The sequence below is a fragment of the Oreochromis aureus genome, linkage group 15 (genome assembly GCF_013358895.1).
Source record: "Oreochromis aureus strain Israel breed Guangdong linkage group 15, ZZ_aureus, whole genome shotgun sequence".
Lineage (NCBI taxonomy): Eukaryota > Metazoa > Chordata > Actinopteri > Cichliformes > Cichlidae > Oreochromis > Oreochromis aureus.
In genome coordinates, this window is record NC_052956.1 from 26356716 (window position 1) to 26427206 (window position 70491).

General features: G+C 46.5%; 3 protein-coding genes across 4 annotated transcripts in view; 2 read left to right on the forward strand and 1 right to left on the reverse strand.

The window, feature by feature from the left end:
* Positions 1-10669, forward strand: part of LOC116324105 (inverted formin-2-like) — an 18673-nt gene extending 8004 nt beyond the window's left edge. The window contains exons 8-24 of the mRNA XM_031744658.2: positions 2965-3097; positions 3339-3818; positions 3887-4017; positions 4106-4167; positions 4260-4362; positions 4515-4600; positions 4701-4801; positions 4928-4998; positions 7559-7666; positions 7758-7828; positions 7935-8055; positions 8190-8354; positions 8591-8681; positions 9028-9150; positions 9223-9570; positions 9985-10047; positions 10202-10669. Of these exons, the coding sequence (XP_031600518.1) occupies positions 2965-3097; positions 3339-3818; positions 3887-4017; positions 4106-4167; positions 4260-4362; positions 4515-4600; positions 4701-4801; positions 4928-4998; positions 7559-7666; positions 7758-7828; positions 7935-8055; positions 8190-8354; positions 8591-8681; positions 9028-9150; positions 9223-9570; positions 9985-10046 (2256 nt within the window). The 3' untranslated portion in view covers position 10047; positions 10202-10669. The remainder of the gene's footprint in view (positions 1-2964; positions 3098-3338; positions 3819-3886; positions 4018-4105; positions 4168-4259; positions 4363-4514; positions 4601-4700; positions 4802-4927; positions 4999-7558; positions 7667-7757; positions 7829-7934; positions 8056-8189; positions 8355-8590; positions 8682-9027; positions 9151-9222; positions 9571-9984; positions 10048-10201) is intronic.
* A 3908-nt stretch (positions 10670-14577) lies between these two features.
* On the forward strand, positions 14578-37406 carry si:ch73-212j7.1 (centrosomal protein of 170 kDa protein B). 2 transcript variants are annotated; one of them, XM_031744961.2, is made up of 19 exons: positions 14578-14779; positions 16241-16378; positions 16514-16603; positions 16868-16946; positions 18709-18767; positions 19013-19130; positions 19539-19640; positions 19763-20275; positions 20556-21634; positions 22076-22252; positions 22431-22548; positions 22840-24564; positions 28382-28625; positions 28719-28875; positions 30288-30425; positions 31469-31557; positions 31932-32025; positions 32118-32169; positions 34451-37406. In XM_031744961.2, the coding sequence occupies exons 2-19, from the start codon at positions 16274-16276 to the stop codon at positions 34633-34635; spliced, it is 5124 nt and encodes a 1707-aa protein (XP_031600821.1). In that variant the 5' UTR covers positions 14578-14779; positions 16241-16273; the 3' UTR covers positions 34636-37406. The 2 variants fall into 2 exon arrangements, with proteins under 2 accessions (XP_031600821.1, XP_039454509.1); XM_039598575.1 differs by lacking the exon at positions 30288-30425.
* Positions 37407-37594: 188 nt separating this feature from the next.
* LOC116324114 (neuroglobin-like) lies at positions 37595-46097 on the reverse strand. The gene is made up of 5 exons (XM_031744670.2): positions 45801-46097; positions 44832-44939; positions 44018-44138; positions 43090-43170; positions 37595-37845 (listed from the first exon to the last, which is right to left on the reverse strand). Exons 1-5 carry the CDS (start codon positions 45965-45967, stop codon positions 37771-37773), a joined length of 552 nt encoding a protein of 183 aa, XP_031600530.2. The 5' UTR covers positions 45968-46097; the 3' UTR covers positions 37595-37770.
* Positions 46098-70491: the final 24394 nt, after the last annotated feature.

Below are 70491 nucleotides of genomic sequence, written 5' to 3' on the forward strand. Positions count from 1 at the left end.
CATGACCTGGTTAGGGGCTCTGGTGGCTCTTAGATGGTGTTTTCCTTGTGGCTCCGTACAGCGGAGATGGGGGAGGGTCTGTGCTGGCGGACGTTGGTTACTGGCCTGGTAGCCTGGCTGCCCCGGGGTGGGTCCGGGACGGGCGTGGAGACTTGGGGGTCTGGGGTTGCTCCGCCCCCAGGCTGGGGCTCTGGCTGAGCCTTGGGGCCTTGGGTCCTGGTTGTTGTGTTGCAGGGGTGGTGGGCGGGTGGGTGCATTGGGTCTCAGCCCCGGTGCGGGGGACCTCTGGTACATCGGCCCAACTGCAGGGCTCTCTAACTGGTGGGGAGGCTGTTACATCTTTGCAGGAGGTCTCCTCTCTACAGGAACTCACTCTCCAGGTGGGGGAGAGATATTGGAGAGGTGGAGAATGACTCACCCTGGGTGTCTATTGTCTTGCGTAGTCTGGGAGAAGATTGGATGATGCGGTGGGTGCACTTTTCTCGGAGTCGGGTGGGCTGCCCTGGACTCTGTGGGGCGGGGGTGGTACTGCTGCTGCGGGCCCCGGTCCAGATGGGCCTGGGCCCCCTTGCCCTGGTGGGTTCCAGAGTGTGGGGGTGCCTACTCGGGTCAGTGGGGGGAGCTGGCCCCAGGGAGGGGCTGCTTGCCCCTCCCTTTCTTCCCTCCCCATCCTCAGCTGCCTCCCTCTTCCCGCTCCACCACACCCACACACACGCAGGGCTTGGGGTGCAGGTGTGTCACCAGGGTGCAGGGGAGGCACTCCCCCTCTGTACCCTTCTGGCCGCCTGTGCCTCAATTTTATTCCGCAACCTAGACATCCACATTACTCATACTCTCATAACACATACATATAGGGCCTTGGGGGTGGGCACGTTATATACAGCGTCCAGAGGATGGTCTGTGTATTCAAACCCACCTCTGGCGCTGGTGCCCTATCCTCAATTTTAAATGCATATAGACACTGAGGGTTTTCGGGAGGAGCCGTGCTGCTCTCTGGCAAGAAGCACCATGCCCTCCTGTGTTTTAAATGCACTTTAGAACAGCACGCAGCAACACTACATATGAGCAGGCGGAGGGAGGTTTGGGGTCTTCACTCACCCCCGTTCTGTTAACCGTCGGGACTGGGGGGCTGGGAGGAGGTGCTGGCCGTCAGATTGGGGTCTGTGATGCGGGGTCTCCCTGCTACTGCAGATAAGGAGGTGGTCTGCTTTCCTCCACCCCAGAGAGAAGGGTTACATCTCCTGGGTCCGGGTACGGTTTGCAGGGGTACCCGTACCTGGGATACAGAGTATGTTTGGGGAGTGTGAATGTGTGTACAGTGTCTATTTGTGTCTGTCTCCACGTCGGGTGAGTGCCGAGTATTTGTTTGTGTATATGGGGGTGGGAATGCACGTTTGTGTCTCCGTGCGCCTGTTCGTCTGTGTCTATATGTCAGCTTGGGTCTTAGACTTCACCTCTCTGGGAACATCTCAGGCTCTCCAAGGTATGGAGGCCTGTCTCCTCTCACCACATTCCCTGCCAGTGGCTGATGCCCTCAGACGTTGGTGTGTTGGTGGTTTTTGGTGTCTGGGGCTGGGCGCTCATGTATGTACCGGCTGACTCCCGGTGGCCGATTGGCGGGGCCTGGCGCCTGTGGCCCAGCTGGGCCCCTTCCGGGGGGTGGGGTGCCCTCAGGCCTCTGGCCTCTGGGCCTGAGACCCGGTCCTCTCTGGCACAGCTGGCTGCCGGCAGAGCCCGCGGGCACGTCACTGCAACCCCCTCTGGCCTCTGCTCCATGGCTGCTGGGTGACCTCTCGTTTGGGGCTCTCCTCAGCTCTTCTCAGGAGGGTGGCACGGTTACCCCCCAGTGGTCCTCCTTGGGTCCTCATATTCTGGGGCCTCTGGATGTCTGGGGCCTGGATCTCCTCTATACCTGCTTCATGCCCTGGGGGATGGGGCTATGGCTCCCCACACTCCCTAGCAGATCATTACATGGAGAAACCTTTTGAATACAAGCGTTCCGATCCACACAGGTGTGCACACAGGCGTACACACGGGTTTTCACAGACACAAGCTACACCTTTCTTGGCTGCTACCTCAAAGCACATTGTGTGCTGTTGATCTTGCGTACTGCACAATAACATGTAATATTTAGTATCTACTGTTATCTACTGTTAGCTAGTTTATTGTGATGGTGTTGTATTTATTATGTTGCTCTGTTTTGTTTGTTTTCTCGTCTTTTCTTATCCCTATACAGGTGATCCAGGTGTTTTGTTTGTTTTTCTTTCTTTTTTTTCTCTCTTCCCCCCTTTCTCACCATCTCTTCTCCCCTCTATTTTTCTTTCTCTCCCTCTCTTTCTTTCATTTTTTCTCCCTGTCCTATCCCCCAGTCATGTCTGTCCCGTCTGTAACAGCCGAAAAATCAAACCAAATAAATACATAATTATAATAAAGGTCAATCAAATGGACCAATATGGCAAAGCCATGATGATCCAATTGGTAAAGTAAATCCGCTTGGCATCTTTCTTGGCCTTCAGACAACAATTCTGATGGCTAAAGATCCAAACGGGACAGGCAAACAAAAAAAAAAGAAAAGAAAGAAAAATAGTCAATCTGACCTGGGTCCTTGAGAAAATTCCGACCCAGACGAAGGCCCTAGCATGAGTAGTGGTCAGAAGAAAGCAAAAAAGGTAGACTGGGAACAAACTGAACCAATTCTGCTAAACCTGGTGCGCGGGGAAAAATTATCAATATGCTTTTTGTGACATGTTTGTTTGGTGGTGTGCTGTGTGATTTTTCTAACGTGAAATATGTACCGTCGCTCCAAAAGATTGGGAAACACTGGTTTAAACTACAAAACCCAACACTGTCACCCTCAGAGTGATCGGCACAGTATCTGTGAAAGTGACACTGCTGGTAGTTCTCTTTTCAATGATAGAAATGTACGGAGACAGAATAACCTGTCTTGACCCTCTCTGCGTTCAGGTGTCCAGCCATCCGTCCTCCGTGCAGCTGCTGTCCATTCTTCAGGCCTTGTTGCTGGTGGGTCCGGACAGAGCTGAGGTCTGGTGTGCTCTGGAGCTGCTGATGGATCGAGCCACCCTGCTGGCTCAGGACGGTAAGTATGAGGGTGCATCCAGCAGCAGATCACTGGGTCCAGCTCTGATTCCGCCTCTTTGTAGAAGTGTCCTCTCTATATGAACCGTGACAACTGTAAAGAGTCCCTCAAGGTTCAGATGCAGGCCCTGTTTTTATGTCAGTTTGTATAAATGACAGCAGGCAGAGTATGATCAAAGCTGAGGGCATTTCACAGGATCAGGCGAAGGTGAACTCATCGGCTTTGATTTTCTTGATCGCAGCTGAGGTAGACTCTGCAGACCACCTGCTGGAGAAGCTCCTCCCCCGAAAGACTTACTCAGCCAATCACAGGAGCCGTACCATCGACAGGGTGGTCCAGACTAGACTACCAGACAGTCCTCCCAGCCAATCAGAGGCACTCACCAAAGATGCCCCAACAGCCCCCACCGCAGCAGCACTGCCTCCGGCTCCTCCCACTTCCTGTCCCCCCGCTCTACCTCCTCCCTTACCCGGTGCTATGGCTCTTCCCCCTCCACCCCCACCCTTACCTGGTCCTATGGCTCCTCCCCCTCCACCCCCACCCTTACCGGGTACTGGACCTCCACTCCCTCCTTCTCTTCCAGATGACATCAGAGCTGAGACAGTTCAAAGTCTGGGCAGGTCATATAGCAGCTCCGCCCCTAATTCAAGCCACACCCCCTTCCCAACGCTGCGGATGAAGAAGCTGAACTGGCAGAAACTTCCGTCCAGACTGGTGTCAGGTGAGGTCTGGTATTGGCCCAGGTCAGGTGCAGGATTCATGCGAGCTGACGTCACTCTGTGTCCACAGGCCACGAGTCTCTGTGGACGTCGACATCTTTGGACTCCATGGAGCCAGATTACTGCAGCATCGAGCAGCTCTTCAGTCTCCCTCCAACTGAGACAAAGACCAGAACCAAGTCAAAGACGGAGCCCAAAGAGGTGCCGCAGCTTTCCCTGTCCTCACCTTACAGGTGTGGCATTACAGGTTTTAAATTTTTCACATCCACATGTTCAATTCTCTCCACAGGTGTCCTTCATCGACGCCAAGAAGAGCCTTAACCTCAACATCTTCCTCAAGCACTTCAAATGGTGACTGTTCTTTTTCTGAGTCTTGCAGCCAATAAAAACACCTGTGCTGTGACATCACTGTCCCTGTATCACCTGACCTGTCTCACCTGCAGTTCCCACGAGGACTTTGTGGATCTGATCCGAAGAGGAGACCGATCGAAGTTTGATGTGGAGGCCCTGAAACAGTTGATCAAACTCCTCCCAGAGAAACATGAGGTCAGAGCAGAGGTCACCTGCGCTTCGCCTGTTCTCCACCTGTCCCTCACTTGCCCTTCACTTGTTTTCCATCTGTCTCTCACCTGCCCCTCACCTGTGCTCCAGTTGTCCTTCACCTGTACTTGACCTGTATCTCATCTTTCTCTCCTCAGGTAGGGAACCTGAAGTCTCATCAGGCAGAGCGGGACAAGTTGGCATCAGCAGATCAGTTTTACTTGCAGCTCATTGATCTGCCCAGGTGTGAGGACAGCGACAGCTGCAGCACACATCACGCACAGATAAATAAGCACAGCTCACCACAGGTCCACTCACTCGCGGTGTGTGTGTGTGTGTTGCAGTTACTCTCTGAGGATTGAGTGTATGTTGCTGTGTGAGGAGAGCAGCTGTGTGTTGGAAACTATGAGGCCCAGAGCTGAGCTGCTGGACCGCGCCTGCCAGAGTGTGTATACACATGACAAACACACAGCAGCTACACAACAAACACACTGGCTGCACACGCATGTTTGCTGCTGATCTGCTGTGGTGGTGTTCTTGTTTCTGTTTGTGTGTGTTGTTTTGTGTGCAGGTGTGAAGGAGAGCGCTCGGCTGCCAGTCTTCTGTAAACTAATCCTGAGTGTCGGAAACTTTCTCAACTATGTGAGAATCTTTTTTTTTCTCCTTGTAATCTGATTACTTTGTGTGGCATGCTCAATGAGGGTCCTAAAACAGTTCTCTTCCCGAAGACTCAAACCACACAAACAAACTCAAACACAAACTCTGACCAGTGTTGGGGTCGTTACTCAGAAAAAGTAATCTATTACACATCACTTGTTGCTTTGCAGTCTGTCATATGACCATCCAACCTGAAGCACAGTGTTACATGATCATCAGTGACCAGTGTAAACCTGAGGCTACATTTACACGTGCAGCGCTCTGAAGCACATTTGTTTCCACTGCTGTGCCGCACAGTAACTGTTTCCCGCTGTGCCGAGTAAAGCGCAGCACGTCAGTGAGGAGTACTCACGCATGTGCGCTGTGACATAGTTTCACACGACCAATAGAATCGAAGCCTACCACTGCACTAAATTCCATCACATGATGAAGGAAAACACTCGTATCAGTGCGTATCAGAGTTCTGTGAACTTTCTCACACAGGTTTATGTGCATGTATGGGGACCTCTAGAGCCTCTCAACAGCTCTGGGGACGACACACTCTTCACTAGTCGGGATAGTTGAAAGCTTTCTTCTATACTAAACGTCACCAATCTCTCACATCTCAAAACTCTCTCTCTCTCTTTCTCTCTCACTCGCTGGCTCTGTCTTGCTGCCATTACTCCCAAAACTTTCCCCTCTTTCTAAACAACCAAATCCCAGGTCTTGCCGTTTTTTATTGGTCGACATGGTACATTTTTCCACCAATAGGAAAGAAGTGGCTTTTTTTCTTTCTTTACTCTTTTCGTGCTGTCCTTAGAAAACGCTTTTTTAAAATTAACCGTGACAATAGTATTTAGAAAAAACCATCACTTATATATATATTTTTATCATAACTCTGGATTTAGTGCTCTTTCATTAAAATGTAAAAACTGGTGTATACTTTGAAGTCCGAACTTTCAACACAAGCTGAAATAGAGATTTAGCGTGGCTGAAGCTTGTTGCTATGTCAGCTTAAATAAGTCATGTGATTTGGAGGTGCGGCGTGTCCGTGGAGCCCAGAGGGTTAATAACACTCACCTTCATTCCATTTCAAGACTGTTACAACCAACCAACCACCTGTGTAAAATCTGAAATGCTCGTGGTTATGGGCTCAAATTGTGGTCATAAATATTTTGTACTTGTAAATCAGGATTTGTATGTGTAAAAAGAATTTATGTGCATGAAAAAGATTTGTATGTGTAAAAAGAATTTGTGTGTGCGTAAAAAAAGATTTGTGTGTGGACTTGAGTGCAGATTTGTGTGCACTCAAGTTTCAAGTTTAAAGTATGAATTTTGACCCTATTTTTCTTCCTTTCAGCTGATTGGTCAATGTCCTGTCAATCACAAATTGAACTATCCAATCAGAGAACAGATGGGTTTGGCTGTCAGAGGGGCGCTTTTTTGAACTGCAGGTCCTCGAAGGATAAATGCCCTTTCAGGGCCACACCATGAAGGAAAACATCTGTGTGTGTCCAAGTAAACTTTTTCTCACAGGTCGACGTGCTTACACAGGGACCTCCCGAGCGTTTTCAAAGGCGCTGTCGACCTCGGAGGAAAAGCAGTTTTGTGGAAATGACACACTGTTTACTAGTTGGGACAGTTACAAAGCTTTCCTCATTATGAATGAGCGATAAGTTTTTATTAAACATTTGAACATAATTCAACACAAACTCTTGTGAAGGACACAAAGGCAGAGAGATGTAGGTTTAAAAAAGACTCGTAGAGTGGCAACAAAGAAAAAAAAGACATCCAAGCAGAGCGCAGCGGCCAGCACAACACAAAGTTTGGGTCCTTTACGCTAAGTGGGACAGGTGGAGAACAAGCTAGCGGTCAGTGTGCCGCGTCCTATGTGAAAGGGCCTGAAGTTCTTGGCTAGCTTAGCATTAACATGCTGTCTGTGCAGATGTTAGCAGTATAATGCAGCTGTTTATGTCCTGGATGCCAGTTCCACTTCACCATCATGCTTGTTGTCCTTTCATGCAAAAAAAATAAGTCATGTCCATGTCTCTGCTGTAGACTGGGCTGCTAGCGACTGCTGGACTTCACCTCAGCTAACTGGAGTCTGATGAAGTTTTTATGAAGTTATCTAAGCAGTAATATCACAGCTGTGAGGTTGATTGCACTAACAGTTCATCTAAGGAGTGTTTTTTTTTTTTTTTTTTTTTTTTTAAATGACACTGATTAGCAGGTATCTGTGTGACAAAACACTGATAACTAAGCTAGCTACTATCCACAGAAATGACTATCCAAACGTAGTCATTTCCTGGAACAAAAAGCAACATAACACCAAACAAAATGTTAACGTTGACGCTGGTGTTACGCTAGCTGTGTCCATTTTTATACAGTGTGTATGCTCACCTGCAGATTCAGGCGGGTGTGACTCAGCATCACCTAGTGGTTCAGCAGCAAATCTACCAAAAGACAGTTCATTTAGTTGCCAAATCATAAACGTGTCTGTTATTTAGCTGAAATAAAATGTAAAGGCTGGTAGTCTGATTTAGTTGTGTGATGTATGGTCCATCAGGGAACTCACACGGGGAACGCTGAAGGCTTTAAGATCAGCACTCTGCTCAAACTGACCGAAACCAAAGCCAACAAGTCAAGAGTCACGCTGCTGCACCACATCCTGCAGGTAACGCTGGGAATGCTGGGAATACTACGAATACTGGGGAATACTGCAATATTCTCATAATAATTCAGTTGCTGCTGTTTGTGCCCCTCAGGAGGCTGAAGAAAATCACCCCGACCTGCTGAACCTTCCCGATGACCTGGAGATCTGTGCAACGGCTGCTGGGTAAACACATATAAAAGCTTAGCCTGCTGGGCGGAGTCTGTGACGTGGTAGCTCAGGTGTTTCGCCTGCAGCAGTGTTAAATTTCACCCTTTGACTCCACCTGCAGGCTCAGCTTGGACTCTATTCAGTCTGAAACAAACACTCTAAGCAAACGGCTGAAAAACTCAGAGAGGAGCATTTCCTCCTCATCTGACGACATGAAGGAGCAGTACCTGTCCACCATACAGGTGAGACACTCAGTATGACGCTGTCACCTTTACGGGCAGATAAATCCAGTCTGTACACTCACTAACACCGTTTTAGTGGGACAGATTTGCCGTTCCAGGTGAACTTACCTTGTGTTCTTCTGTGGTGTTACCAGGAGAGCCTGCAGGCTGTCGAGCAGCTGCAAGTGCTGCTGTCATCTGTGGAGGAGCAGAGGAAGCGCCTGTCCGTCTACCTCTGTGAGGACACCAGCAGCTTTTCCCTCGAAGAGCTCTTCACCACCATCAAGACCTTCAGAGACCTGTTCCTCCGAACCCTCAAGGTCAGCGGCCAATCATTGTGCGGCTCAGTCTGCAGGGCTCGTACCCTGCCGCATGTTTGTATGTGTCATCTAAACGGTGTCTCAGCCAGCCAATCAGCTCTGACTTCAACCGTAACAGAGTGTGGTAGCTGCCACACATTAGTCCTGTTTCCCTGTAAATGTTAAGCTCCGCCCTCTCTGGGGGCCTGTAGGCCTGCTGAAGTTTGAGCTGTGTGTTCCTTTTATTCTTCCATCAGGAGAACGAAGGTTACAGGGAGCAGGAGAAGAGGAGGAAGAGGCTGGAGGAAGAGAGGAAACGGAGAGGAGAAGCTCCCACCGGAAAGATCAGTGAGTCAGACACTGTCATTTCACCTTAAATCCTGTCTCCTTAAATGGAGAGACAGGTGTCCCTCACCTGTCTCTCCAGGTGAGGGGCAGGTGGAGAACAGGTGAGACATGTGAAGGGCCGGTGAAGGACAGGTCGAGAATCAATAGCTGACATCAGCAACACTTCTCTGCAACAGTTTATCAGCAGCTGAATATTTAAAGGAAATGATGTGACAGCATCAGGACGAGAAGAAAGTTTGTAAAGATTAAATGCTGTGGTACCTGTGAGGCTGTCAGGTGACGCATTGACAGCTTTCATCTGTACACATGCGCTGAGGTCACAGGGGAATGTGTGTCTGTGCTGCAGTTAGGACGGACACGGCCAATCAGGACGAAGGATGCATCGTCGACAACCTGCTGGCCGAGATCAGGAAGGGCTGCAGGCTGAGGAAGACAAGGCCACGGGCAGAGCCGGGCTGTGGGGTTAAAGGTGAGAGCCCGGCAGGACTTCTGTAGATTTTCTTGTCACCACTGCTCGTTTGACCCAGGTTCTCCTTTTCAGGTCAGCCCAGGGTCACGCAGATGTCGCCGGCCCAAGATGAGCCAGATTTGCCCAAGAAGCCTCGGGAGGAGGTCCGGACTCCCACACATCCACCTGCTGGAACCAGACCAGAACCGGAGCTGGCAGAGCCCGACAGAGCTGCCTCAGAGCTCCAGGCCCTCGGTGAACCCCCCACAGCTGAGGCCCAGGGTCTGGAGTCTGAAGTGGAAACTGGACCGGCGCAGCAGGAAGTCCAGCACGCAGCAGCTGGTCAGCAGGATGTGACCCAGGCGAACAGGAGCAAAGATCCTAACCCGGAAGATTCTGCACTCCAGAACGCATCGAACACCTTAGACACCAGCCCGGCAGGTAGAGTGAGGCGCTGTGCTCTCTGCTTCAGGCTTTGAGTATGCTCAGTGCTGCTGTTTGTTTCTGAAACGTGGAAACTTTAACTCTTCCTGTTCCACAGCCCACCCACACAGATCAAGTTGTGTTCAGTGTTTGCAGCAGAGTGACAGAGACTCAGCCGCAGATAGCAGTTGAGTCGAGTCGAGATTGCCATACCATGGTGATGTAGCCGGATCAATCTGGCTGTTGTGATGTAGCTCTGAGTCTATGAGGTCACTTCCTGTTTCTTAACATTAGTGTTTCCTGCGACATGGTGAGCTGAGGCTCAGGCTGTAAGGTCGCATCAAGGCGATGATAGAACATCCTGTAGTGTTGATGATGAAATAAGCTTTATATCTAGAAACCGACCAATCGTATCCTCTCTTTGATCCCCAGGAGGCAGTGGTCACACAGGAAGGAAGCGTTCGAAGAAAAAGAAAAAATGCATCCTTCAGTGAGGTGAGCTCACCTGCAGCTGTGTAAATCCACGTCAGCGGCGATTCACTGCTGTCCTTCACTCTGAAGCATTTCATTGGTCGAGATGTTTTTATGTTGTGGGATTTGAAGGTCTTTTTTAAATGTCATTTATTATTTTATTCTTCTATGGTTCCAGGTGAATGGATCAGGACTTGTTTCTGTGGCGACAGCACTGAACCTGCAGGAGAACAAAGTGTTTAAAAGGGAAACACAATCACAAAGGAGGAGGAAGCAGCAAGGATTCTGGGCGGAGCTTCCTGTGACTGACCGATCTAACCCTCGCTCACCTCTCGGTGGCGACTGCGTCCGTTTGTGATGTCAGCAAGGTTTCTGTGTACACTTCCTGTCAGGTGGAGGCGCTGCTGGTCTCTGAGCTCAGGTGGTCTGATGTGGGTGGGGCTCAGAAAGCACAGCACAGCAAAGAAACTCTGGCCAGGTTAATGCCACCTGCCTGCTCACCTGCTTTCCTGCAAAAGACCTTTCAGATTAAAAGCCTCACATTGTTCCCCTGCAGGTGTTCAGGTTTTAGACTTTTCGGTTCTTATTGTTGAGGAAATGTTCGCTGAAACTTTTACTGTGAGAATAAATGTTGTTCCAACCCTTTGATGAGTCTTGTTTTTTGTTTGTTTTTTTTTTCTGGCCCTGTTCGGTACTTTAGCAATCAGAATTGTTGTCTGAAGGCCAGGAAAGATGCCCAACGGGTTTATTTTTTCAAGTGGAGAAAATGTGGCAATGGGATATTGGTCCACTTGATTGATCTATATTATTATTATGTATTTATTTATTTATTTATTTATTTATCTATTTATTTAATTTTAAGTTATTACAAATTGGACAGACAATTAGACAGAAAGGGGGAAAGAAAAACAGAGGGGATCGGGGGACAGTAAGAAAAGACACTAAGATCACCATTGGATCACCTGTTAACAGAAGAAAAAAGAAAACAACACAAAACATAGGTCAAAGCAACAACCTAGCTACGTGTAAGTAACAGTAAATATTAAATATTGAATGTTATTGAGCACCACGCAAGACCAACAGCTCACGATATGCTTTAAGGAGCAGCCAAGAAAGATACAGTTTGTGTCTGTGAGCACCCATGTGTACACCCATAAGCACGCTTGAGTTAAAAAGGTTTATCCATGTAATGATCTGCTAGAGGGTGTGGGGAGCCATAGCCCTGCCCCCCAGAGCATGAAGCAGACATGGAGGAGACCCAGGCCCCCCAGAGTGCGAAAGCCCAAGGAGCACCACCGGAGAGGCAACCGCGCCACCTTCCCAGAAAGAGCTGAGGAGAGCCCCTGAGCGCCCAGCCCAGGACACTGATAACTACCAACGCACCGACGACTGAGGGCATCAGCCACCGGCAGGGAGTGTGGTGGGTGGAGACAGGCCTCCATACCTTGGAGGGCCTGAGATTTTCCCAGAGACGCGGAGGTGGAGACTCGACCTGACACATAGACATAGATAGAATGGCACACACAGACACAAGCATACATTCCAATCCTCATTCACATAAATACAAATACTCACCCAATGGGGAGACAGACAGAAATGAACACTATACACCCATTCACAGTCCCCAAACATACTCTATACTCCCAGGTCCAGGTATCACCGTAACGTATCCCCCAGGGGGGAAATCAACCTCCAGACCCAGGAGATGTTACCCTTTTCCCTGGGGTGGAAAAGGCTGCCCCCGGCCTGGAAGCCGCAGGAAGGCCCAGGGTCCCAGGCCCCAGCCAGACTGCCAACTTCTCCCAGCCCCCTGCCCCGATGGTGTAGAGCAGCGGTCCCCAACCTTTTTTGCGCCACGGACCGGTTTATGCCCGACAATATTTTCACGGACCGGCCTTTAAGGTGTCGCGGATAAATACAACAAAATAAAACTAGTACCGGTACTGGAAAAAAAGAAGATTTATTCATAACATACGTGAAAAGACCCAGGAAAACAGAGTTAACGATAAAAACGATAACAAAATAACACTGAAAACCGATAAAGAACCTGCAAACCATACATTTCACACCTGAGCCTCAACTCTCGCGGCCCGGTACTGGTCCGAGGCCCGGGGGTTGGGGACCGCTGGTGTAGAGAGAACAGGGTGTGAAGACCACATACCTCACTCCACCCGCTCATATGTCGTGTTGCTGCGTGCTCTTCTAAAGCTATTTTCCTTTTCAAACCTCACATCCTGAAACAGCGAGCAGCTCCTGTGCTCACCTGACACTCACCTGCACCGAGGAGCTGCTGTGATTTTCTCAGCATCCAAGGCCTTTACACATTCTGAATGCTGACTATGTACTGTACATTTCTATGGCAATGATGAGAGAAGCAGTGGTGGGACAGGTTCCTGGTGGAAGCTTTGGTCCATGACCAGTGCAGGTGAGGCCGTGTCTGCAGGCCAACAGACAGAGCAGCAGCTGTCCGAGAACCAACACGTTGTTGGACTTTCAGTTCCAGGTTTTGAGCCACGAGTGTGCTCATTGCTATATGCAGTAATCTGATTGGTCAAATCTGAGCCTGTTTAGAAAAAATAACTCCCAGATGCATCCACCCATGATGGGTGTTTCTTCTTCAATCACTATGTGTTAATAGACCTCCCTGCACTGAATCATACTTGTTATCAATCTCTGGCTCTCTTCCACAGCATGTCTTCTATCCTGTCTTCCTTCTCTCACCCCAACTGGTCGCGGAAGATGGCCGCCCCCTCACTGAGCCTGGTTCTGCTGGAGGTTTCTTCCTGTTAAAAGGGAGTTTTTTCCTCCCACTGTTGCTAAAGTGCTTGCTCATAGGGAGTCATATGATTGTTGGGGTTTTCTCTGTATTATTGTAGGGTCTACCTTACAATATAAAGCGCCTTGAGCATGTATAAATAAAACTGAATTGGTGTGTCCCCCCACACACACAGCTCAGGTAAGCAGCTGAGTCACACCTGTGAGGTGGACTCTTCATCTGCAGCTCACAGACGGTCACACGCAGAGCCACCCACCAGAGACGTGCACGTGCTTATTCACGTGTTTGCTTATGTGTTCATTTTTACAATAGACAGCAGCCGTGTGGATGACGTCATCATCCTCATCCCCGTGTCAGCGCTGCGGTGACGTCACGCAAAAACCGGCGCTTCCCGTACTGAAGCGACGGCGCTCCATGTGAACTCTGCCCGCAAGCTGAGCTGATCGATCAGAAGAATCTGTGCTGATTATCGATAAGCAGGTCTTCCGAAAACCCTCACACCGCCGAGCGCGCGACCGGAAACCGACCCGCCTTCACAATAAGTGCAGGCCGAGGGCAGCCGTTCTGTCACGGTCACACCTGCAGTCAGGTCTGCTGTGACGAAGCTGCTCGCGTGGTCACACTTTTTACTCGTACATGAGTTATCCTCCATCATCGCTCCTCAGCAGACCAACGCTGAGGGGGCCGTGCTTTTCCGTGCGCAGGACTTACAGTATATCAAAGCGACTCTGAGCTGCTCTCCGGTTTAAGTCTTGGTGGATCATGCAGGCAGTGTTGCCAACTTAGCGACTTTGTCGCTATATTTAGAGAGTTTTCAGACCCCCTAGCGACTTTTTTTCTAAGAAAAGTCGCTAAAAAAAAGACGTGAAAGCGCATATCGCTTTTACTCTCAACAAGCAGCTGGTCCTGTAACGCAGTCAGTTCTTCTTTTACTCTTATGCTGTTTTGTGGATCACAAGGTTTAAAACTACTTATAAACACACACACAAAGTAACTCCACCAGAGTGCCTATTTCGGGTCACTTTTGCCGGTCCAAGCCCGGATAAAGGAGCAGGGTTGGAATTGTGACATTAAAAAAAACAATAATTGCTAAAAGAAATTTAATTTGTAGTTCTAAATAAACTCTAAATGCATTTAGGATGTTTTTTTACTCACTTTGTCTCTTCCACGATGTTATTTCTGTCTCCAACAACGTAGGTTACAATTATATTAGTATGACCAATTATGCAAATTAGGTGATGACGTCATTTAGCGACTTCTAGCGACTTTTAGGACAACCAATAGCGATTTTCCTTACTGAGGAGTTGGCAACACTGCATGCAGGTCTGACGTGCCACTTAGCCATTTGAGTCAGTCGTGAGAGGTGTGCACCGCTGGATTGGCTCAGCACACACCAACCCTACCGGTACAATCTGCAGAATCCTGCCTACCACGTGACTTTAGCCAGCAGGTGAAACACTGGTTCATTTTAATCAATGACTAGTTTTGTGTGAACTTTACAAAAACAACATGAAAATTCAGTCTGACTCACCAAAACTACAACATAGCGCCTCTGAGTCTAACCTCTGACCTCTGCCAAGCCAGCTGTATGATAACAGAGCTCCACAGCGCCCTCTGCTGTGGCAGTACAAGGTAATGTGACAGCCAGCCCCAGTGTACCTGCCTCAGACTCTGTCGGTGCTGCAGTGGACTGTAATATTCTATTTTTTCTAATAAAACCTGGTCGAACCTCACTGGGCATATTATCAGGTGCGGGCTTTTATTGTGAAGGTCCCGGCAGCTCTTCCGGTGCGGTGGTCGCTCTCGCGGTGCGTGTTGACGCAGCGGGTGCGTCAGGAGGAGATGCTGTAGAGCATCATCGGAGCCGAGCCGCTCCAGTCCGTCCGAGTCCGGTTAACGGGACCCGCTCATGCTCTGCCCGCCCCGCAGCACGCCAGCCCCGGATCCAAGAAGCGGAGAGCAGCGGGGAAGAGCCCGGAGGTAAGAGAGGAGGAGGAGGGGCAGGGCAGGGCGTGGAGGAGGAGGAGAGCCTGTCTGTCATCTGTCTGTAACTCCCCCACCCACACACACACACACACACACACACACACACACACACACGTCCGTTGGTCTGTTGGAACCGGACAGGAGGAGCCGGGCAGCAACTGGCGAGAGGCGCTGAGGCCTGGAGAAATGCTGCTGAAGAGCCGCTTCTCTCCTCCAGCATCAGCTCAGTGTGTGTGTGTGTCTGTGTATGTGGTTGTCTGTTTATGTGTGGTTGTGTGTTTATGTGTGGTGTGTGTGTGTGTGTGTGTGTGTGTGTCTGTGTGTGTGTTGTGCATAATTGTCCACATCATGAGCAGCACTGAGTTTTCTTCACTGGTTCTATGCCGTGATGAAGAACAGGAAGATCCCGCCTCCCTTCCCCAGACTTTTTACCTATGGAATCACTTCTGACCTCCTGAGAACGGCAGAGCTTCACAGCAGCGCTCCAGAGTGGATGTGAAGCCTCAGTGACTGATGGAGGAGCTGATCTACTCCATGTTTGCCCGTGTGTCAGCCTCTGATTGGACAGAGCATCTGTGGTGCTGCTGTCTGTGCTACAGAGGAGCTTCATCTTTCCTTCAGCTGTGTCTGTGAGAGCTCCTGCATAAAAAAACCCAGTGCTCAAACTCCAAACTCTCACTTCATCTGTTTGTGTGGTTCACGCAAAAGTATTGACAGTACTGATGATACGGCAGTATATGTGCAGAAAAACACTAAAGCAGTGAAGTTTTCATGTCAGTGACTCTCACCTGTGTGTGTGTGTGTGTGTGTGTGTGTGTGTGTGTGTGTGTGTGTGTGTGTGTGTGTGTGTGTGTGCGAGATCATATGGTCATTTGACCGATGGATATTTCCTGTTAGAAATAGGAAATATCTTTAACCTGTTCCAAGGAAACAGAATCATCTCTGAGCCATTATTTCAAATTAAATGTTTTATAATGCGCTCGTGTTTTCTGTGTATTTTCTGCTGGTCAGCGAGGACCGACCCGTTTTTATTTTTTCTGTTGCTTTAGTTCAACGTTTAACTCTAAAGATGAAATGAACAGTTGACCTGCTCATGCTCTGTGTTTTTAATAAATATCACATATTTGACTGCATGACCCCGTTTCTATGCCGAGCCTCTGTAATCAGAGCACTGTGAATAAAAATGTCTGTAGGAGTTCATTCAGTGCTTGAATGAAAGCTGAAGGTGTTTAACCTCAGACTCAGGCTGGTGTGGACAACCTGCAGGTCCTTTTGGACCTGACTACACACCTGCGGGTGCCTCGGCTGTCAGGATTCACACACACACAAATCAGTAAGAGCAGGATCGTCTGAAATTACTCATTTTGTCTGATTAAATATTAAAAATCTGTCATGGTGGCACAACAGGCCCGCACAACCTCACCTGCATCACCTGCCTCTGTCTTCATTTCCCAGGATGCTCTGGGGTTTCTCAGCAGGCCTGTGAAGATGAGTGTGACATCATGGTTCCTGGTAAGCAGTTCGGGGACTCGACACCGCCTCCCCCGAGAGATGATCTTTGTGGGCCGAGAGGACTGCGAGCTGATGCTTCAGGTGAGGCTGACCTGTGCAGGTGTTCGGGTTAGTAGAAATCGCCTCCCTCTAGGTTGGTCTGAAAAAGGAAGTTGTAATGGTGTCTTGTTTGAGTCGGAGTGAAAGTAAGCAGAAAGAGTTGTGTGTGTGTCTCAGTCTCGCAGTGTGGACAAACAGCACGCTGTCATCAACTACAACCCGACCACAGATGAACACCTGGTGAAGGACCTGGGCAGCCTCAATGGGGTGAGCCATACACAGCATATCAGTACATTATCATAGGTATCCACCAATCAGCAGCAAACACGGGTAGGGGGTGGTGATGTCTAAGGTCAGAGGTCACAGTACAAAGATTTTTTTTTATTAACTTTAAAAAAAAATTAATTCCACTTTAATTTAAACAGGCAAGAACTGTAAAATCACAAAAGAGTGAAAACCTTCAGAATGGACTTCATCATCATCATCAGAAAGTTTCACCTGGACGTTTGTTTGTTTGTTTGTTTCCTGCAGACGTTTGTAAATGACCTGCGGATTCCTGATCAGACCTACATTACCCTCAAACTGTCTGACATCATCCGCTTTGGATACGATATCCTTCAGACGCACACACTCACTGTGTGTGCGCGTGTCTGCGTGCGTATGTGTGTTTCTGTGCGTGTATGTGTTTGTGTGTGTGTCTGCAGTGGCGGTCCAAAGGCGAACACTCCTCTGGCGCCCCCAAACACACCACCACACACATAAAACATATTAAGGATTGTAGATTAACATAAAACTGTTGTCGGAACGATACTGAATTTCACCAGAGAAACACACACACACACATATATGACAAGAGAGAGAGTATTCATAGTATGCAAACAGCTACCAAACAGCCATCATAATTCGTCATACAATGAGAACAGGACAAATCAACAACTGATAATGGCTAATTAATATTATTCTGAACACAGTCCAAAAGCCTGAGGCCATCTCCCTGTACAACTTCTCCATCTAACACACTGTAAACACTGCAATAGTTACACCCTTTTTACACACACTCTTTTCTGCTCTGTAATATTCTTGTCAATTTTCTTGATATTTATTTATAATCCCCTCTTTATACCTTGATATTTATAATTGAATGATCTGTACATATTAGTGCTATTTCTTAAATGGGTAAAATCTGTAACACAATGTATTGTTTGGAGTTTAGTCTGTTACTGTTACTATTTTAACAATTTCTTCTTGGAGCAACTGTAACCCACATTATTTCCTTAGGGATTAATAAAGTATTCTGATTCTGATTGTTTCAGGATACATGACCTGCTTACCTGTATCTTTTGCTCGTTTCTCCTCCTCCTCTTTTCTCTTTTTTCTAAACTGAGCACCTGATGGTTTTGAACTTTTCTTGTCCATCTTGGTTTTAATTTTGCACTCCAGTATGAACACAAATCCACCAACCCGAGGATCACCACAACATAATCTAACAGACCCACATCTTAGTTCACAGATTCACTTTGTCTAGGGTTTATTCTGGGATTTCGCACAACCCAGTATTCAGATCACGAATCCATAATGGGCTTGGATTTACAACATTATGAATGAAATGTGCTCTATTTGGAAGCAGCCCCCCCCCTCCCTTTCGACGGGTTGTGTGTGAGAATTTAAATCATTAAACTGTAAATTTTAAATGTTAAATTGTTATTGATCCCTTTACCCCGAGTCCTAAAGTGTATATTTATTTTCTTACTCTTCTTATATTTATTGTTTGTTTACTTGCACTGCTGTAACTGGAGCCTCGTCGTCTCGTGTCTCTTTATACTGGACTGTATGTAACAGAGATGACAATAAAGTTTACTTTGACTTCAGCAGCGAGCAGGCGCACCGAGGGCTCTCGCGCTCACTTTTCCCGTATAGAATTTTGAAAAAACATCGGTGCAAATTATAAGTCTGTATCATGATGTCTGGTGTTTTCATGTTTGTTGGTTTGTTTTTATTTTGTTTTATTTTGCGAGTTGGTTATTAGATGCTGCTCCAGCCAGCCAGAGAATCCCCCGCCGCCCCGCCCTCTCCTCCCTGTGCCGCAAGCAGCAGGCGCACCTCGCAAACGGAGGGCGCCCTTACTCCCAGCAGATGGGCGATAGAAAACCGATCGGTGCCTATGACATCCCCAATATGGCATCATGTCGGGGCAGCATGAATACGAGTAATTTTTTTTTTTTTTGCCGATGCCCGTGATGCCGCCCCCCACCACGATGCCGCCCCGGGCAACCGCCCGTGTCGCCCGTATCTAAAACCGCTACTGTGTGTCTGTCTGTGTGTAGATGTCTCTGTGTGTGATAATTTTAATATTTTTCTGAGCTGTTGTTCACATTCTCACGTCTACGTTCTGGAGAAAAGTCAACACAAAGTCCCAGAGGAGGCCCTAAAGGTTGGTTTGTGTGTGTGTGTGTTTTCTAGTGTACAAATTACTGCATAGAGGGTGTTATTTAATTTCCTTCTTTAACTGCATTTAGTTTGCATTTCCAAAACTACTCCATGTATCATGAATTTCTCATGACTACACACAGCATGTACAGTACTGTGATTAAATGCAGTACTGTGAGCACATGCAATACCATGGGTACATGCAGTTTGCAGTACCGTGAGTACTTTTGCCTCGTTCTTCTGTTTCAGCATGAGAAGTACAGCAGTCAGCTGCAGATGAGCCTAAAGCCTTCAGAGATGAAGAAGAGCGACGTGGACGAGCGGACGAGAGGCGAGAAAATGCAGAGTACCAAGAGCCTCGCACAGGGTAAAAATAATACAGCAACAGTACTGGCAGTAAAAATACTGTGTAAAGAAAAAGTACTCCTATTATACTGGCCAAAACACAAGCAATAACACAAAATCTTGACATCACACAGGGTCAAAAATATACTGCACTATACAAAACATATTATAATACAAAACCCTGCACCAGAAAGCCTGGTGAAGGGTTAAAAAGTACTGGATCAGGTGTCTGGCCAATGTGTGTTCCTGTACTCAGACGATGTGTTGCTGGTTGTTCTGATGTATTTTTTACTGTAAATCTGCTCGTTCAGGAAAATGTTTTAATAACAAACCAGAAATTCATAATTATAACAGCGACGGCTGTTTGTTCACGCTCCTCTGGTCACCCTGATTGGTCATCACATTCACCTATCACACGTTTCTGTGACAGAGGCGCCGGTGTGTCGGCCCACTCCTTTGTATGGCCAGCCTTCCTGGTGGGGAGAGGAGGATTATGGGAGTAAAGTCCAAACCAGCGATGAGCCACATTCAGGTACGCACACCTTAATAAAGTGGAGGAGTGCAGTAAACTGGTTCTATATAAATAAAGCTAAATTGAGCTGATGGTGCGTTATTGATGATGTTGATGAGATGTCGTCTCTTTTTCTCTGTCAGATGTTCAGAAAGACGCTCCATCTGCAGATCCAGAATTTTCTGCATCGCTGTCAGACTGTCAGCCAAAGACCGCCTTCCCTTCGTACCATCGTGAGCCGAGCTACTTTGAGATCCCCACCAAGGACTTCCAGCACCCTAAATCCTCAGGGGCGGAGCTCCATGAGATCCCCACCAAGGACACTGACACGCCCCCGGCCCCACCCTCACCTCCCACTCCAACTCCGCCTGTCGTTCAGAGCCACGCCTCCTTTACCATTGAGTTTGATGATTGCATGCCTGGGAAGATCAAGATTAAAGACCACATCACCAAGTTCTCCACTCGCCAGAGGAAGCCGCAGGCTACACCCACCAAGACAGCCATCATGGCCACACCTGCAGAGGTGATGTCAGCAGAGAGCAAGGTGGCTGACTGGCTGGTCCACAGTGATGTAAGCATGATGAAGAGACGCCCGCCGTCTGAAGACGTTTACAGCACCAAGAGTGACCTCGCCATGAACATCAAGACCCTGAAAGGTCAGAGTTGCACCTGTGTTCCGGACCATACCTGTGTTTGTCATTCACAGGTAATCGGGGTTTATGCTTCCTGCTGGTGATAAAACCTGTCCAGCACTTCATTGTTAACAATTTACTGACACACGGTCCCTGAATCTTCTGATATTTCTCTGATTTTACTGAACCCCACTAAACTTTTGCCTTCGTTTGAGGCTATCAAAGCTTCAGTCATACACTTGTGACCTTTGAGCTTCAAAGTTCAAAAGCTAGCACTCACTGACGTCTTTATTTCTGTCTTTAGGTCACCACCATGAGGATGGGACCCAGAGTGACTCAGAGGACCCAGTTCTCAAAGGAAGGAGTAAATCCCACCACTCGGTCCGCACTGAGCACTCTGTGCAATCAGAGCTGTCCCAGGCGTCGCAGCAGGCCATCCAATCAGGCCAGTCCATCCATAGTCAGCTACACCAACCACTGCAGTATTCTCCACCCAGACAGGCCTCTGCCTCACCCGTGGCCCCTGAGAGGCCCCTGTCCCAGAGCCCTCCTAAAACTCTGTCACCCACCGAATTTCCCAAACAGGGGCCCCCTGAGCACCTCACTCAGCAAGCTTTCATCATTGAGTTCTTTGATGACAACCCACGCAAGAAGCGCTCTCAGTCCTTCACCCATAACCCCGCCCATGCTGACTCATACTCCACACTCAGAGCCAAGTTGGAGCGGCGGAAAGGTGGCGAGAGGCCAGCATCCGTGCACGGCCACATCCCTCCCACCCAGCAGGTGACGGTTCCTCTGAAGGGCCAGAGCCATGGCGGCCCTCAGAGGTCAAGCTCTCTGAAGAGAGAAAAGACTGAGGGGGAGGTGGCTTCATCAGCTTCCTCGTCTCGCTCCTCATCGGGCATCATCATCCGACCTTTCGGCAGCGTTGGGAAGAAGTCAAAGCTCGCCCAGGAGTTTGCTGCTGAATTTCTGAAGGATTCAGGTCGTAATGACTCCTCCCCAACCAGGGATAAGACATCTCCTCCACCAATGTCTGCACCTCCTGTGATGGTGTCGCCTCATCATACAAGGATCCCCTCCACACAAGAACCTCCAGCTCCATCTTCTGTCTCCTACCCTGCCTCCCCATTACAGCCTCCAGCAATCTCAAAGACCCCAGTCCCACTCAACATTCCAGGCCCAGCTGCCGCTCCAGTCCATCCGTCTGGACCTCCCTTCTCCCCCATGCTGCCCATGGCCGTCCGTGGAGGAGATGTCAAAGGTACCCAGAGGTTGGCCAGGAACGAGGAAGATGACAGCTTGAGCGATGCTGGGACCTACACCATCGAGACGGAGTCGCAGGACAAAGAGGTGGAAGAGGCTCGTAACATGATCGATCAGGTGAAGTCTCAGTGAAAACATAGTATGAATAAGATCTTTGTGATAGTAGAGGGGTGAGGCAGCATTCATTGTTCCTGCTGCTCATGAAAGGGTGTCTTTAAGTGGTGGTGCGTGCAGGAAAAGTGCAGCACAGCACACGTGCTGTGCCGTATGATTCTTCAGCAGGGATGTGGGCTTTGATAAAATCTTATGTCTTATGTGCTGTTGTATTCAAACCCTTGTGTCATTGCTGATTATCTCACCTTTGTTGTCACGTCTTCACTGAATCTTCCAGATAGAAAAATGTTTATGAAATTAGAAATGATCCTAGAGTATCTGGAAGTATTCTGATGTTGCTTATCTAAACAGCATCTCTTAGTGATGCACTGACCCTTGTATCCTTCCTATTTCTTCTTGTTTGTTTTTTCTGCCCATCCTCATGCATGCCCTGTGCTCTGACAGGTGTTTGGTGTCCTCGATTCTCCAGAGTACAGTGGTGTGAACACAGGTGTGTATAGACCTGTCATAAACGATGGAAAGGATGAGCACGCTAACCTGCCTAGTGATGGTAGCACTGTGGACTCATTGCATGGCTTTATCCCATCTTCTATCAGCGGCCCTTCAACAGGCCCCATACAGGTAAAAAGAAAATGTGAAAATTTTGAAGTACAACCTGGAGAAACACCTTTGTGGTCCCAGTGCCCACAGAACCATGTTGTTATTCCCTGTTTCTCCTTGTGATATGCATGTAAATGTTGACGTTTGTTTCCGCTGATCTTCCTGAAAATTGTGTTGGTCATCATATTTTGTTCTGCAGGTTCCAGCTGCTCATGCTGCAGGTCTGGAAGGCCCTAAGTGGGTTTCACGTTGGGCCAGTCTAGCAGACAGCTACGCCGAACCTGGTTCCACTGCACCTCAAGGAGAATGTCTAGAAGGTGAGGTTTGTTAAAAATACCTTAAAGATGTTTAAAGAGCACAGAGCCCCTGGTCATTGTAAGTGCCGCTGTTATCTCAGTTTTATGTGATTCCGTTTATGTTCTTGGAGTCTTGAATTAATCAGTAATTTGCAGTTTTGTAAGTGAACAATTAATGTATCTATACACAGTTCAGAGCATGTGGACCCATGGTCTAATTTTTCACTCCACTTATCGTTTTGAAACTAAAGTAGTTACGCAACATTAAAGCAACTCATATGAAAAGCTGATGTGACTAAACCTGTGTTGCAGATTCACGTCTCATGAGCCCTTCGTTGGGAAACTACAGCTACGACAACTCTGAGTCAGAGTCCAGCCACAGCTCCAGGACAAGAAGGCTGCTGCCCCAAGTGCCTCCAGAAAAGCTAGACGGTGTCACCCCAAGCATCATGATTCGCCATGAATCTTACCAAAGCCAGGAACCTCTGGACAGAGCCTCTGGTCCCTCCCACTCAGTTGACTCCACCCAGCGCCTGTCCGTTCAGGATGATGTGGACCCAGACAGCCTGAGTGATGCCAGTCGCTCAGATGATGGACCTGTTCAAGAGAAGATGAGGACGAATCAGGTCAAGACTGCATTTGTATCTCCAGGGATCACTGGTCCTCAGCTTAGAGGTCCGGAGAAAGTGTCTCCATCCTCCAAATCCACCTGCTTCTACATTGGTTCGGAAGACCATTCCAGCAAACCTGAGCAAGCCCGGAGCCCAGTACAGTCTGAGAAGACAAGAGACCCCCCAGCAAAAACTCCCCCTACCACTGTCCTGATCCGACATCTGAGTGGACACGAACCCAAGAGGACAGGAGTCAAACCCAACAGCTCTGCTCCAAACCTCCAAACACAGGACAAAGATTCAGTTCCAACCAAAGACAGTTGCACATCATCCTTCATCCGTCAGGAGAGTTTCACCAAAGACCAGCCCAGTGACACTGTCCAGATGAAGAAGCTTCCCCACATCTCCAGCCACCCGTCCATCAGAGATATGGAGCAGAGGCGGGAGAACATCCAGGACGCACAGTCCTTCCTTCAGGAAGGAACTCTATCCTCTCTGGATACCAAGTTCCCCTCCTCTGGTTCAGGTCGCAGCTCAAAGAAGGAGGGTTCGTCCAGCCACATGGACGACTCCCTGTCTGGTGAGTCAGATGTGGACACGGCTAGCACGGTGAGTCAAGTGAGTAGCAAAAACACTCCAGTCAGCTCAACTTCTAAAAAGCGTCCTCCCATCAGCAGCCTTCAAAAGGAGAGGTCCTCCTCTAGTCCATCCATTCAAGAGAAGGGACAGCAGCTCAGCGCCCGTGAGCGACTTTCTGAGAAACGCCGAAACCAGATCACTGCCAATGCAGCAAATAAGGCAGAGGCAGCGAAGCGCTTCCAGATGCGCCGCAGTGCTGGGAATCGTGGCTCTCTGGATCTGTCTGAGGGCCAGCAGGGGTCTGGTCTGCAGTGGACCGAAACCCCATCATCTGATCACGAAACGTCCCGTCCATCCAGCCGCAGCAAAAAAATCATTGCCCCTCTTCAGAAAGAAGACAACGGGAAGACGCCCAGGACAGTGACACAGCAGGTTCTGACACGTTCCAACAGCCTGTCGGCACCACGGCCGACCCGAGCCTCAATGCTGCGGCGGGCACGTCTGGGTGAAGCCTCAGATAACGAAGGTGCCGAGACTGACCGAGGCTCTCAGAATTCTGACCATATCACTGCGCCGCCCAAAGTGTCCACCGAGGGGAAGAAGTTGTCCAGGCTGGACATCTTAGCGATGCCCAGGAAGAGAACCGGCTCCTTCACCACCCCCAGCGATACCGAGGCATCCTCCACAGGACGGCCCACTTTCTCCAACCGGAACACAGAGGCTGTTGTCAGCACCAGGAAGACATTGGTGGGTGACAACCGGCAGGCAGCTAGCAGAGGAGGCGGAGCTCCAGCGAAGCAACCTCTGACACGTACCCGCTCGAGCGGAGCCAAGTATGCCGGCAGCGGTGAGTTATTCCTTACTGACCCTGAATGTGGGGGGTTCCTGATGTTTCAGTCCGAGCTGTTCCTCCTGAGTTGTTCCAGGATGAGAGACAGAGGTCGAGTCTGCCGTCACTCAGTCTAGTCGCATTAATCATAGGTGTTTCAGTTGCTCAGTTCTCCAACAGGTGAAGACTGGTCAGTTTGAATTTTTTGGCCTTTTATTATGGAATGATAATCATGTCATGATAAATGCATGAGCAAAAAAAATTATTCTGAGAAAATAATTTCATTTCACTGGTGCAATTAAATTCCTCATTCCTCTTAAATTCAACAACCTGCTTGTGTAAGTCTCAGAGCTCCGAGAAGCCATTGCTCATGCCAGCGTATCAAGGTACTAACCGCAAGTCCAATGTGTCCCAGGTGTGAGTGTTAGATTAAAAAAAAATAAAAAAATCTGTTTACCAGAATTAACTTTATTGTGCAAACCTGAGTTTGTCAAAAGTTAGAGTGAGAAGCCTCAGCTGACGGGTGTGAAACAGCAAACAGACGATTCAAAGGAACCAGGACAAATGTGAGGAAATCAGGCAAACACATCCTCATCGCGGTCTCACTTTTTGAGCTTCATGATGAGCTGAATTGTTTGAGTCGTATCATTGTCGCATCTTTAACTTTACAGCATAAAGTGCTTCGAGGCCGTGTAAATAAAATTGAGTTCAGTTGAATCGTGGTAAAAAGCACTTAATCTGCCCCACCCTCCATGAGCACAGACTCTCTGGTGCAGGGGTGGCAAACCAGTCAGAGACCAAGAGCCACTTTTTTTTACTGTGTTACCGCAAAGAGCCACATCATACGCATGGGCACACATGAACATCACCCATCCTTTCCTCCCTCTCTCTCTCACACACACACGCACATAAAGTACACACATCTCTGCTCAGCCAGATTTATTGTAAATGTCACACACCAACATGATAATGACAGAAATGGACTCCTACAGTACTAAAACCACAGGCCAGTCATTTTCAACAATGAACATTGTGTGCACTGTCTCACACACACAAACTCTCAGTTCAACCAAGTCCACAAACAAAAATATAATAATCTACAATAGCATTTTTCTTTTACAATGCATGTTGTTTAGTGGGACTTCTGGCATTCCTTGCCTTGAACAATCCTCTTCAAATCTGGCTTGTATTCCGTTGTTGCCACTCGAAGCAATTCTTTCACATGAGTGTCAGTCAGAATAGATCGATGTTTTGATTTCACATGTTTTAGGGTAGAAAACACAGACTCGCAGACGTATGTTGACCCAAACATTGACAGTATCTTAAGCGCAGCCCGTTTGACATTGGAGTATTTTTCCATTGGCACACTTTTCCAGAACTCAATGGTCCCTTCCCTTAAAGCAGGTTTCAATTGGTCCTCCTCACAAAGATCGATCATCTCCAACTCAGCCGCAGCTTCATCTGTGACTAGCGGGACATTCAAACAGCCGGTCTCTGCATTAAATGGGTCGACGAGGAACGTAATCTGTGGCCTTTTCAATTGTAGATCATGGAACCGGGTCACAAAGCTTTCGTGCAAGTTTTCAATCAGCGTTGCATATCTGGCTCTTTGCTTACTCAGGGCAGCGCTGGCGACTTGCCCGCTGGCTTTTAGCAGAGTGGGAAAATGTGTTAAATCTCCCTTTTGAATATGTGTCTTGAACAGCTTCAGTTTGTTGACAAATGCAAACACACTTTGCACCAGGTCAGGAAGCATTTTTAACTTACCCTGCAGGGTCAGGTTCAGTCTGTCCAAGTGACACAGCATGTCGACCAAAAAGGCCAGATCCATAATCCACTTGAGGTTTGAGAGCTCGGGATAGTCCTTGTAAACAGTTTCATGGCATCCAAAAGCTCAAAGAAGTGAGAGAGTACCTGGCCTTTTGACAGCCACCTCACAGTGCAGTGCAGCGGCAGGTCACCTGGAAACCCTTGGTCCAGCTCAGCGATGAGATTCTTGAATTGCCTGTGGTTATGCGTATGTGTGCGGATATAGTTGACGATTCCCATCACAGGCTTCATGACGTTATCTAAATTCAATGATTTCGACACAAGTTGCTCCATGTGGATGATGCAGTGGAAATTCCAAAAGTCAGGAATAGTTCGGTCAGCTTTGCACAGCCCCACAAGCCTGTTCACAGATCCCATCATGGCTGGTGCTCCATCCGTGGCTATTGCAGTTAAATTCGTTATGGGCAGATTTGCTTTTTCAAATGCAGCCATCATGGTTTCTTTCACATCTATGCCATGGGTTCTGTCTTTTAATGGCACAATATCCAGGAGTTCTTCTTTGATCACACAATCGTTTGACACAGACCGTGCAAATATTGCCAACTGAGGCTTGTCTTGTATATCACAACTCTCATCCAATGCGACACTAAAATACTCACATGTTTGAAGGTCAGAGTGCAACTGTGATTCAATAGCCGTGTTAATGTCCGATATTCTGTGTTCAACAGTGTGGCGACAGTTGGACGTCTGATACCATGCGTTTTAATTTGTCGTTTTCAGGAGACAAGATTTCAACAACGTCACTGAGGCATTTTTTAACTAACTCCCCTTCATTGTATGGCTTTTTGACCCATGCAATGTTCAAGCCAGCTGATAGGATGCGAGCATTATGGTCTCTGACTGCTTCGTAAATTTTTGGAAAAACTGTATCTGCTTTTCTGCCTGACTTTTCAAAGTGGCCAACTCGTGCTTGCAAAGTTCAGTCCCTTTTGGAAATTCCTGGTTGATGTTAGCATGGAGTGAGCTGAAGTGGTGCTGGAGATTTGAAGCTTTGAAATGCGCTAATGACGTCTGACATATAAGGCAGAATGACTTGCCATTGCGTTCAACAAAAAAATATAAACTCTCCCACTCTGTTAAAAACGTCCTGTGTTCATCTTCATATTTTCTTTTTGCTGTGCATTTTTTCCCTGCCATTTTAAGGGCGAACTTGCTCCTACTGGGAAACTTTGCGGTATTTTCATCTCACACACATGTGCATTTGATGAAAATACCGTATTGAACTCAAGCGAAGCGAACGCGCAAATTTTAAAACAACAACACAAAAAAACCCCAAAACACAAACACAAACTTTGATATGAACGTAAGAGCCGCATGAAACCAGGCAAAGAGTCGCATGCGGCTCGAGAGCCGTGGGTTGGCCACCCCTGCTCTGGTGGGACCTGCTGACCTTTGCTGTCATTGGAAATCTCGTCCAATTTCTGATGCTGCTGAGTCTGTTTGTATTAACGTGGAAACAGCATCAGCTCCCTTGTTATGAACAGGAATTAGGACACAAACCCAGATACCATCTGCAGCCCAGAGCCTCGCCCTGCAGACACTTTAATCTGATGTTCTGTCACATTTACAGCCATCCAAACATGCTTATTAACACTCTGAGGTCATCATCATCAGTGGCAGCCACGGCCGCGGCTGCCACTGATGATAGCAAAACCTAGGGCTGTGTGGAGTTAGACAGAAAGCACTGTTTTTAGGTCTGTGCGGATGATGAACAGACCTAAAAACAGCTGCTGTGGTGATTCAGCACAATATAAAATAGTATTGAATTGAATAATTTCATTTTTTGAACCTTGATCACGTAGAGCTGAGATGGGAGGGTCAGGGTTATCACTGACAAAGGCTCACAGGGATCAGATGTCAAACTTCACCTGAGAGTCTGAGGTTTCTGACTGAATGTTGGCATAGCGGTGCTCTCTGGAAGTCATGGTTGGCTCTTATCTGAACATCGAGTTAAACAGAATCTGGTAGTTGAGGTTTGCGGTTTCTCATGACCGGCTGTTCTCAGGTTCCCGTCGCAGACAGAAGGGCTCGGACTTCTCCTCTTCCTCTGACGAAGAATATGAGACGAGTGGTGGTATCTCCAGAGCCAAACGCTCCTCCCATCCTTCCACCTCTGACCAGACACCACGCAGCCACCGGACGCCCGCCACCAGGACCAAGTCCGTCTCCCTGGAAACGGAGGAGGATGAGGATCAGAACGACGTTGACCCGTACCAGAACTGGTCCACGCACAGTGCTGAGATCGCCAAGTAAAAGCACCGTCACATGTTGATACGTGTGCCACGGTAAGGTGATGTCACTCACGTCTCTATGGTGTTCTTGTGTTTGCGTTTCCCCTGCAGGCTCAGTCAGGACCTGGCTAAAGACCTGGCCATCCTGGCGAAGGAAATCCACGACGTCGCTGGGGATGGGGACTCGCCGAGCTCTGGCATGGGCACCACCACGTCTCCCAGCTCACTGCCCAACACGCCGGCCTCCACCATCTCCGCCAGGGAGGAGGTGGGCCACAAAAATCCCTCATAACACTCTCACTACACACAGGCCATACAATGACTAGCAGGCGGCAGTGTGGGCAGTGTTAGCAGCAGGTGTTGTGTTGCAGTGTCTTCAGGTCTTGTTTATTAGCTCAGCAGAGGTCAGTGCGGGCTCCAATGTTCCCAGTTCAGAGGCTGGTCTGACTGGGAGGAAACGCCTTCGTCATGCTTCGACTCATTGTTCATTTCTCTGTTCTGCTCGCAGACGCCATCCTGTCCATACTTATGGGGGGTCCGACCATCTCAGGTGTCTGACTCATCTCTCCTCGTGCCCTGTGATTGGTTCCCCCTGCCATCACTGATCCTAACACTCCCTTCTCATTGGTGTTGGATTGTGTTGAAGCACATTTGATTTGTTTTATTTGTGTTTTGAAAGATTATTGATAATAAATTGCTGAGGCGGTACCGAACAAACCTGAGCTGGAACAAGTGCCCAGGTGTGTCAGAGCAAGGACTCGAAGCCCCCCGGAGGGTCCACCGAGAGCAAACAACTCCATAAAGAATATGACCTGAGGCCAGGTGACAGGTGGCTTAACCTGTGCTACTTCACCCTCCCTACATGAGAATAAAAACGTCTCACAGCTCGGCACGCTTCTTTGGATTCTATGGTTTGACAGTGGCAACCAAACAGCCTGTAGGGCCCTAACTGCCACCTTTTGGCAATCGTAATTACACCCTCCAGGTGCCAATAAAAACAAGATCAGAAGTCATGATCCCTGTAGTGTAAGCCTGTTCTCTCACTTTTCACAGCCACCACATTTAAGGCTTTATTGTGTTTTTTATCGGCTGTTTCACAGATTTGCCAGATACTCCACCTGTGATCCTCTGCGGAAAGCAGCTAATGACAAACCACAGAGTGTGAATCAGAGAAAGCAGTTCTTCATCACAGAGAACAAATTTCCACAGCATACCATCCGGTGGCTCCTTCTGACACGCCCTCATAAACAGACGAATAAAACCCTCTGACGTTCGTACCTGTCTCAAACAGAGTCCGTCCCCTCCGTCAGGTGACTGAATCAGATGTAAGAACCTGAACCTGCCCCGATTGTGTCGCTTCCCGCTCGGTGTTGTTTGGCGCTCACTCAGTGGTTTTGATGATAATCGCGTCCATCGGCCTCCACCGTGAATGAACTGGTGTTACTGGTTTTGGAACAGTTCGTGAAGCCGTGGCTGGTGCCCAGTAGGGTTCTCCCGCCCTCCTTCGCCTCCCTGTGGTCGTTATGCTCTGTCTCCCAGCAGCACTGAAATTCACTGCACACGCTGTTGCCTCCACCATTGCAGCTGCATGTTGACTTGGTGCATGCGTTCACAGAGCACCACCATCACCGTCTAGCTGGTTTCATCACCGGAGTCAGACTCCTTTTATTCTCTTTCCAGCTGGTCCAGCGTATCCCTGAGGCCAGTTTAAACTACCAGAAGGTTCCTCCAGGTTCTGCTGCTGTCTCGGACCTGGACGCAAATATGAATGAGCCAGAGACCGGTTCTAAGCAACGGCGTCCGTGGAACCGCGAAGAGGTCACTGTCTAATCCCTCTGAGGCTACGTTCACACTGCAGCTTGTAGCGACACGGTCATGTTCATGTGTAATTAACAGACCAGTAAACGCCAAGGTGTGTGTGTGTGTGTGTGTGTGTGTGTGTGTGTGTGTGTGTGTGTGTGTGACCCATCGCACTGACCATCGTCACACCCAGATTTAGCTTTGTGTTAGCTGGGACTAATAACCACTAAAATGATTGTAATATTTAGGTTTTAATTAGTGCTGTCAGGGTTAATCTCGTTGAAATGACGAGCTAACACGTTAGCGCGGTTAGCTCATTAATGCATTAACGCCGTCCAGCCCCACGCACGCGGTGATTCGCATTAACTCGCTAATGGAGATTGGCCGCGTTAATGTGGTTATGGCGTTAACGTCATTTTAACGAGATTAACGCTGACAGCACTAGTTTTAATATTTTGGTCTGCTTACTTCAGGAGGAATTGTGACTGTGGTACACTGCAGCCTGAAACATGGATGTGCGTGCTGTGACACTTCCTGTAGTGACCATATTTGGATGGGATGGTGGTGCTCCAAGTGATCAGCTATCAGGTGTTATGAAGGGGAAATTATCAGCATCAGGCTGTAAATGTGTTTGTTTTAACACAGTCCATAAAGACTGACTCAGTGCTGCGTGTGCTGGACGTCAGAGGAAGTCCAGCTTCATTTCTCAGCCCCGGAAGGTGCGTCAGGCTGAGGACTCTAGCTGTGCTATATGCTCAGATAGTAACACCTAGAGGCTGCAGGGATCATTACAGCTCGCACCATGCAAAGGTCAGACTGAAGCGGGGCTCTAGACAAAGGCACTGTTATTCATTGTTTCAAGACTAGAATGTGATGCAAAAGTAATGAAACCCTACAGAGCTGCCGTGTGAACATAGCCAGTATGATCGGTACCATGACTACAACTGCTGCAGTTAGTTTTGGTGTGCTGGGAAATCAGGATGTAACCTGCTGGAGCCACGTGACGGGTGCAACGCTGGCTTCATCTCCTGCCCTCTGCATGTCCCTCTGAACTCTTTTAGGTGATTCTGGACAATCTGATGCTGAATCCAGTGTCTCAGCTGTCTCAGGCCATCCGGGAGAACACAGAGCAGCTGGCCGAGAAAATGAAGTAAGGAAGCACTGACTCCCCGAGGCTGTAGCAACTCAAACCTGAGAAATGTTGGGATCCCTTTTCATCAATATCTTTTTAGTTTGAACAGAAATAAACACCTCCTCCCATTCAACACATGTTTATCCAAACCATTCAGTCCAAGTACAGCCTCTCTCTGGGGGAACAGCTAGTTTCCCCTCACAGTGAGACAAAGATTTAAACTTCAGACCACAGATGTAAAACAAAGACGATTTCTTTGGTTACCTTCACTTGCTATCAGGCTTATTAGGGGTTCAGATCTCAGGTCCAGGTCGGTATAGTAAGGGGCACTTTTGGGAGTGCCCCTGTGGTTTCTGAGTACTGGTGCTGACTCGACAGTGTCTTCCTCTCAGGGTTTTGTTCCAGAACAAGGCAGAGGTCTGGGAGGAGATTGAGGCAAAGATCAATACTGAAAATGAAGTCCCCATCCTGAAGACCTCCAACAAGGTTGATCTCCATATTTATTGGCTGATTTTAAACAGCACAAAAGCTACTTCACAGAACATCTGGAAAACTCCGTTTTCTGCTTCCTGTTGTAGGAAATTACCTCCATTTTGAAAGAGCTGAGGAGAGTTCAGAGGCAGCTTGAAGGTACGTTCAGGTTTGGATTTGTGTGTTTTGTCCAGTTTGAGTCTGTTGAATCCAAAAACAGTTCAGGGACAGGGTTTTTTAAACTTCTAATGAAACCACAAGAAAAAGACAAAGAAGTGCCAGAACTGCCTAATAATTGAGCTGATGAACAGTGCTCAACAAATTTATTACACCACACAGTGTAAGATTTATGGCACAGTTGCCCTAATTAACAGTATTATTTATCATGTTTTATGTTTTTCTAATGGTTAATCCACCACTATGCTCATTTAACTGAAGTGATTTCAGTGCTAAATTATCATTACTGTGCCTGACTCAGCAGAACATATAGTAAAGCAAAATTATTGTTTTTTTTTTTTTTTTATTAGGATGCCAAATTATAGATATTTACAGAAAATCAGATTTAGTGGTTGAATGTTGTGCTTGAATCATTCCTGTGTGTGCCGGCTCAAATTTAGGTACAAAAGTGTGAATTCAGTTTATCTACATCATAACTATTAAACAGCCCTTGTCATTGTAGTTTTCAGTTGAATTAAAGTTTTAACTGTGGTTCTTTATAATGTTCTCTTTGTTTTAACACAGTCCATAAAGAGAGTACAGTGCTCAGCATAAATGAGTACACCCCACTACATTTGTCAGAAAACCTTTAGTTTCCTTTCAGAATCAACATTTTCTATGAGATACTATACTACAAAATACTCCCACAAATGTGGGCCATTGATTGCAAACAAGATTTATGTGCACACACAAAAAAGTGATTTTCCTAAAAAAGTTCATTCAAGCCTATGTCGCAAAAATTAGTACAAAGCCACACTTAAGTCTACAAAATTCAAATTAACAGGCATTCAAGCACAGGTGAGTCTAATGACTCATTTAAGAGGTGTCCAGCAGACAGGTGACTGTAAAAGGGCATTACTTAACAAAGAAAAGCCCTTCCAATTTCATGCTGTCATCAATGGCTCCACATGGAAGAAAAATGTCACAAAATCTGAGAAAGGAAATAATTTCTTTACACAAAAAAGGTGAGGGCTACAACAAGATCAAAAAAGCTTTACATATCAGTAAAAATTCTGTAGCAAAAGTGATCCAAAAATTTATGAAAAATGGAAGTGCAACCATTGTACAGAGATGTCCAGGCCATCCACGGAAGTTAACATCTCGACAGGAGCATCTTCTGATGAAAAGGGTTGAAGAAAATCACCATGCAAGTTCACTGCAGTTAGCCAAAGCAGTAGAAAGCCAAACTGGAGTGACCGTTTCCCGTGACACTGCAGAGGAATGGCATGCATGGGTATCGTCCATGAAGGAAACCTCTCCTAAAGCCCATGCATAAAAAAGCACGCCTAGAATTTTCTAGGGCCCCTGCTGAAAAAGATGAAGACTGCTGGGACTCTATAATCTGGAGTGATGAGACAAAGATCACTGTTTTTGGAACTAATGGTTTCAAAACTGTATGGCGTCATAAAGGTGAGGATTTCAAAGAGAAATGCGTGGTGCCTACAGTGAAACATGGTGGTGGCAGTGGTCTTATGTGGGGCTGCATGAGTGCTGCTGGTGTTGGGGAGCTGCATTTCATTGATGGTATCATGAACTCAGCAATGTACTGCTCTATACTGAAGGAGAAGATGCTGCCATCACTGCGTGCACTTGGTCGTCGTGCACTTTTCTAACACGACAATGAGCCAAAACACACATCTAAAGCTACTGTTGCATTTCTGAAGAAGAACAGGGTGATAGAATGGCCAAGTATGTCTCCTGATCTGAACCCAATAGAACACCTGTGGGGTATTCTGAAGCGACAAGTTGAGCATCACTCTCCGTCCAGCATCCAGGCTTTAAAAGAGGTTATTCTTGAAGACTGGAAAAAGATAGATGTTGCAATATGTCGCCAACTTGTTCATACCATGCCTAGAAGACTTGGTGCTGTCCTTGAAAATCACGGTGGTCATACAAAATACCTGATGTAGTAGTTTTTGTTGCAGGGTGTATTCATTTTTGCTTCAACCAATTTGAGTAAAACTGAAGATTTTGTGATCTAGGTTATATTATTAACGTTATTTTCATGTTATGGAGTTAAACAAGTGTTCAATAAAACTCAGCCTTGTGAAAATTTGGGAAATTGTTCTTTTGTTCATTGAGCTACTGATTAAATTCGTACTTTTTAAAGGGGGTGTACTCATTTATGCTGAGCACTGTACATCTTATAAATCAGCTCAGACTCCATCTGAAGTGGACTTGCTGGCCCTGGTATGTTAATATTCTTGTAATGCTCTTGTTATAGTTATAAACACGATTGTGGAGCCTGGTGGCGGTCTTCAGGCAGCAGCCAGCGCAGCATCCCTCAGTCAAACTCGACTGTCCTCAAGGGAGAAGAAACCCAGCACCAAACCTCGCGGAGCCCCCAACACCAACGAAAGCACCAAACGACCGCCTCATGGACCCGATGGGGCCCACAACATGGCCTGATCAGGCCTCTGTAGCACCTCTGAAGAGTAACTGTGCATCCACCAGTCCCTACCTCTGACTGTAACACCCAGATCCACACCTCAGTGCTGACTTCAGCTGTAAATTTGTGGTTGGGGGCTGGTGTGGGTTTGTGGCGGGCCTGTTTGAGGTCTGCCTCTAACTTATCATCCATTCGCAGCAAGAATGGATATTTACAAAGCTTCTGACAAATGCCGTGCATCAGTGGAATTTTTGGTCTGAATTTATTGGTTTCCAACCCAAAACTGACAGAGCGATGTGATGAGGTGATGATCTCGGTGTCCCACAGGTCATAGCTGTGAACTTTCAAGGATGCAAATTTTAAGTGAAATGCTGCCGTGGACCAGAACCACATGCATCGTTTCTAGCAGACTCCTCTCACATGAATCCTTGTCTGTAAATACCACGGCTGTGAACAGACCTCAAACACGCCCCCTCCCTGTTTGCAGGGAGCCGCTCGGTCTTGCTCCTTCCGGCTGTTACCGGGACGACCCGTCTCTGGTGTGTGTTTGTTAGGGTGGAAGAGCTGCGGCGTGTGGATGCACTGAAACTGTCCAGAACTAACTCTCATTCGTGGTCAGTGTATGTCTGTAGAACTGCTTCCACTTTGCACAAGCTCAGCAAACATAGTCAAAGCTCCAAAATGAAGCAGCCGCTCGCCACCGTAGTACGTGGATGATGTACAAACATATACATAAACTTTGTGCTTTGATAATCTGTTGTTGCGTTGCATTTGAACAGATAGATTGTGTTGCTGTTTTTATGTCTGTATTTATGAAGAGAAAGGGCTGTGCAGACAGGAAAAGGAACCCTGAGCTCAGCTGTAGAAGAAAAAACGATGTAATGTTGTGTTCCTGAATGTTTGGGTGCTCCGCTGCCTGTCCCAACATGCTCAGCCTCATTTTCTTTTGCCATCTTGCTGTGAATGTGCATTAGCTTTGAAGTTGCGTCAGGTTGTGCTGAATGATCAGACTCATGCTGGTCCCTGAACGCATCGCCTTTCTACCTAAAATGAAAGAAATGCGATGACCAGACTCGGCTCTGTTTGGCACGCTGGTTTCTGATAGAAAGCCCTGCCCCTTAACACAGTTCAGGGTCATGTGAAACAAAGGAACGCTGAGGTGTTCTCCACAAGTTCTGCCTCACTTCATTATGACTCCTCATGTGTTCCTGGTGATGAAATGAGCTGTAAGGCTGACATGCTGAGCCGTAATCGCAGACCACAGACGTCTGTGAAAACAAAGCTGCAGCTCTGATCAGAGCAAGCCGCCGTTCATTTGCCACATCCTGATTTGTGAGGGCTCAGAGAGTCCAGCTTGGCAGCGTTATGTCATGAGCACAGGCTATATTCCTGATGATGAAGTGTGGACCCAGCCAATCATCTGCCGGCTGAGAAAAAACTCGACGTTGAATTTTTTTCTTTTCGAAGCTGTTCTGTCAGAGATGCTGCAGACTCGGTTCTGGAGTTCAGGACTGACACTCTCCAATCGATGAGCAGCTCGTGTCCCTTATCTCCTCGCTTCAGCTGACTCTGCTCGCTGAGTTCTGCTCGTCTGCAAGCAGCATGAGCTGCGGGATCAGGCTCACCTGTGATACACTTGTGTGTTGTGGACTTGAGTGTGTAACTCCATTCATCTGGAGTATTTCTGATCTTTGAATTTCTTGTAAATTTCTTGTTCGGCTGTGTTAGAAAAGTTTATATGAAGAAAGTATGTAGAGTTTTACCTGTGAGAGCACCGTCTGCTCTCAGAGAGGTGGAGGATGGCGCGCGCACGCGCGTGTGTGTTTTCGTTTAGGCGTCTGTGTGGATAGAAGCAGGTTGTTGAGCGCGCTCAGTGAAACCCTCTTGAGCGATTTGCCTAGCTTAGCACAAACCCTGGAAGCAGAGGGAAAGTGTTAGCATAGCTCCACAGGAGGAAGTTTGCTGTGTGAAGACATCATCGGTGGGCGGCGCACACACGGCATGCCAGGAGCTCGTTTGCGTTGCGAGGACTGCAGACCCAGCCAATCATCTGCCAGCTGCGACTCTCAGGACCAGTGCAGGCGAGTGGCAGGCAGGTGATGTATTAGACGGGTCTGTGTATGTCCAGGATTTATCCAGCCGCAGAGCTGTCCAGCACCTCTTCAGGAGGGATTTGCTCCAACGTTAGTGGGCGTGGTCTGTAGAGAGGGTGAACAGTTTAAGCTAGGCTCACATCAACTTGTGAGCTAGGAGAGCTGAGAAAAAGAGGATTTCACTGAATCTACTGGAATGTGTGTGTCTGAAGAAGCTGGACTTTTATTTTGTAAGGTGCATGTTTCCTGTAGCTTGCGGCAGGTGAGAGTTTGAGGCTGGGTCACCAAATGTGCACTTTTTCATTGCCGAACGCCTGTGAGGGCAGCTGGAGCTGAGCTTCGTTTGCTCGTGGTGTTTTGGCGCAGCCTTCCAGAATGTACCAATTCATTGCCACCCACAGCAGACACCTGATTGGCCGTTGCTGTGATGATGTAACTGCTGCTGCTACAGGTCATTTGGGCTACCTGCCTTTGTGTTTTACTTTTGTTACAGTGCATGCGGCTGAGAAGCAGCCAGGGTGTAGAAACGTGTGCTCACGTCTCATCGACCATTTCACATGTCTGACGGTCCTGCGGCCGCCCGCAGCCTTTCTGTCCACATATCCGAAGCGTAACGCCTTCATCATGACGGGATTTCTTTTATCACCATGTCACTTGTAATAAACTGATCTCATGCAGATGTCTTGGGCCTCTGTGGTTTTTCAGTGCTGTGAAAATTGAAATGAAAATAAAAACCAGAACCTTAGACGGCCTGTGCTTAATGTGTGGCTGAGGTCAAAGGTGATCGTGCCCAGAGGAAGTGACATTGCAGGAGGAGGAGCTTAATCATGACACGTGACTCCACTCATACTCAAATCGTGTACAAACGGATGCATAAAAGATCTCGTCGTTTAAAAACTCACATGATGTTTATTCACTTTCAAAATAAAGGCCCACAGCTCAGAGCTGTTAAACATTCATACAGTTACACCTGAGAGCTGAAAACAAAATTTTTACTACACAACTTCTCATTTAAAGACTCCGCGCTGAGCTGCTGCAGTCACGTGACGGGACGAGCTGCTCTCAGCTGCTGCTGTGGCTCCTCTGCGCCTGCTGGTAGCCTTTCTTCATGGTGCGAGTGATGTACAAGAACAGAGTCTGCAGGAAAGAGAAGAGTCGTGAAAAAGGGTCAACACAGACGGCAGGGTTTGTGTGATGACCAGCAGGGGGCAGCATGAGTCTGCAGGCCCAAGCAAGCTGAACTGTGCAGGTAAATGAGGTAAACACAGAAATGCAGATAAACTTTCAAACATGAGCCTGGTCCTGTTACAGCAGGTCTGAGAGCACAGCGTTAAACCTGCTGCTGATATTTACACAGTCCAATCATCAGCTGAGGTCATCCCAACAAACTGACATCTTCATTTATGGAAAACTCTCTGGAATATGAACAGTTAATTTTCTGTTTCTTTATTTCTATGAGTTTCTTTCATTTTCTCAGAAAGCAGAGGTCAGATCAGAGGAAGCTCATTACAGCCAAGCTGTCTTTGTTGCCAGCATGGTGATGGTATCACTGCTCTATCCATCTTTGCAGGCAGCACAAAGGTGACCCGGAGACAGTTCAGCACAACCAACCGAAAAGTAGAGCTAAAACGCAGAACATCAGGCCTAAGATCCTGTGGCAAAGAAAAGACAAATTTAATTTTAATTATACAGCGCCAAATCACAACAGCAGTCACCTCAAGGTGCTTTATATTTTAAGTTAGACCTTACAATCATATGACCCCCTAGGAGCAAGCACTTTGGCGACAGTGGGAAGGAAAAACTCCCTTTTAACAGGAACAAACCAACAGCAGAACCAGGTTCGGGGAGGGGCGACCATCTGCAGCGACCGGTTGGGTTGTGAGAAGGAATGGTTGGCTCAACAGTGCGCTGACTTTTTGTCAACCTGGCTACAGTGCCTAAGAGAAACCTAGGGTTGTTCTTATTTTCTTCAATCAGTGATGAATAGTAAGATGTTGTAGCTTCACGGAGAACTTTCTTATAGAGCAGCAAACAATTTGTCCAGGCTAAATGATGAAATGTATTTCCCTTCTTCATAAGTTTAAATGCTAGTAATTAAGGGCCAGGTGGATGACAGGTAACAACAGATTAAAGTGGGGTTTTTTTCACTTTTCTTTGTTAATTTTTCTGCTTAATCCATTTCTTGCTGTTTCTTTGTTTTTTGGTGGTCTGAGAGCAGACAGGGGGAGGAGGGGGGGTGCAGTTGCACATAAGAGTGCAACTGTTTCCTGGAATTGCCACATTTATCACCACTGTGATGAGTGTGGCAATTCCACCTAACAGTGACGTCAGGAAGAGAGAAGTACCGCGGGCTGAGAGAACAGCTGGAGCAGATTTGAAGTCCTTCAATGGGAGATTATTTGAAGCTACAGTTTTCGTATTAAAAAGGTGACTGACATTTCTAATAACCAGATAAATGCGCAGCCCTGTGAAAGTCCACTGCTACTGCCATGTACGAGTTCAGAGGGTAAGACGCAGACAGGAGCACAAGCTCAGGTGTGACAAAGAGCTTTCCCATCTTCATGGCTCATCATCCCACTGTAGTTCCTTCATCATGTTCTTGATCAGAAGCAGTACACTTCTTCTTCATTCGTCCTCATCCTCTAACTCTCCAGGACTGTGTTAAACTGTCCACCACCCTCTCTCCCAGATGTCTCGTTACCTGCACAGGTGTGTCCTCTGGACCAACCTCCTTTACCTCTTCATCCTCTTCATAGTGGCCTCCTTACTAATTCTCTGCACTTCCTACATTCATCAGCTCCTCAGATTCCTCCTTGCATCTTTTCACCACACTCTCCTCACTCCATGCAAATCCTTTCCAGCTCCATCCTTTTCTCCGTACTTAGTGTCCGGCCTCACATACAGCTCACTTTAAGCTTTTGTCATGGGCTGGTTGAGTCATGGGCTGTATCTCAATTCAGGGTCTGCAGCCTTAAAGGCTGCATTTTAAGGCCGATTACGTCACAGCAGCGCGCCGAAGGCTGTCCCAATTCAAAGGCTGTTCGAAATGCGGCCCTGAAATGCGGCCTTCATTTCCCTGAATTTTAAGGCTGTGGCGATGTAGACTTCGTGGCCCAACATATCCCACAATTCATAGCGCGGCAGTCACTGTGGATAATTTTGCCGCAGACGGCAGAAGCGTAGCAGCCGAAGAGTAAACTGTTAAATATAAGTACTGAATATGATGTCACTTATTTATGTGCAAATGTTGAATAATGAAGAACATTAAAACATGACTGTTGGCCACATGTTGGCAAAGTTATGTGACATTAGCGATGTTTGTACTTTCAGCGTTTTCTTGGTTTTAGAGCCTTTAAAATATAATAATACAATAGTTGACCTTAATCTTACAGAGAATCTGATGATTTTATGGATAATTAAAGTCAGTCACATATCCACAAACACAACAAGCTGAAAGTCAGCGAATGCTGCTCGGCTTGCAGTCCTGAATATCACGGCACAAGCGGGATTCACTGCACTGTTAATGTTAGCTATGTTATATTGCTGCCTCTGTTCGGTGTGTCGAGCCAAACGGACTTTAACGTGTGTTTGAACGAGCTGACGGTTCACTCGTTAAGCTGAAAGAAAGATGCTTTAATCACAGGAGTCACACGTGTCCACTGTACCATCTGGGAACTCTTCTTGTTTAGCACTCGTAATAACACAAACACTAAATCCTCCTTCTCTTGTGCTGTTTTGTAGCAGTGTATACACCTGAGACTGTCACCTGTTTGTCTGTCCTGCACTCTCTCTCTGTTTCTTTCTCTCTGATTGTGGAATAAAAGTATGAACATGTATTTATAAGTTACACTTGTGTTTGAATCCTGCAGCTTATCACACATTTGATTTCCATGTGTGACAACTGCAAGTGTCCAGAGTGAGGACAGACTGAGGGACCCACTGCTGCACATCATCTGTGAGGCTTTGCACCCCTGATGATCCACCAGGACAAACTCAGCAGTGTGTGAGGAAGAGGAGGAGGAAGAGCCAGCAGCAGCTGACAGATGTTGAGAATAGACAAACTGTTCCCTGTTTGTGAAGGACTGCTAGAAAAGTTTAAAATAACTAATTATCTGTCCTGAATCAGTCTTATTAGGTAATCTTCAAATAATTATAATATCATTCCAGTGTTTTCAGTGTGGGAGAAAGTACTCAGGGCCTTCAAGTTACACACTATGAAAGGCAGCAACAAGTTTAATATTCAGAAACCTAAAGTATGTATCAGCAGCAGAATGGAGCTAAAAATAAATGTTTGTTTCAGTTCTATGAAGCTTTGAGTATTTTGGATTAGTAGTACTGCTGTGTTTGTTGCATCATATTGTTGTAGTTGTTTATATGCTTTATATAGTCTGAGGTAAGTTGATCTATAGTGTTACATCATATTCTATAAGGATGTTATGTTTGTATACTTTCTGCCCAGTTTGACCCATTTAGCAGAAGTCAGCCTGTTTAAGGCTCTGATATCTATTCTGTATGACTTAAAGCAGTTATGACATGGTCTGATTTTCTCACCCAATAAAGGGATATTTAATATATCAGTCTACTCTTTGTTTATCAGAAACAGTTTTCACAGCTCGTACATTTTCTTTTTACACATATATGTAAGCATTGAGCCAAATTTAGTAATGCCAACGTATTAAATGGACAATATTTGTCTCTTATATATAATACATCTACATATACACTGTCAAAGATACTTGTCTTTGAGTGAAGATTTAAGGTGATAGGACATATAAATAACTGCAACTTGAATCTTTACTGAAGCTCAGTATTAGACACAGAGTTCACTCACATGAATTTCACTCACATGTGCTGTACCAGTGTACCTGCACATGTGATGTGACAATAGAAGTGATTTGATTTGAGAGTTCAAACTCACTGCTGTAATAACTTATGATGATTAATATAATAACTATAATATTGGCCATATCATATTTACACTGACTTTAGTCTCATGAACAACATTGGCTAATTGTTATTTACTAGCTAATCTTAAATGACTGTTCAGTACAGAACTGAAGGCCAACAATCATGTTTTACAGTCCTGTGGTCTCGGCCTCAGATACTTATTAAATCACACAAAGCTCGTGTAGAAACAAACATACGAACAAAATATGTTCTCCTTCATTTCTGTCAAACAAAGCTGTATGAAACGTTTCCAGCGGTTGGTGTTATGGTTGCTAGGCAACCTGGGCAGCGCGACGGAGGCTAGACCGTCCCATTTCACAAGCCTCGCACTTCCGGCATTAGCGGTCTTTGAGTACGCGGCCCTTGAGGATCGTTGAGGCTGCGTACTTTAAGGCTGCAGACCCTGAATTGGGATACAGCCATGGTAATTTTCCACAGTGTCTGCTCTTCCCCTCAGGGCGGAGCCCTCATTGCTTCCCCCAGGATCACCACCTGAGACTGACTGAGTCGGCTGTATTTAAGATCAGAGTTAACAACCAGCCTTTGCCAGATTGTCTGTTAACCCACTTGTTTCCTGACTCTCCTTACAATCCTGCAATAGCTTCACTCACTTGGTTGCTGATCGCATTCGCACTTCAACAGCCGGTGAACTCTCAGTCTTCTTTCTCCAACCTCACCTGCCTGCCTTTACTGTTTGGAATTATGGATCACTACTCCACGGGACTCACCCAGGCCTTGTTACTTCGCTTCCCCCGTTGCATAACTTCACCTGCAATCAAGTAACACTGTTCAGACTATCAGTTTGGATTTATTCAGTCATTTCCTCAAGGACCAACCTGACTCTGTTTTCCCTTTCCCGGTGTGGAAATCTGACTCTTTATGAGCCTCACGTCTGACTTGGCAAAGATTTCACACATTTCCTCCTAACAGCTGTGAGCACGCTGGAGGAGCCATGATGATGATGACATGAGCTTCTCTGTCTACAAAGTATTGTGGAGTCAGCATGTGGCCGTCTGTCCCACAGCTCCAGTTTGGACCAAACTGGGTCCTCAGCAGGACAAAGATGCATGCACAGCTGAAACAGGACAGAACAAGTCCAGAGCTCAGCCTGACTGAGAACACTGTGGACTGAATGTAAAGCCTGCCCTATTTAAAATGTCTTTATCTTCTTTCATGACAGATAGAGACAGCCCCTCTACAGGCTTCCAGAAGTTGGCCAGTGAGAAGAAAACAGGCTCTTCATTCTGATTTGCAGTTTTTATTGAAGCCATTGTCAGCTTCAGGCTTCAGCAGAGATCACATCTGTTTCTCCTCTGGTTGTTTATATGTTCAGGTTCTTGAAGCAATAAATCACATGTTTAATCATCATCTGTATGATGAGGTTAACTTTTCTCTGCTTGCTCTGAAGAATCCGTAAACGTCGACTCTGTTTACCTTCCAGGCCTCCTCCAGGTCTGAAGTCCAGCGCTCCTGCAGGACCGGATGGATGGCTTGGATGAACTCTTCCCCCATGAGCTGGACAGACAGAGAAAGGGTTTGTTTGATGAGTACACACATGCAGCTCTGGGTGGATGGAGTTAAGAGTAGAGCAGTTTGGTGTTTCCACAGAGCGTGACAAGATAAACCAAAAAAAAAGAAGGCCTTTCTCCACCCGAGCACTCCTACAACCTTCTTACAACTCTCCTACAGCCATCCTACAACTGTCCTACAACCCTCCTATAGTTATCCTACAGCCATCCTACAGCTGTCCTAGAGTCCTCCTACAACCCTCGTACAGTCCTCCTACACCCGTCCTACAGCTGCTATACACCCGTCCTACATCTGTCCTACACCCGTCCTACAGCTGTTATAAAGCCGTCCTACAACCCTCCTACAGCTGTCATACAGCTATTCTGCAACCCTCATACAACCGTCCTACAACCCTCATACAGCCGTCTTACAACCCTCCGACAGCTCTTCTACAACCCTCTACAGTCCTCCTACAGTCGTCCTACAACCCTCCTCCAGCTCTTCTACAACCCTCCTACAGCTGTCCTACAGCTCTTCTACAACCCTCCTACAGCTGTCCTACAGCTCTTCTACAACCCTCCTACAGCTGTCCGACAGCTCTTCTACAACCCTCTACAGTCCTCCTACAGCCGTCCTACAACCCTCCTACAGCTCTTCTACAACCCTCCTACAGCTGTCCTACAGCTCTTCTACAACCCTCCTACAGCTTTCAATCTGCCTAAAGCTCAGAAAACTGAGAAGAATCGCCAGATGTGTGTGAGCAGGCTCAGCTGAGGATGACCAGTGTGGACTGAACTAATGTCACAGCTGAGTGGAAACCAATCTCCACCACTGTGCTCGGCTTCACACTGACATCATAGTATTTTGGCAGGGCTTTGTACTGGTAATGCTTCCTGCCCAGATCCAGGATCAGCTGGTCCAGACGGTCATCCTGGTCGATCCTGGCGACCGTCTTCTCAATGATGTACATAATCCTGCAGAGAGAGCAGAGGACAAAACCAGTCAGCTAAACCCAGAGACCCTGCAGGAGTCACAGGCAGCTTTTGCTGCTAGCTATCAGCTAACCGGCCCTCTGGGCTGTGTTTTAATGAAATGAAAGGTTAAGTTCATGCTTCTGTATGATTACAATAAAACTGATCAGAGGCAATAATAAATATATCTTGAGCCCTCGTCGCAGCCCTCATACAAAATGTTACAGCAGGATGTGAGAGTACAGTTTTATATTTCCTCTCCAGCACAGTTTAACAAAGTGTTTCAGTTTCAGAGATAAAAATGTACGCGAGTCATTATGACTGATAACAACATCTACCTCTTGTTATTGTGTATGACATTAGATTAGCACCACCCTCACATCCTTCCTGACTTCAAAAGAACTTTATTTATAAGTCCAACATAGGTGGTATTTGTGTTTGACGCCTCATTTGACTAATATTAGTGTTTTATGTCATTTGTGAAATCAGCTGATCAGCTTTTAGCACATATGTCCCTGTTTCTGATTAGTCACAAACTTTCCCCCCACTCACAGTTACACTGCTCAGCTCTCACTTAAAAAAGGCTTCATGATGATTTTAGAGATAAGAGACACATATCCTCTGTGTGTGTGTGTGTGTGTGTGTGTGTGTGTGTGTGTGCGCGCGCGCGCGCGCGTGTGTGCATGCGCGTGTAACCTGAGGCCATGGGCTTTCAGCTCTTTGCTCGCCCTCAGGGCGTTCACATCATTCAGGTCTCTGAAGGCGAAGAAGGCGTCTTTGCACTCCGGGTGAGTCTCAAACAGCCTGGAAGAGGGTGGGGGTGGAGTTAAATGGTTGATGTGAGCTCTGCTCTGATGTCTGATAAGCTAACAAAGGACTAACAGTCAGTGAACCTGCAGCTGCAGAAAGGTCACATCCTCATTACCCACAGTCCTCTGTGCTGTGCTGAGGGCTGAGGTGAACTTTCATACGCAAACACAAGGCGAGAACAGACAACTGAGCACAAACCACAGAGAGCGGCTGAGACTGCTGAGTGGCTTGCTGCAGCTGCTTTGCATGACCATCAGTAACATCAGTCTGCAGGTAAACAGCACACCTGAGCCCAAACACTGTGGCTCTGCCCGGCCCTGCTCCATCTCGCAGAGGAGAGGAGGACCTCCACCCACCACGAACTCAGGCTCAGCAACCAAACCAGCTCCAGCCCACTTCCTGTCAGGGTTCGTCTAACCACCGCACCGTTTTCTCAGACTCCAGAAAGCAGAACATGACCTCCTGTGACCTTTGACACATGACCTCTGACTCTGAGGCACTCACCTGCATCAGAACCAGAAAGTCTTTCAGACCTGCGCATGCCCGCTGTTTGGTGATGAGCTATCAATCAAACCTTGCTGCATTAAAAAAACCCCGCATTGTTTACAATAATCTGATCATCTGAACGATAATCGCCACTGTTTTCTGACTGAACGTCGTTTTACGCAGAAGTGACGTCACAGCCGTGCCTGTGGGCTGGTGGGAGATCAGATCAGCGAGCTGAGAGATCCTCGCCCTTAAACTAAAACTCAACACGGCTTTATGACCGGTATTTAAGGATACCTGCTCTGACGTAACACTCCTTCATAACGTCTACCTGCGTGACAGAGGACGGCGGAGCGCGCGTGAACTCACCTGACGAACATGATGACGCCCACCCTGCTGATGTCCTCCTGGATCTCCTTCCAGCTGCTCCTGATCGCCTCCCGGCTCTCCGCGCTCAGACTCACCGGCACCGCATCCTCTTCCTCCTCCTGCTCCGGCCGCCGGTCCGGAGCCTCCGCTGAGAGGGAGCAGCCCATCCAGAAAATCACCGACAGCACACCGGAACCGCCGCACACAGCGCGGCGCACAGCTGGTACTGACTGCGCTCACTTCCGCACTCACGCTGCGGGTCACCTGTGCCCGCGCACAGACGCGCGCTTCGTTTTCAGATCTGAGCTTGTTTCTATCAGATAAAGTTCAAAAGAAACACACACACACACACACACACACACACACACACACACACACACACACACAGCGCTCCTGTTTTAATAATGTTTAGTATCACCTGAATGCGCTGACACACTGATCACCTGCACAGGTAAGAATGTGACAGCTGCTTAGTCCAAACCTGCTGAGAGGAACTGATAATCTGATCCAGCTCAACTTCACAGTCTCGTGCTTGTCATCGTCAGCCGCCTGACGATCATCAGCTCACAACAGCAACAACAACAACAACAACAACAACAACAGAGCTTTTTAAGGCGACTTTAGCTTCCTGTGTGTTAGCAGAGAATAGGAAGTGAGCTGCGGCAGAAAACCTCTGAGCACAGAGCGAGCCAAGTCTGAGAAACTGTCATGTAATCAGCTGTCCTCACAACTGATCACATGATGACCGCCACCACCATCACTTGTGTTTCTGTGCAGCGTTTAAACCTGGGGTCACATGTATGATTTCATGATAGCATGTCAGAACCATGAAGACTGTGTATGTTCCTCTTATCTATGGTCACGGGTTAAAGCACTGGAACGCAGGTTCCTCTGATCCTGGTCTGTCCTCTGCAGGTCTTTAGAGGTCTCTTCTCTTCCTGCCTGATTCTGAGTGTGCTGGTCCAGGTTCACTCACAGTTATTGCTCCAGTGCACAGGTACCAGATCAGCTTACATTTAGTGAGGTCAGACTCTCTCCAACTGTTTTGGTTTGTTTCCCAAAAATGAGAAAATGATTATTCAATTTAATTTTATTCATACAGCGCCAAATCACAACAGTCGCCTCAAGGCAGTGAGGTAGACCATACAATAATACATACAGAGAAAATCCAACAATCATATGACACACTAGGAGCAAGCACTTTGGCAACAGTAGAAGGAAAACTCCCTTTTAACAGGAAGAAGCCTACAGCAGAACCAGGCTCAGGGGAGAGCCAGGGAGAGGAAGACAGGACAAAGACATGCTATGGAAGAGAGCCCGAGATTAATAACAAGTATGATTCTGTGCAGAGAGGTCTGTTGACACATAGTGAGTGAAGAAGAAACATCCAGTGTATCATTGGAATCCCTCAGCAGCCTACACCTACTGCAGCATAACTAAGGGAGGATTCAGGTCACCTGATCCAGCCCTAACTATATGCTTTAGAAAAAAGGAAAAAAGTTTGAAGCCTAATCTTAAAAGTAGAGATAGTAGCTGTGTCCCAAAACGTCGGCTGCATCCTTCGGAGGACCCGGCCTTCGCGGTCTACGTGGGCCGGGTCCTTCGAAGACCGAGAAGGCCGGAAGTGCGAGGTTTTGAAATGGGACCGTCTAGCCTTCAGATTTGCGTCACCGCTGTCTCGGTGGAGTTTAATAAACTCGGCCGTCTGCTCCTTGCTATCTAAAATATAACAGGACGCTGGTGAAAATTCTCGACTGTCTCACACTTCTGTTTAATCAGTTTTCTGTTTCACGTTTATTCAGCTGTGTGAAAATCCCGGAGGAACCCACCCGATGGATTAATAAAGCTTTATTATGTGTGCCTATGCCAAGAGGCACACATATTACTATTCCTCGGATTTATTATTATTATTCTCCAGTTTCCGCCTGAAATTTTGCAGCGAAACTCGCCCCGCAGTTTTGAGACAAGCTTCATATATGTTACCTCATTTTGTGCGGCCGGATCTGGAATGGTGTGCTATGACTTTTGGTGTTTATGAATTTTATAGTTTTTAAATATTAATATTTTAGTGAAAATTTTCCGCGCTCCTCTGCCGAACAGTTTTGACATTAGGGTTACATATGTTAGATCATTTTGTGCGGCTGGAGCTGGACTATTATGTCATGACTTTTATAGTTTTTTAAATATTAATATTTTAGTGCAAATTTAGGGCAATTCATCTTTTGGCGCCAAATAAACAGACTTCATTTGTGGTGTGTTGGCTCCATCTTTTGGTCCCATTGAAACAAATTTCAAACTTCATTTGTGGTGTGTGTTGGCTCTCTCTAGTGGTATGCCGGGAGTGGTACAGCCTGTCTACCCTTATTTGGATACCGTAATGACGACAATATCAATGGCGCGCACAGCCTCGCTGCTTTCAGGAACCATTGAGGTTTTAAGGTTGCGCGAACCATTGAATAGTTACGGTAAACACAATGGCTTCTATGCTTGGTGGAAAACTCCATATCCCACAATTCATAGCACACCTCTGCCGAGTTAAACAATGGCGGCCACCACTTCGTTTTATATGTCTTTTATTAGTGTTTCTAGGTCACAAAATAAACTTTTAAGATATTTTCAGGCGAGAATGTAGGTGTGTAAACTTCAAATATCTGCTTGTTTTATCAAGACATCCCATATTAGCGACAGTGCTCTGACGACATCGGTCCTGCCTGACAGCTAGCCGGCTACCTAGCTAGCTGCCGCACTTGGCTGCAAATGGACAGCGAGGGACACTCTCTTTCGTTTCACCTCCCGGTCTCGCAAATGCTCGCACAGAATCGGAGTTACACCTGGATGTGGAAAAAATAACTGAGTTGTTTGGTGGTGCTATAATGCGGAGCTACAACAGAGGGCAGCTATCCACCGGTGTATGACAGAAAGGACATGCCGCCAACGAGACATACGAGGCCGGGCAGGCGACCGCCGATCGACCGGTGGTTGCTAACGCGGTGGTCAATCGTGGATCAGGGAAAGCGAAGGCAGGAGCGTGAGGTGAACTGAATTTCAGGTAAGAAGTTATGAACTGCACTCTATTTGGGTCAGATATAAACCGAGTTTAGGTGTAGTTTATTTTCGTTGTGCTGACTTTTTCAATCACTTACAATAACTCATACTGCGTTCTAGCTAGCACGACGGAGTTTCTATACAGCTGTGTGCGCATGTTGAACTTTATGATAGCCTCCCTGTCATTCTCTCGCCTGTTGAAACTTCAGTCATGAAACTGATCAATGATCGGCGTTTCTCTCGTTTGTTTATCGCGCAAACAACAACAGCAGCATGTTTAGGCTTGATCAGCTGTTGTTAGAATTCATTTGCTTTTAATTTCTGGTATCAGCTGATGTTTGCTGGAGCTACAGCTGTAAAACGGCAGATGTCCTTACTGAATCATCAGAGCTGAACTGGTGATGGAGAAACAGGTTTACCCTTTAGGTGACATGAATGAGTTGAAGGAAGTTATGAACCGTTTCTGAGAGACAAATACAGGGAGTGCAGAATCATTAGGCAAGTTGTATTTTTGAGGAATAATTTTATTATTGAACAACAACCATGTTCTCAATGAACCCAAAAACTCAATATCAAAGCTGAATGTTTTTGGAAGTAGTTTTAGTTTTAGCTATTTTAGGGGATATCTGTGTGTGCAGGTGACTATTACTGTGCATAATTATTAGGCAACTTAACAAAAACAAATATATACCCATTTCAATTATTTATTTTTACCAGTGAAACCAATATAACATCTCCACATTCACAAATATACATTTCTGACATTCAAAACAAAACAAAAACAAATCAGCGACCAATATAGCCACCTTTCTTTGCAAGGACACTCAAAAGCCTGCCATCCATGGATTCTGTCAGTGTTTTGATCTGTTCACCATCAACATTGCGTGCAGCAGCAACCACAGCCTCCCAGACACTGTTCAGAGAGGTGTACTGTTTTCCCTCCTTGTAAAGCTCACATTTGATGATGGACCACAGGTTCTCAATGGGGTTCAGATCAGGTGAACAAGGAGGCCATGTCATTAGTTTTTCTTCTTTATACCCTTTCTTGCCAGCCACGCTGTGGAGTACTTGGACGCGTGTGATGGAGCATTGTCCTGCATGAAAATCATGTTTTCTTGAAGGATGCAGACTTCTTCCTGTACCACTGCTTGAAGAAGGTGTCTTCCAGAAACTGGCAGTAGGACTGGGAGTTGAGCTTGACTCCATCCTCAACCCGAAAAGGCCCCACAAGCTCATCTTTGATGATACCAGCCCAAACCAGTACTCCACCTCCACCTTGCTGGCGTCTGAGTCGGACTGGAGCTCTCTGCCCTTTACCAATCCAGCCACGGGCCCATCCATCTGGCCCATCAAGACTCACTCTCATTTCATCAGTCCATAAAACCTTAGAAAAATCAGTCTTGAGATATTTCTTGGCCCAGTCTTGACGTTTCAGCTTGTGTGTCTTGTTCAGTGGTGGTCGTCTTTCAGCCTTTCTTACCTTGGCCATGTCTCTGAGTATTGCACACCTTGTGCTTTTGGGCACTCCAGTGATGTTGCAGCTCTGAAATATGGCCAAACTGGTGGCAAGTGGCATCTTGGCAGCTGCACGCTTGACTTTTCTCAGTTCATGGGCAGTTATTTTGCGCCTTGGTTTTTCCACACGCTTCTTGCGACCCTGTTGACTATTTTGAATGAAACGCTTGATTGTTCGATGATCACGCTTCAGAAGCTTTGCAATTTTAAGACTGCTGCATCCCTCTGCAAGATATCTCACTATTTTGACTTTTCTGAGCCTGTCAAGTCCTTCTTTGACCCATTTTGCCAAAGGAAAGGAGGTTGCCTAATAATTATGCACACCTGATATAGGGTGTTGATGTCATTAGACCACACCCCTTCTCATTACAGAGATGCACATCACCTAATATGCTTAATTGGTAGTAGGCTTTCGAGCCTATACAGCTTGGAGTAAGACAACATGCATGAAGAGGATGATGTGGACAAAATACTCATTTGCCTAATAATTCTGCACTCCCTGTAAACACCAAGCTCCTTTTTTTGTGTAGCTGACAGCTGGTAACTGTGCAGGGGCGGATCTAGCAAAGCTTTTGCCAGGGGGCCAGGTAGGGCATTAACAGAGAAAGGTGGACATAAAGATATACTTTTCTTTCTTACTCTCATATAAAATATTCAGCTTTTATTAAATGCTTATCTGAATCTTACAACCAAAGTTTGTATAATAATACACAAGATTGGCTGTAGACCATTGTTCATCATTCAGAACACTGTGTAAAAATAACAAAAACAAAAGTGAATGCGAAAGTGCATAAATATTTATTTTACGTGTTTGATGTGTGTGTCGGGGCGTGGTCTGCAGTGCCGCTGCAGGGGAGGTGGACCCACGGGTGTAAAGTCTGTGCTCTCTTGGCTGTTTTTTGGGTGTGTGTTGGGCTATGAGTTGAAAAGCTACAGCTGCCTGTGTGGGTACACCAACCATGTGTGAAAAGTGGTCCATAATGTAATGCTTCAAAGCATGTTCATGCAAACATTGTCGGGTCTGCCGTGATACAATGGGACTTCTGCTCATGAACCTGTGTGCACAGCGTCTGCAAATCGGGGCTGTACGAAGTCACCTCATCTTTACCCAAAACTGTAAGCTGTCATCTGTGAGGCGCGAGCGGTGTTTGTTTTTATCATAATTCATGGTGGAGAATGGCTGCTCTGCTGAGTTTTGCTCTCTGTAGCCGTATGAATGGCAAACTACACTGATTAGCAGCGGCATAGGCACACTTAAAATTTCTTCTGAAATTTTCGCTTTCTAGTTTAATCTAATAATCTAATAACTTTGATCTCAGCCAAACCGATTTACTCCGGAACAAAAAAAACACCGAAAAAAGGCAAACAATTAAAATTTTAAGATATCCAAGTGACTTATATATCATGTTTAACCTGGGTAGCGAAAGAGCGGGGGTCTGAAAACTATGAAGCCGGGAGTCAGCTGCTCTCGCCGGCTGGAGTGACCATTGAACCCCGGCTTCCCTATCGGCGGGTGGGTAACAGGCGTCTCCGAAAAACGTCGGGCGCACTTTTGCAAATATGCGATGTCTTGATAAACCAAGCAGATATTTGTAATTTACACAGCTACTTTCTCGCCTGAAAATATGTTAAAAGTTTATTTTGTGACCCAGAAAGATCAATAAGACTAATTTTAAAACTTAGTAGCGGCCGCCATTGTTGGCAGCTGAAATTTGGCTGGGCCGCTATGAATTCTGGGATATGGTGGGCCACGAAGGACACACCCGACCCATCCTTCAAATTGGGAAATGAAGGACGCATTTGTCGGCCGCATTTGAAGGAGTCGACGAATTGGGACAGCCTTCGTCGCCTGGCTGTGACGTAATCGGCCTTCAAATGCGGCCTCCGGAGGATGCAGCCGACGTTTTGGGACACAGCTAGTGTCTGTCTCCTGAATCCAAACAGGAAGCTAGTTCCACAGAAGAGGGGCCTGAAAACTGAAGACTCTGCCTCACATTCTACTTTTAAATACTCTAGTAACAAAAAGTAAAACCGCAGTGAGAGCAAAGTGCTCTAATGGGGTGATGTGGTACTATAAGGTCATTCAGATAAGATGGGGCCTGATTCTTCAAGACCTTGTATATGAGGAGCAGGATTTTAAATTCTGGATATAACAGGGGAGAGAATGAAGGAAGCCAGTATAGGAGAAATATGCTCTCTCTTTCTAGTGCCTGTCAGTACTCGCTTGCAGCATTTTGGATTAATTGAAGACTTTTCAGACGATGATGACGATGACGGCGATGATGATAATGACGTTCTTTCTCAGAGGTCATGTACTTTGTGTTGCAGTGATTACATTATTAAAGGCACTGTCTTCATTGCATAAGCTTTTCCTCAGATGCTGCCAGGCTGACCTGTTAGCCAACAGTCAGCCAGAGCAGATGGAGCCCTCTAGTGTTCATGTGAAGAACTGCTGATAAGGAGCTCCTGCATGGCCGTTCATATACACCTAATAATTAACAGATAAACAACCAAATGACAGAAAAGTTACTGTTTTTCACATCTGCGTTGGAAATGTCAGGTTTTTTTTTTAATGTGTCCACAGTAAAAACATTAAAATGAAAAGATTCCAAAACAAGATTTAAAAAAGAAAATTTCAGTTTTCTGACTGCAGGACAGTTGGAGCGATGAGCTGCTCTACACCAGTGTGTACAAAACTGCATTTGTTCCTTCTACTAGTTAAACTTGCATACTGTGATAAATGCACTTTTTGTACACACTGTAGTTCTAGTAAAAATACTTCTACTTTAACATAGTGCTCACAACGATACTGACTTCTTCCTCTGAAAACAACGTCAGAGTATTTCAACATACATTTGAGTACTTCATCATACATCAGAGTACTTCAACATCACACACAGTACTTCATCACACATCAGAGTATTTTATCACATCACACAGAGTACTTCATCACATATCAGAGTACTTCAAAACACATGAGAATACTTCATCATACATCAGAGTACTTCAACACACAGAGAGAGGGGAGACCTCGGCTCATCCAGCTGGACAGCCTGACCAGGAGGAGTCGAACATTAACTCTGCTCTTCCAGGGCACCCTGCAGACTCAGCTGCTGGCATTGGCTAGGGAGTGCGGCCGCCGCTGGGATGACGTGAACGCCAAACTGGAGTCCATCATAGGTTGACTGCAGGTATGTGAGTCAGACCTTCTGAGGACGGTTTCAGTTTTCTCTCTTCTTTATAACTGACCCTTGTTTTTCTCTCTGAGCTCCTTGTCTCAGAGTGGGAGGGATTTGAAGCACAAAGGGAGGAGCTTGTCGTTTGGTTGGCTGATATGGATGTCCGCCTGAGTGAGGTTGACCAGCTGACAGGAAACACCTGAGAAAAACTGAAACAACTGCAGGTGTGGGGTTGTTTTGATATGACATATATTTGATATGATATATATGTCAGTGACATTGTCCTAAACTGGACTAACAAAGGACAATGAGTCCAACATGAAACTTGCCTTACATAACGCTGAAGTTCATTGATCATTTTAATCATAAACTTGTTGTTGAAAATTTTTTACTGAATATGCAAACATCTGCTGATGAAAATGTGTTGATTTATTGCTCTGTTATGAAGCTATTGCTATTTCTTATGTGTTTTTATCACTTTCTGATGTTTTATTAATTAAACAATACATGTATTAATTTTTGTGTTATCTATAGATATAGTATTTATATATATTTATTTATAGTATAGTAAAAATGTTTAATTATTACTGTTTAAATGACTAATATGTGACATGTATTGTGATGTTGTGCTGAGGGTTAAAATGCCTTTTTGTCTTCTGGTATACTACGAAATGGCAATAAACCATTAATATATGTCTATGCTGTGCTCGTATTTATTTTACCCTACTCAAATTCAATTTGTTACATTTTATTTTGAGAGATTTAAAATGGTTCTTTAAAGAACCATTTCAAAAAAAGGTTCTTTAAAATGGTTTTTAAAGAACCATTTGAAGGACCTTTTTAAAAGGTTCTTTGAAAAACCCTTAAAGGTGCCCCTAAGAACCATTTCTTGATGGTTCTTTGGGGCACCTTTAAAGGTTCTTCAATGAACCACTGAAAGAAATGGTTCTTCAAAGAACCATTGTTTGAAAGGTTCTTTGTGGCACCAAAAAGGTTCTTCTATGGCATCAGTCTAAAGAACCACTTTTGGTTCCAGTTGGCACCTTTATTTTTCTGAGTGCAGAGAAGAGTCAAATATTACTTCAAGATTTCAAATATTTGACTTGACAGAAGGACAGAAAGAGGCAAGAACCTGACTAATCTTAGAATGTAGTTCAGGAGGAGCTATGATCATGGTCGCAGTCTTGTTTGTGTTTAGAGCAAGGTAGTTGCTTGAAAGCCAATCAGAAACCCGAGTTAGGCACTGGACTAGGGTGGACAGCCTATCCAGCTGATAAGGCTTAAAGGACCTATACAGCTGAATGTCATCAGCATAAAAATGATAAGACAGGTCGCTAAAAGACTGAATAATGCCAGCTAAAGGAAGCATATAAAAGAAAATAATAATGGACCTAAAACTGAACCCTGTGGAACCCCGCAGGTTAGGGCAGCAATATTAGATGTAAACCTATCAGTCTTAACAGAAAAGGTCCTATCTGATAAGTAGGACGAAAACCAGTCTAAGGCAGAGCTAGATATACCAGCCAGAACCTTAAGCCTGTTAAGTAGGATTTTGTGGTCGATGGTATCAAAGGCTGCACTAAGCTCAAGCAAAATGATCACAGAACAATTCCCTGCATCAGATGCCATTAATAGATCATTATAGACTTTTAAGAGAGCGGTCTCAGTGGAGTGCTGCTTTTGAAAGCCAGACTGAAAAGGGTCAAAAATCTGTAATTTACATAAAAGGGACCTGAACTGATTTTCAACAATTTTTTCTAGTAATTTACTTAAAAATGGCAATTTTGAAATAGGTCGATAATTACTAGTGGAGCTAGGATCTAAATTCTGTTTTTTTTTATAAGAGGAGTTACTTCTGCATGTTTAAAATAAGATGGAACACAGCCTTGCCTCAGTGAACTGTTGATGATGGATAGTAAAGTGGGACCAATGCTGGTGATAGACCCAGACAGGACAGAGGGAGGTAATATATCTACAGAGCATAATGAGGATTTCATTTTACCTAATACTGTAATTAAGTCATTAAGTGTGATTGGAGAAAAGGAAGTTAATGACCCAAGACAACAAGGGGTATCTTCATAAGGGGTGGCACTTGAGGAGATTTTGGATCTCAAGTCCATCACCTTATTTACAAAATGATTGAGGAAAGTATTGCAATCTTCATCAGAAAGTAACACAGCATGCTGAGTTGGAGGAGAAACAATACTGTTTATGGTATCAAATAGAGCTCTTGAATTTTTTATGACGATTTATAAGATTATTGAAATAAGAGGATCTAGCCTCTTTGACTGACTCATTATATAAGTAAAGAAGTAATATGTGGTTTTAATGCAAGCAGGTTCACCTACAGCTAACTAAAAGCAGATCCAGCCCATAATACTGCAGCATGCAGTTTGTGATTTATAGGCTTTCTGTGGTAAAAACTCTGAAATACCATTTAGTTTTTAGAGACAAGTCTAGACAAGTTTGTTGAGTTGCAGTTTGATCATCTGATCTCGTGGAACAAATGGAACAGGTGCAAACAGCTGTAAACAGCTGTTCTATCTGCAGCTAATAAAATAAATTTAACATTTTCCAGTCTACACACATTCAAACACTCATTGTGTCTGTGTAGCAAATCAATGAACTCTACAGGCAGGTCACTAAAGGAGCAAAGCAGCAACAACCTTGACAAAATGAAAACTATGAAAATCACTTTTGTTGCATTACAGAGGTCCTGGCTACAGTTTTACAGATTATTAATTAGAACAGTTTTGCTTAATTTGATTTCACAGCTCATATGTGTTGAATAAGAGCACTCTGGATGTAGTGAGAAAATATATTTAGTTCAGGCTGAGTCATAGCAAACTTTTCCCCAGTCAGGTTTAACTGTTGATTTAACATCTTCAGCTCTAGGACTGACCAGAACGGACAGATTAGAAAGAGTTTTTCAGAGGGACGGGTTTGGTAAAGCTCAGGTGTTTGGACATGTGCAGGCCTGTATTTTTGACAAAGGATGTTGAAGCTGCCAGGGAGGATGAAAAGAGGACCTCAGGGAAGATTCATCTAGTGAAGGAGGACATGCAGAGGGCTGGTGTGTTGCGGAGGATGTTAGGAACAGAGTGATGTGGAGACAGATGACTTGCTGTGGAGACAACAGCAGCCAAAAGTTGTGCAAGAAGTGGTCAGAAATCTTGACCGTCTGTTGCAGACACTGACAGATGAAGTCCACCTCCTGGGGTGCAGTTCTCTGTGGGTGAGTCCACATGGTCACAAAACACAGGCAGGCATCCTCGTGGTCACTGTGCGACAACAAAATACTCAGGCCACTGCAGGGTCGTGTGACAAGTATAACAGAGGCCTTGTTTTATTTCGACACACAGACCGTGGAGACGTCACTGTAAGTGGAAAAAAGAGACAAAGTATGGTCGGAGCTTTTCTGTTGTATTGACTTGCATCACCACAGTTTGTGGTAACATAAAGCAGCTAACATTAAGGTCGTGGAATGGCTGCGCTTAGGAGTAGGTCTGTGCCAGGAAACCATGAACTTTACCAGTTCTGTGAAGAAGAGATGGCTCATTTACTCAGATACACCAGCACGCCATTTTTAACATGGACGAGGGGAACAGGCAGGTTTTCTACATCTGTGTGCGTGGGATTGGCTGGTCCTTCAACACCCCCACCCTTGGCTGTTGGAGCTCTCTCCAGGGGGAGTACGTTCTATGACAAGCACTCACAGACACACGCAGAGAGACACACACACTGACACAATCTCTGTGTGTCTCTCTGTGTATGTCCTTGAGTCTAAGTGTTGTTGATGATGCAGCTTTTCTGAACTGAAACTGAAAGTGTTCTTTCAGGATGACGTGAGGAGGATTCAGACATCACCCGCTCTCAGCTCCATCTGGTCCTGGTTCCGGTCGGTCGGATCGTCGTCCTGCCCGCGCGGAGGTGCTTTCAGCTCGTAATGAGTCATCAGAGGAGTAAAGGTGAGCTCAGCTGTGTGTCGTCCACCGTGGTCAAATGAGCCGTCACTTGTGAGCCAGCGGTCAAGCCAGCCGCCTCTTATCCGCCGCATAAATTTTCTTCGCTTCTACACCAGTCTTTACGGTAGCGCCTTTTCTCGTTATATCCCGATCGAACGTGTGCGCACGCGCGAACAGTCACTGCGATGCGCGCGCACACAAATGGCAATGGGACAACCCAATACAGCCATCGGGACAGTCTGGTTGCATATTCAAAAATTCATTAAAAATCATCCTTAATAGTTGAGGTCCAACTTTCAACACATCCCTCCTCTCGGACATCTACTGTACCTCTGTGCCAAGTTTCATCCAGATTCACTGTAATATTCCCCAGGAATTACAGGAAATTTGTATTCAATGCAATACAGTCAATAGAATTATGACATTTTCAAAAATTCATTAAAAATCATCCTGAATAGTTGAGGTCCAACTTTCAACACATTTCTCCTCTGGGACACCTACTGTACCTGTGGGCCAAGTTTCATCCAGATTTACTGTAATATTCCCCAGAAATTACAGGAAACTTGTATTTAATGCAATACAGTCAATACAATAGAATTATGTCAATTTCAAAAATTCATTAAAAATCATGTTCAATAGCTGAGGTCCAACTTTCAACACCGGCTTACTCTGGGACACCTACTGTACCTCTGGACCAAGTTTCATCCAGATTTACTGTAATATTCCCCAGAAATTACCGGAAACTTGTATTCAATGCAATACAGTCAATACACTTTAATTATGACATTTTCAAAAATTCATAAAAAATCATCCTTAATCGTTGATGTCCAACTTTCAACACCATCTTACTCTGGGCGACCTACTGTACCTCTGGGCCAAGTTACATCTATGGTGGCCAACGTTTCAAACGCAGGTTTGACAAGTTTGTGAGTGTACACTTTATCCAAAACCTAGTGAGGGTTTACTCATATTTGCCACTGGGTGGCTGTAGCTCAGGAGGTAGAGCAGGTCACCTACTGATCGGAAGGTAAGTGGTTTTATCCCTGGCTCCTCCAGTCTGCGTGTCAAGAGTGTGAATGTAGTTAGGAAACACTCAGTTTAGAGAAAGTGTGTGAAAGATATGTATACATTATGTATTCTTTTGTTTTCAGTTCCATATTGCTTTTGAGTGTAGTTCTTCTTCAGTGTTCCACAAGTGGATGGAACACTTGTGAAAACACTCTAGTGTTAAAGCCAGTCTTGTCTTCATGTCTGTTTACGGTTTTGTCTGTGTCAAGCTCGTGTGTCTTAGTCTGGGTTTTTAGTTTGGTGGCCTCTTGTCCCTTTCTTGTGTTGAGTCTTACTTCCACTGTCTTCTTATTCCCAATGTATCCCTGCTGTGTTACGCAGCTGTCTCCAGTTCCCTAATGGCCATCCTATTCATACATTTTGCCAATCTCCCACTCTGAAGTACATTATTCTATTCTATTTTATTTATACAGCGCCAAATCACAACAACAGTCACCTCAAGGCGCTTTATATTGTAAGTTCGATTTTACAATTATACATACAGAGAAAACCCAACAAACATATTATTCCATATAAGCAAGAACTTTAGCGACAGTGTTAAGGAAAACTCCCTTTAACTGGAAGAAACTTCCGGCAGAACCAGGCTCAGGGCCATCTGCTGCGACCGGTTGGAGTAAGAGAGAAGGAAGACAGGATAAAAGACATGCTATGGAAGAGAGCCAGAGATTAATAACAGGTATGATCCAATGCAGCATAACTAAGGGAGGATTCAGGGTCACCTGATCCAGCCGTAACTATATGCTTTTGCAAAGCGGAAAGTTTTAAGCCTAATCCTAAAAGTAGAGATAGTGTCTGTCTCCTGAATCCAAACTGGAAGCTGGTTCCATAGAAGAAGGGCCTGAAAACTGAAGGCTCTGCCTCCCATTCTACTTATAAATACTCTAGGAACAACAAGTAAGCCTGCAGTGCGAGAGCGAAGTGCTCTAATAGGGTGATATGGTACTACAAGGTCATTAAGATAGGATGGGGCATGATTATTTAAGACCTTGTATTTTGAATTCAATTCTGGATTTAACAGGGAGCCAATGAACTGAAGCCATTATAGGAGAAATCTGCTCTCTCTTTCTAGTCCCTGTCAATACTCTTGCTGCAGTATTTTGGATTAACTGAAGGCTTTTCAGGGAGTTTTTAGGACATCCTGATAATAATAAATTACAGTAGTCCAGCCTGAAAGTAATAAATGCATGAACTAGTTTTTCAGCGTCACTCTGAGACAGGATATTTCTAATTTAAGAGATATTGCACAAATTGAAATAAGCAGTCCTACATATTTGTTTAATATGTGCATTGAAGGACATATCCTGGTCAAAAATGACTCCAAGGTTCCTCACAGCATTACTGGAGGCCAAGGTAATGCCATCCAGAGTAAGAATCTGGTTAGATACCATATTTCTAAGATTTTCAGGGCCAAATACAATGACCTCAGTTTGATCTGAATTAAGAAGCAGAAAGTTAGCGGCCATCCAGGTCTTTATGTCTTTAAGACATTCCTGCAGTTTAACTAAATGGTGTTTGTTATCTGGCTTCATGGATAGATAGAGCTGGGTGTCACCAGCATAGCAGTGAAAATGTATGCTATGCCTTCTGATGATGCTGCCTAGGGGAAGCATGTATAATGTAAACAGAATTGGTCTTAGCACTGAACCCTGTAGAACTCCATAATTAACCTCAGCGTGTGAAGAAGACTCTCCATTTACATGAACAAATTGGAGTCAGTTAGATAGATATGATACAAACCACTGCAGCGCAGTACCTGTAATACCTATAGCATGTTTTGCAGCCATCTTTTATCGTGTGGTCTGCTGGGGGTGGCATCACAGCGGTGACGCAAATCTGAAGGCTAGACCGTCCCATTTCACAGCCTCGCACTTCCGGCCTTCTCAGTCTTCGAAGGACCCGGCCCACGTAGACCGCGAAGGCCGGGTCCTCCGAAGGATGCAGCCGACGTTTTGGGACACAGCTTCTGATTCCCGTTCAACCTTAAAATTCTATAGGAACCACAAGTACACCTAATATTCCAAAATTTAAATCTGGATTTCAAAGCGAGTCAGTGAAGACAAGCAAATATGGCTGAAATATGTTGTCTCTTTATAGTCCCTGTCATGACTCTCTCAGCAGCACTTTTGGTCCATTAATATTAAACAATTATTGATGCAGCGGATTGAGATGAAACTTGGCGCAGAGGTACAGTAGGTGTCCCAGAGGAGGAATGTGTTGAAAGTTGGACCTCAACTATTCAGGATGATTTTTAATGAATTTTTGAAATTGACATAATTAAAGTGTATTGACTGTATTGCATTGAATACAAGTTTCCTGTAATTTCTGGGGAATATTACAGTGAATCTGGATGAAACTTGGCCCACAGGTACAGTAGGTGTCCCAGAGGGGGAATGTGTTGAAAGTTGGACCTCAACTATTCAGGATGATTTTTAATGAAATTTTGAAATTGACATAATTAAAGTGTATTGACTGTATTGCATTGAATACAAGTTTACTGTAATTTCTGGGAATATTACAGTAAATCTGGATGAAACTTGGCACAGAGGTACAGTAGGTGTCCCAGAGGAGGAATGTGTTGAAAGTTGGACCTCAACTATTCAGGATGATTTTAATGAATTTTTGAATATGCAACTAGACTTTGGGCTGTCCCAAAGCAATGTATGCGCGCGTGCATGTCCGAGTCCGCGCGTGTGCATGTGTACTTGTGCGCGGGTCTATGCTTTCGATCGGGAAATAAGGAGAAAAGGCGCTGCCGTAAATGCCGGTGTAGAAGCGCAAGAAAATTAATGCGACTGAAAAGAGGCGGCTGGCTTGACTGCGGCTCACTTGACCGCAGTTTTCGTCCTGAGGTCAGACTCAGCAGTAACACCTCCTACTCCTGCTGCTCACGCGCCCCGCCCTCTCCCGCTGCTCTTTCAGACACGAAGCGGCAGGTGAGGAGATGAGGTAAGGAGCAGCGGAGTCCGTGTCGTCGGTTTGACGTTTGTGTGTGCTGGTGATCGATACGCGGACTCATTGATCAGATTGATCGGGCTGTTTGAAGTGTTTCCATCAGAGCAACAGCGGGTGTACTGCCGCCTTGAGACTGCAGGCGGCGCTCTGCTGGGGAAGTGCAGAGTCCGCACCAAACTCCGCTCAAAAAACCTCAAATTTACGGCGCAGCAGCGAGTTTTACTCTGGTGTTCATATCAGTGTTTCATGGTGCCGCTCAGGTTTAGCTGGAAAATCTGTGAGCCCTCTGCAGTGACTCAGAGCCTGTCAGCTTACACCGTATTCAGTGTCTGCAGCAGGGCTGGGTGTTTGTGATCATTTCATCATCTTTATCCATTACAGTGCTTATATCTATATATAAAAACAAAGCTGACACCGGGAGACTTCATCAGAGGTGTGAGCATCACAGCAGATGCCTTTGTGCCAAAGTAACTGGGGATAAAAACATGAAGGAGATTTTCTTGGCCTGGCTTTTTATAGCAGATAACCGCCTTAAAAATATTCTGCAGTAGATCAAAAACAGAAGAAAACCATGAAAACATATGAACATTACCTGATGCTGCTGAAGTGAAGCAGAGCAAAGTTACAGAGGTTTGATTAGAGAGACAGCTAAGCAATCATTTGTAAAAGTTTAAATTTCCTCAGTACTGAACAGCAGAAATGAGGCTTTCATGTTGGAGGCCGACAGCACTGAACACAACGGTAGACTGGTGCATGATAAGCAGCAAATAATGCAGAAAACAGAGATTTTTGATGGTAAACTGGTCTCTGAGTACACTGAGAGAGAGAGAGAGAGAGAGAGAGAGCTGTGCAGGAAATAACAGCCAAAGTAAGAGGGAATTAATGACAATTTTTATCAAATGTGAAGTCCAGTTTTGATCTTCTTTTGCTGCTCGTTAAGTGAATTTTAGTCTGAAAGCGTTGAAACCTACAGCTTCAGAATCTGTGAGATTTTGGCTTTCAGCACCAACGGCGTGTCTGTGTATGTGTTTACATCTTTTTCCATTTTCCTGCTCTTTAATCGTTGCTGTTTTAGCTGTTTGGCAGTTGTTGAAATAGTTTTGTGAGCTCTAAGCCAAGATTCTGGCAAAATACATTTATATTTAAAATTCGATTCAGGATTTAATGAATCAGTATCAGCTGCACAAATTCATTCATCCTCTTACACTGACTGCACCAGGAGGTGCAGAGGAGAGCGGAGAAGGAGGAGGAGGCCGGAGCAAACTGCCAAGACTGAAGATCCTCAAAGATCTGGAAGAACCGCAAACTGCACAACAACAATGAAGGTGAGACCTCCACAAGACCTGCTAGAACCAGGTAACTCTCTAGGACCACAGACTGTAGGCGAAAGATGGACATAGCAACAGTCACGTCACCCACTGGTAGCTTTCATGAAGCCTCGGTTTGAGGATTTTCTCTATGTTAGTTTTTGTTTCAAAAAATGGCAACATGTGGACACTAATGGTAGCTAGGTTAGCATAGACTGAATGGGAGCATCTTACTGATAACGGTGCCTGCTAATTAGTGCTCAGTGACATCCAATCACAATACTTTCACCAGAGCTCCGCCTTCTTGGACAGTCTATTAGTACAGTAACCTCACAGCAACTATACGATTGGTCACATGATCTCATTAAAAATGGTTGAAAAGGGTCCAACAGGACAAACACAGTCCAGAAGTCCAGTTCAGGTGAAGCTAGCTAGCTAACAGCTATAGCCTCCTGTGTCAGTGAAAATAGGCCAAGCCCCTAATAAACAGGTGATGTATAAAGACCCCACCACCCCATTCATGTGCAATGAAGGAGAAGACCAAACTATTTGTTTATCAGGCTGTAAACATGTTTATTTGTGCTGTGAAGTTTTAACATGAGAGTCTATGGGGCTGACTCACTGCTGTTTCTTCTGGACGTCAGAGGAACTGCAGGTGTTTGGTTCACATGAAGAATGAGAGCCAGCAGGACCTGATCTGCTGATGGATTTAGCTCCTGTGGTTTTTGCTTCTGATACTTTCTGTTCTCTTCAGGGGATGAGGTCGAGCAGGTGCAAGTGGAGCAGGAGGAGCAGCTGGAGGAGTCAAGCAGGAGGCTGATAGAGAGGGAGGAGGACCTGTTCAGACATGACTTGGTCAATGAGGAAGAGGAGGACGAGCTGCACAAAGACTTCAAGGCTCTGCAACTGAAGCTGTGGAAGGCCATCAATGACACCTTCACCCCTCCTCCACCTCCCTCCTCTGCGGGGAGCTGGGGTCCTGAGGAGTGCCATGGCGTCCATCCAGCAGCAGGAGGCGCAGGACCGGCGCTGGAGAGACTGTCAGGAGGAGCAAGTCCCAAGATGGCGTCCTCAGAAATGTCTCAGCATCCACAACATACTGCTCCAGAACATGGTGGAGGGCCGAATAAAGGAGGCTGCCGAAGACACCTCGGGAGGAACCGACCGGCTCTCCTCACCTGTGAAGAGACAGGTCAGTCACCTGAGAGGAGGTGTGGGAGGAGCTCTGCTGGTGTTCAGTTTGAGCTGGATGAGAGTTTTGTTTTTGTTTTTGCATTTTATAACAACAAATACAAAAATACAACAACCAAAAACAAGAAGCAAAAAAACCCCCCAAAAGCGAACAAGAAAAAAGCAAACAAAAAACAAACAAACAAAAAGTCAGGTAGACATGTAGGTGCAGAAATTGTCCCATTGTTCTACCGAAGCTTCCGTCACATGATGTTACCTTCTCAACATCTTTTCACAAGTAAAGTTCCCAATCATTCTTTCTTTCCACATTTTAAGCATTTGAGTATGGGTGTCCTTCCAGTATTCCAAAATGACATGGGCACATGGTACCAATGCAGTGCTTAACACTCTAAACTGGTGTTTATTTAATTGTGGCACCTTTCTTTTGTCTCCTAGTAGACACAATTTAGGTGATTTGGGCAAGTTACAAAGTGTCCATCCCTGCATATAATTCAATACAGTGTTCCAAACTGGAAAAACCAGCGGGCATTCCCAGGGGGCATGTATCAAAGTACCTTTGGCTTGTTGGCATTTCCAACACAAGTCCTCTCTACCAACACCCATTCTATACAGCCTTGAAGGAGTATAATACTATCTATTAAGAATTTTGTATTGAATAAATTAACCCCTGGCTTCCCTAATGTATAATCCATTGTTTGACAATATAGAATCCCATGTACCTTCATCCATTGTACACCCTAGATCCCTTTGGCATATTTTTTCAGGCTCTTATTTATCCATCCATCCTCATCCGCTTTATCCGAGATCGGGTGCATGGGGCAGCAGCCTAAGCAGAGAAGCCCAGACCTCCCTCTCCCCAGCCACCTCCTCCAGCTCATCCGGGGAACACCATGCGTTCCCAGGCCAGCCGAGAGATGTAATCTCTCCAGCGCGTCCTGGGTCTGCCCTGGGCCTCCTCCCGGTGGGACATGCCCGAACACCTCACCCAGGAGGCGCCCAGGGGGCATCCTTGTCAGATGCCCGAACCACCTCAACTGGCTCCTTTCAATGTGGAGGAGCAGCGGCTCTACTCTGAGCCCCTCCCGGATAGCCGAACCTCTCACCCTATCTCTAAGGGAGAGGCCAGCCACCCTTCGGAGGAAGCTCATTTCTGTCGCTTGTATCCGCGATCTCGTTCTTTCGGTCACTACCCACAGCTCGTGGCCATAGGTGAGGGTCGGGACGAGATCGACCGGTAAATTGAGAGCTTCGCTTTTACACTCAGCTCCCTCTTCACCACGACGGACCGGTGCAGCGTCCGCATCACTGCAGCCGCAGCACCAATCCGTCTGTCGATCTCCGGCTCCCTTCTCCCATCACTCGCGAACAAGACCCCGAGATACTTGAACTCCTCCACTTGGGGCAGGAACTCATCCCGACCCGGAGTGGGCACTCCACCCTTTTCCGGCTGAGAACCATGGCCTCAGATTTGGAGGTGCTGATCCTCATTCCCGCTGCTTCACACTCGGCTGCGAACCGTTCCAGTGCGAGCTGGAAGCCCTCACCCGATGAAGCCAACAGAACCACATCATCCGCAAAAAGCAGAGATGAGATTCTGAGGCCACCCGGCGAAAGCCCTCCGCCACTTGGCTGCACCTAGAAATCCTGTCCATAAAAATTATGAACAGAATCGGTGATAAAGGGCAGCCCTGGCGGAGCCCATCACCCACCGGAAACGAGTCCGACTTATTGCCGGCAATGCGAACCAAACTCTTACAACGGTTGTATAGGGATCGAATGGCCCGTAGCAATGGGCCAGACACCCCATACTCCCGCAACACCTCCCACAGGACACCCCGAGGGACACGGTCGAATGCCTTCTCCAAGTCCACAAAACACATGTAGACTGGTTGGGCAAACTCCCATGCACCCTCAAGTATCCTTGAGAGGATAAAGAGCTGGTCCAGTGTTCCGCGACCAGGACGAAAACCGCATTGTTCCTCCTCTATCCGAGGTTCGACTAGCGGATGAACTCTCCTTTCCAGCACCCTGGCATAGACTTTCCCAGGAGGCTGAGGAATGTGATCCCCTGTAGTTGGAACACACCCTCCGGTCTCCCTTCTTAAAGATGGGGACCACCACCCCGGTCTGCCAGTCCAGGGTACTGCCCTGATCTCCACGCAACATTGTAGAGGCGTGTCAACCAGGACAGCCCTACAACGTCCAGAGCCTTCAGGAACTCGGGGCGGACCTCATCAACACCAGGGGCTCTGCCACCAAGGAGTTGTTTAACTGCCTCAGTGACCTCGCCCCCGGAAATTGGCGGGTCATTCCCCTCATCCCCAGACTCTGCTTCCTCCTCGGAAGGCGTGTCAGTGGGATTAAGGAGGTCCTCAGTATTCCTTCCACCGCCTGACAATTTTCTCAGTCGACGTCAGCAGCGCTCCGCCAGCACTATACACAGTGCAGGTAGAGCACGCTTTCCCCTCCTGAGACGCCTGACGGTTTGCCAGAATCTCTTGAGGCAGTCCGAAAGTCTTTTCCATGGCCTCCGAACTCCTCCCACACCCGAAGTTTTGCTTCAGCCACTGCCCGAGCCGCATTCCGCTTGGCCTGTCGATACCTGTCGGCTGCTTCCGAGTCCCACAGGCTAACCAAGCCCGATAAGACTCCTTCTTCAGCCTGGTGGCTCCCTTCACCTCTGGTGTCCACCATTTGGTTGGGGTTACCACCACGGCAGGCACCAACCACCTTGCGGCCGCAGCTCACTGCAGCAGCCCGGCAATGGAGACGCTGAACATGGTCCATTCGGACTCAATGTCCCCAGTCTCCCTCGGAATGCTGTTGAAGCTCTGCCGGAGGTGTGCGTTGAAGATCTCACGGACTGGGGCCTCTGCTAGACGTTCCCAGCACACCCTCACTACACGTTTAGGTGCACCGGGTCTGTCCAGCGTCCTCCCCCGCCACCTGATCCAACTCACCACCAGGTGGTGATCAGTTGACAGCTCAGCCCCTCTCTTTACCCGAGTGTCCAGAACATATGGTCGCAGGTCTGGTGATACGATTACAAAATCGATCATCGACCTGCGGCCTAGAGCATCCTGGTGCCACGTGCACTTATGGACACTCTTATGTTCGAACAAGGTGTTCGTTATGGCCAAACTGTGATTTGCACAGAAGTCCAATAACAAAACACCGCTCGGATTCAGATCAGGGAGGCCGTTCCTCCCAATCACGCCCCTCCAGGTCTCGCTGTTGTTACCCACGTGAGCATTGAAGTCTCCCAGCAGGACAACAGAGTCTCCAGATGGGGCACCTTCCAGCACCCCCCAGGGACTCTAAGAAGGCTGGGTACTCTGAACTGCCACTCGGCGCATAAGCGCAGATGACAGTCAGGACCCGTTCCCGACCCTAAGGCGCAGGGAACAAACCCTCTCATCCACGGGAAAAACCCCAGCGTACCAGCAGCAAGCCGAGGGATATTAGAATACCCACCCCAGCCCGCCGCCCTCACCAGGGGCAACTCCAGACTGAGACAGAGTCCAGCCCCTCTCCAGGAGACTGGTTCCAGAGCCCAAGCCATGCGCGTAGAGGTGAGCCCAACTATATCTAGCCGGTACCTCCTCAACCTCACGCACTAACTCAGGCTCCTTCCCCACCAGAGAGGTGACATTCCATGTCCCTATTGCCAGTCTTGGCAGCCGGGATCAGTCCGCCAGGGCCTCCGCTCCTGGCCGCCGCCCAGCACACAATGCACCCGACCCCTATGGCGCCTCCCTGCGGGTGGTGGGCCTGCGGGAGGATGGGCCCATGTCTCCTCTTCGGGCTGTGCCCGGCCGGGCCCCATGGACTAAGGCCCGCCACCAGGACGCTCGCCCTCGGGCACCCTCCCGGGCCTGGCTCCAGGGCGGGGCCCCGGTAACCCTATCCCGGGCAGGGTAAACTGTTCCTCGATATTCTCTTCATAAGGGTCTTCTGAATCGCTCTTTGTCTGGACCCTCACCCAGGACCAATTTGCCATGGGAGACCCTACCAGGGGCAAAAGCCCCAGACAACATAGCCCCTGGGATCCCTGGGACACACAAACCCTTCCACCACGATAAGGTAGCGATTCACGGAGAATGCAATATCAATACCTCTTGTATCAATACTTCTTGTACACATATGCTTGCTATATGATTATGATGCAACAGTAAGGACAGTAATAACAAAAATAACAAAATAATAAAAATAGAATTAATAAAAATAAAATAATGAATGGAAATAACAAAAATGACAAAAAATAATACTTCGTTCCCAACAATTTCTAAACTCAGACTACTGGTGTCAAAGGCAGAACTTGAGATGATTATTCATGCTTTTATTTCTTCTCGTTTGGATTATTGTAATGGTCTTTTTACTTCGTCTTGATGCATGCTCAATCATCCAGGTAAGTAAATCTCCAAAAGTTGATTCTGTTCACCTGGATGTAGCGTTTTCAGTGGGAGAAACGTTTCGTCACTCATCCAAGTGACTTCTTCGGTTTCACCATACTTATAAACAGTACACTTGCATAATGACTGAAACCAGCCCACTGAAGGAACAATGGGCTGGGAGGTCAGTTCCTTACTAATAATTATGCAAATTCTCATAACCATTGATCAACAACCATTGATTAACAACCACTGATCAAGGCCCACTGATCACTGATCACAGTCCACTGATCAAAGTCCACTGATCAATCCAGAACACTTTGGATTTTGTTGAGAAGGTGAGAGATGTCATTATGGAGGCAGATGAAACCATGGTCTCGTGACGATGTTACATCTCTCTTCACTTGCATCCCAGTCACGGAAGCGTTGGAGGTAGTTTGTAACAGATTACAGGATGACCCCAACCTCAGCAACAGGACCACTCTCAGCATCGACCAAGTGTGTCTACTTTTGGAACTCTGTCTTAATTCTACCTATTTCACATACAAGGGTCAGTTCTACAGGCAGAAACATGGGTGTGCCATGGGTTCCCCAGTTTCACCCATCGTGGCCAACTTGTACATAGAAGAAGTGAAAAAGAGGGCGTTGCTATCCTACCCTGAAACACCACCAAGCCACTGGTTCAGATATGTGGATGACAGCTGGGTGAAAATCAAATCTCAGGACGTGCCACATTTCACGGACCACATTAACTCGGTGGACCGACACATCAAATTCACCAGGGAGGATATGAAAAGTGGCAGGTTAGCCTTCTTAGACTGTGAGATTTCCATCAGTAATGGGGGATATCTAAAAGCTGATGTGTACCGTAAACCTACGCATACGGATCAGTATTTAAGGTTTGACTCTCACCATCCGCTGGAGCATAAACTGGGTGTCATTAGTACGCTGCAACACAGAGCGAACACCATCCCCACAGACACCGTGGCCAGGGAAGCAGAAGAACATCACATCAAGAAGGCCCTGAGTAAATGTGGTTATCACAGCTGGACTTTTGTCAAAGCTGGGAAGGCACCTAAAGAAAGCTCCAGCCGATCCAGGAGAGAAGGACAACCGCTGCCTAAGCGAAAACCTGTAGTGATCCCGTATGTGTCAGGAGTATCGGAGCAGTTGAGACGCATTTTTCTAAACACCGTGTGTCTGTGGCTTTTAAACCCCAAAACACGCTGCGCCAAAAATTGGTCCACCCCAAGGATCTGGTCCCCCGACACAAACAGAGTAATATAGTGTATGCTGTTAAGTGCCAGGAGGCTTGCCAGGATTTATACATCGGGGAAACCAAATAACCTCTGGGGAAGCGGATGGCACAACACAGAAGAGCTTCCTCATCAGGCCAGGACTCTGCAGTCTATTTACACCTACAGGCCAGTGGACACTCTTTCAGTGATGAGGATGTACACATCTGGTTTGAGCACAGAGTCAAGGAGGCCATTTACATGAAAAGGGAAAGACCATCTCTGAATCGAGGAGAGGTCCTAAGGGTACATCTTTCGCCATCATACAATGCTGTGATTGCAGCCATTCCCCAACTCTCTGTGAATGGTACTCATGGCCATTGATCACTGGACTTTGATCAGTGGTTGTTGATCAAAAATTTTTCAGAGAAGCAACGTGGAGCCTGTCTGTCCTCTGATTGAGCTGCATTTGAAGGAGGAAATATGTGGTGGCTTTAAATATTTACCTTGAGTTGTTTTTTTCTTGCAAGGAGCTGCAAAGCCTTGAACATTTCTTGCACTGCATTGAAGGATGGGAGGTGATAAATTCCAGGGACAGTTGAGTTTTTTTCTTCCCCAGTGGGTTGGTTTGTTTGTTTTGTGGTTTGCTCCATTCCAAGAAGTTCAAGGAAAACTTGTGCTGTGGGACATCTTTTCTCAGTTGTTTTGGTGCATATTTGAAAAAGCTTCGTTGCTCAGGTGCTTCTGTGTTTTGCTTTATTTGGTTTGTGCATTTGGTTTGACTTGGAGCAGCTTAGTTGATCACAAAAATGGCGACCGAGCGTGTCGGACAGTCGGAGTGTG

What these genes read in the sequence shown, in the direction of transcription:
- si:ch73-212j7.1 (XM_031744961.2), top strand. Translation starts at nt 16,274, where the DNA reads ATGAGTGTGACATCATGGTTCCTGGTAAGCAGTTCGGGGACTCGACAC. An exon ending in TCCCAGAGGAGGCCCTAAAG is followed by an intron (nt 18,768 to 19,012) that starts GTTGGTTTGTGT and finishes CTTCTGTTTCAG; the next exon opens with CATGAGAAGTACAGCAGTCA. An exon ending in TCAAGGAGAATGTCTAGAAG is followed by an intron (nt 22,549 to 22,839) that starts GTGAGGTTTGTT and finishes CCTGTGTTGCAG; the next exon opens with ATTCACGTCTCATGAGCCCT.
- LOC116324114 (XM_031744670.2), bottom strand. Translation starts at nt 45,967, where the DNA reads ATGGGCTGCTCCCTCTCAGCGGAGGCTCCGGACCGGCGGCCGGAGCAG. An exon ending in CTGAAAGCCCATGGCCTCAG is followed by an intron (nt 44,139 to 44,831) that starts GTTACACGCGCA and finishes CTCTCTCTGCAG; the next exon opens with GATTATGTACATCATTGAGA. An exon ending in CCCTGCCAAAATACTATGAT is followed by an intron (nt 43,171 to 44,017) that starts GTCAGTGTGAAG and finishes CTGTCTGTCCAG; the next exon opens with CTCATGGGGGAAGAGTTCAT.